General features: G+C 40.2%; 1 protein-coding gene across 3 annotated transcripts; it reads left to right on the forward strand.

Annotated features, from left to right (window-relative positions):
* The first annotated feature begins 5,256 nt into the window (after positions 1-5,256).
* LOC110986910 (uncharacterized) lies at positions 5,257-50,952 on the forward strand. Of its 3 annotated transcripts, none has more exons than XM_022249208.2 (25): positions 5,257-5,648; positions 6,710-7,324; positions 21,794-22,000; positions 22,530-22,702; positions 23,290-23,496; positions 23,803-23,940; positions 26,329-26,475; positions 31,192-31,329; positions 32,806-32,925; positions 33,668-33,793; positions 34,905-35,027; positions 35,433-35,573; positions 36,032-36,224; positions 37,445-37,692; positions 38,377-38,515; positions 39,595-39,785; positions 40,295-40,361; positions 40,689-40,744; positions 42,106-42,292; positions 42,984-43,171; positions 44,248-44,317; positions 45,057-45,132; positions 45,742-45,844; positions 46,908-47,032; positions 47,844-50,952. In XM_022249208.2, exons 2-25 carry the CDS (start codon positions 7,293-7,295, stop codon positions 47,961-47,963), a joined length of 3,315 nt encoding a protein of 1,104 aa, XP_022104900.2. In that variant the 5' UTR covers positions 5,257-5,648; positions 6,710-7,292; the 3' UTR covers positions 47,964-50,952. The 3 variants fall into 3 exon arrangements, with proteins under 3 accessions (XP_022104900.2, XP_022104902.2, XP_022104903.2); XM_022249210.2 differs by having other exon boundaries at positions 6,920-7,324; XM_022249211.2 differs by lacking the exons at positions 5,257-5,648; positions 26,329-26,475 and having other exon boundaries at positions 6,598-7,324.
* Positions 50,953-53,871: the final 2,919 nt, after the last annotated feature.

Below are 53,871 nucleotides of genomic sequence, written 5' to 3' on the forward strand. Positions count from 1 at the left end.
AGCTTAGCAGTTTGGAACTCTTTCAAATGGCAAAAATGTTAACTGGTTTCACATGTCTTACCCATAAGCACTTTATGACATTTTATTCCTTATAACTATACATGTGGAGGTTTTTGAGCAGCAAAGGGAGCAGGGGTAGATCAACAACCACATTTTTGAGGGAAGGGCCAAAATGTGTGTTTAGTGGGAGCACAAAATTTGGAAAATTTCTACGTAACCTTTTATGGCCTGAGGGGTGGGGCTACAGTTGTTCCTTTTTACATGCTTCTGGAAGGAGAAAAGAAACACTCCCCAAAATAGACTTTTTCTCGTTAACATTTAAGAAACAAAACACTTTTTGTTCTTTTTTTGGTGAGGGGGGGAAGGGGGATATGGCCCTATTGTCCCCCAGGATCTGCCAGTTGCACTGTTAAGGTTGTCCAGAGAGACAGGAACTGAACGGTTAAGGCCTGCGAAAGCAATAGTCCTTTGAAATCTTTTAAACATCTTAGATACATTCAGAAAAATTGAAATCCTGAGATAAGGTTGCAGTCGCTCACCAAACTTAGTCACATTGCGAATGTGTAGAGGAGGGGATGGAGGAAAGGCTAAATTTTATAAAATTCTGTATTCTGTAAACTTTGTAATTGTTCAGGTAAAGTGCAGGTGGTGTGTGGAAATAGCAGTTGTTTTCAGAGACAGGAAAGGATTTTTGGTTAGCAAACCACAGGAATCTGGCCAAAATACAAACTGGTAAAAGAGTTGAGCTCTTGAGGCTACTAGCTTTGTGACAGGAAAGGGAGGGGGCCCACCACATAGGAAGGGAGAGGGGGGCGTAACACCATCCTGACCATGAATGTAAGCCTGCCCAGGCTAGCCACCAAAATGTGGCAAGGTGGTTCCTGTTTAGCTGGAAATTGATTTGGCGGACAAATGTAGACGTCAAACTGAATCATCCCTAAGGAATTGCTTTGTGGAAATGAAACCTTTTGCCAACGAGATTTTTTTTTTGCAAGATACTGCAATTTGAGAAGTTTCATGGCCAGCTTCTAAGTAGGTTACATACACGCCGGTATGTTTATGGTCATAATGTAGATGTTTTTATTTCACCTTCATTCTTCTGCCACATGTTCTGTACATTAGGACACTTGGTTGCCAAATTCACATACATATTTGATGTACAGCGCTTTGATCCATGTTAAAGGCACTCTATAAATACCTATAGTATTTTTATTGTATTAAAGAAGTTGTAGATAAATCATAATGAAACTGATGTACTTGCTTTCATGAACACGGAGTATTGCTGCAAGCCTTCCAGGGTTATATTGTTTATTCATTTATTTTTATTTATTTATTTATTTACATCTTTTCATCCAACAGCACATTTAGCGGCAATTCCAGGATGAAGGGACAGTTAGAAAGACAATGAAGATTTGTCCAGTTTTAGAGGTGGGAGGAAAACCCCAGATTAACATTCCAGGGAAAGTCCACAGAATCAGGCAGGGACTGAAAACCCAATCCACATGCCGACCTAGGTCGGATTCAATCCTGGCTTGCAGAGGTGGAAGGCAAGAAAAGAGCCACTACACCAATCTGACTCCTCTTGTGTTTCTTTGGTGCGGGTATATGTGTCAAAAGAGGTTTTCGGAATATTGTTACTAACCCAAACCCTGAGTATTCGTCCTATTGGTCAAGTCCAATTGATCTAGTGGCTTGGCTCTAACAACATTCTTAAATCACAGGAAAATTTTCCTTGACCTTGTTAATTAAAAAAACAAATTTGAAGGGCTAGAAGTAAAGAATTTTTCCAGGAACCATGGGATGAGGGGATCCAGACCGAGTTTGAGTAGGGCCCAAACCCGACTAGGCCCTGTTTGTATAATAAGCCAAGCATCAACCTTGATGTTGCGAGACTGTGTTTCACCATGCACGAGTAAATACATTTTAATTGCCGTCTTCCTATGCTGTGGTTTTGATAAATCACCAATGAGTCCCCTGTACTTTCAATAACCGATGTCATTGGAAAAAATGTGCATCACACAATGGAATGCACAGCTGCCTTAAAAAACTCACGCTTAAACTTCTGGCCACTTTTAGCAGTCGTGACAATTCGGTTTATCACTAATTTGTGTCCTTTTTCCATCTTTGTAAAAATCTTTCTTAGTACATGTACTGGTAGCTTATTGATTGCTGAGCTATTTAGCCATAAAAACAATTTTTTTTTCTCAAAGTTTGTTATTTATAGTTTTACTTCCTTGGTTTTTTCCAGAAGACATATCTTCCAAAATTCTCCCCCGTGCAGGAATCCTGAGGCCCATTCTTTAGTACTTGAATATATGTGTTCAAGGGGTGTGGTAAGCCCCCCTGTTTAAGGAACCATGGCAGGGCTGTACATCCCTCAATCCTTCACATGCCTACAAAATCCTCTGATGGATTTTGAAGGATCTGGGAGGGTTAAAGTGATGATTAAAAGTGGAAGGTGGATGGAATTAGGGGTGGGTGGAGAATGATGGATTTTGAAGGATTTTGAAGGATCTGGGAGGATTCAAGTGATGATTAAAAGTGGAAGGTGGATGGAATTAGGGGTGGGTGGAGAATGAAGTAGCAAAAAGGGGGTTTTGTCTCTACTGTGAATTCAATGATATACCTTCCTCTTCCACTGTTAACCCTAAATCCCCAGAAATCTTAAGAATCATCCATGATCCATTACTGTGCACATTTTTGTACTTGTATTGAAGGATGCGGGAGAGTCTACATTGCTTCCTAAATAAACTTTTGAGTTGCTTTTGCTACATTTTTTTCATGAGTTCAACTAAAGAATGTAAGAGAAAAAATGGAACAAGGCTCCTAGAAGATTACGAAACAAAGTCAAGGCTCTGGGAAGCATCCAAGATGTGATGCTGATATTTGTTAGGAGAGAAAAAAATAATAAAAGGCAAGAGATGCCGTCCTAAAATGGTGCCAGCTTTTTCTTATTTAAACTGTTCTTGGGAATGCTCTCAGTGGAATTCATTCAGCATGTTAAATCAATCAGTGCATTTTGGCCATGGTGACGTGCGTAGTTTCGTTCATGTCTCTCCTGTGGCCAACGTGTGATGGTGGCCAAAAGACCGATCCAAAAACGTCACTGTGGTGGCACGCGCTCGGAAATTCCGAGAGGTGAAGAGGATCTGTTGTGTTGAAGGACCCAGAAGATCTGTGACGCTGGATCCGTGATTGTATCTACCCTGTCCTGCGAGACATTTATACTGCCAAGTTGGCCTCGTTTTGTTGTCATATATCTTTGAATCCCAAAGGCTCTCTGGATTTTTTCCCCTCTTTTCTCGATGTTTTCGACAGGTCTCCTGTGGGAACCTATGCCCATTGTAGGAGACGTGCTGCCATAAAATAGATTTGGCGCTGGCAACATTAGACAGTTTTTTAAGACTGTTGATTGAATGGTTGATTAGAATTTTAGGACAATGTGACTATTGACCATTGGGGTTACCCCACATTTATGTAATTTTGTTTGGCAAAGATTTTGGTGTGTATTGAAGGGAAAAGTAGAGTAGACATTAAAGGAGTGGGCTTTTTTTTTTTCCTACATTCCTTGTGCTGAAACTTTAATCAGGCATTGAGCACCAAGTAAAGAATATTGGCTGGGCGCTGCCCTCCTTAATCCTCTAAATAAAAATCCCTTAAACTCTGTCAAAACCATGGATGGGCGTTTATTGCCCCTATGAGGTATTATGTTTGTAATTGTTGACTCACTTTTACTCTGCAGTGAAAAGTTGCCAAACTTTTCATACCATCACAGTGTAGATGCTGTATCTTTGTTCTGTTTTGTTATACGTAAAACATCACTTAATACTGGTGGAACAAAGGAGTTTGCACATCTTTATACCTTCCCAGAAACAATGGACAATTGGATGTATTCTTCCTTGGACATGCACCCTTGCCAAGATTTTTTAAAGGGTAGCTGCAGTCAAATTGTTTTAACACACAAGCCTTCAAAAGGCAGTAACCATGTATTCAGCATTTTTCTCACTATTTCAAAGGGTATTTTGCCATTTTTTTCCATATTTATGAGCAAAACCATGATGTCATCCCAGGAAGAAAGCCTATAAATGTTACTTTGGTTTGTACACAAAAAAGTCATGTATTTTTGGGGAGTTTGCTGTACTAAATATTCGATGCTAATTCATTTTTGTTTGTGTGCTCAGCAATTACTGAGCATCACTGCTTTTCTCAGAAACGCTTTCAGTAAGTAAATTCTGGGTTCACAATTTTTAAGAGAAAAACCTATGCACTGAACTATGTCTTCCTTGGATGACATCACAGCAACAGCGCCCTCAGATGTCTGTGAAAAAAATGCCCTTCTCAGTGCATTTAAGCCAATGGGAGTGTGGAAGAGTGTTCATACTTAGTGTACATCAAAGAGAAGTACAAATGCACTGACAAATTATGTCCAAGAAAAAGCCATTGCAGCTACCCTTCAATCACTGAGCTGCCCCTCACATGAAATTCACAACAACGTTTACCATGTGTTGACTTATGTTGGAGTCATTAATTCCTTTCCAGGGTTTAAAAACAACTTTGAGTGTCGTTCAAGTTATGTGACAGAATGATTGCAGCTACCCATATTGTTTTAATCATGGTTTTTTGTTTTTAGACCGTCACTCTTATCACCATGCCAAAATGCACCAGTGGACCACAAATAGAGCGTACTTGATATGCTTGGATATGTTCTGCCATTTTTGAAAACTGCAAGTACCTTTAAGCACCGTTTCTTTATCCTGACTTGGTTTTGTCATTTGAATACAATGTATTGCTTCCTGTATAACAGAATTAGCATGTGAGGTTTGCCATCAGTTAGCAGTGCATAAAGGTCCTTAATTGTGTCTGTTTGTTTTTTTTCTTCTAAACATTTGCACTTCCTTTTGTCAGTGCTTGGATTTACGTACATCCGGCTAAACCTGGCAACAGTCATGCAACACGATACGTGTTAATGAAAGAAGTTTCCCCAGTGGAAATTCAAGTTCTTCATATTCCTGCTTCATGAGATAGATACTGTTTATTGTCACCATTGTGAAATGGACCTCGTCTTTGCGTGCTAAAAAGTTATTAAAAATTCATAAAGATACATCCATGTACAGCTTACAAATTCATAATTAAGCTAAATAATTAAAACGAACATATACCAGACATGTAAATTTTATGAAACAATAAACTAGACGTAAATTATTTAAAAATAAACATTTTAGATTAAAATTGTATTAAAATTAATACTTAGAGCAGTACACAACAGGCGAAAGATGCATTTCAAGTACAACCCAGAGCTGGAGCCACGTGCACCTAGATGTTATCATTTAAGATGCCGATTGCTGTTGGGTAAAAGCTCTGTAGTGTGTGGTTGGACCCTGATCACCATGTTTTGTATAAGTTTCCCCTGTTCAGCATTTTTGTGGTTTATTCCTGACAAAGAGCTCATCATTAATTATTCACTTGATATTTATACACTCTTCAAAAGCCTTCCTTTCAAGTCTTTGAATACATGTTCGGGTAGAGTTTGCCATCCCCCCCAGAGAGCTAAGCATACAGTCATCAACAAAGCTTTGTGTTTGAGAAAAGAGCCAGAGTTATCCTTGTGTGGCAAAGGATAATGCAGGTAGGAACCCTGCGATCGCAAAGTGAGTACTTGGTGTAAAACTTCAGTGCAGTAAATTGTTCCCGAATTGTGTAAGTGTATGTTGCGAGCTGATTGTTAAGAAAATGTGTGATTGGATTCCACGAATTGAATCCTAAGGTCATTCTTTCACCACTTTTTCTTTTTTGTTGTATGCATTACAACTAATGTGTTCTTTGTTGTGATATATCACTTAGTCAGGTTGACATTTTGATGCGGATGAACATTATGTTTGTGAAAGATGTTGAGGGTTTTTGTTGATTAAAATTGTGCAGGATTCTTTGAAAGGCCTTTAACCCAATAAGTGAATTGGGACTCATTTTCTTATGTTGGATCTGACCTGTACTTGCATATTGCGAACCTCTTTTTTAACATGAGCTAAATTGTCAGCTCTACGATTCACAAAAAAAGGAGCCATTTCTCATTTGTTCTTTCACTCTGTTTTGGCCATCCTTTCTGTCCAAATGCCCAGGACAAGACTGGCTTGTTGGGGTCATTGAACAAAAGTAGGGCTGTGCCGAATATTCGATGGATTATCGAATACTCTAATATTATTTTCCGAATTTGAATATTCAAATGCAGAATTCATGAAAAGGAAGGGAGGATTTTCTTTTGTTTAAATGACAAAAGTTTCACAATGGAGGCTTGTTTCAAGAAGATTCGTATGAAAAGTGACAGAAATCTTGCAACAATTGATTGATGTTATAGTGATTAGAATGTACAATTGTGTGTGTGTTATTGCAACTGATTTTGCATATGGTTTGTTCATCAACAATCTGCCGGTCGGGTACGACCAAATATTTGGATATTTGATTGAATTGAATGTCGATATTCAAATAGTATATTTTTGGAATTGACTCAGCCATAAACAAAAGTGTAAACACACCATTTCCCCTTGACCCAGTTCCAATATTAAAAAAATTCCAGCTTCCAGTTTGATCTAGGCATTCTGCCCAGTATGACGAGAGAGATTGTTTCCAGCTTGCATTTGGCGAAGAAGTTTCCTCAAACCTCACTCAGTTATCCATCTGTTTGAGATTTTTCTCCTTTGGATTATCGCAAAAGATTGAGTTATTGACCCCCCCACATTCACGGAGCCCTCAGAAAAGGTTAGATCACCCCTGCCACAACAACATCCTACCTGTCAGCTGACTGCAGGTTCAGTGAAGGACATGTACAGTCTAATTTTTGTGCGTACCTCGCCAGTCATTCACAAAAAAACATAAGGGCCATCCCAGGAGACTTGTCACGGCAAGGTTGTGTGGCATTCAACAGGCCTGGGGCAAGACAAAGATCAGCTTGGCTGTGCTGCAGTGGAACAACTACCGGCCGGCACCTATAAAAAGTACACAGTTCATTGAGATCGCCTCACAGGAGCTCAAGACTGTTGATTCAGCGTGTCTGGACAGTAGAGAAAGAACACCGAGCTTAGATGCCTTTGATATGTGACTTTCTTGGCTCTAGTTTATACTGAAAAGTTTTAACTTAAAGAACTGCTTGAGAGGGGAACCCCTTTTTCTGAGCCTCTCAATCTGCAAAGTTTTGGCAGCGGACCAAGACATTTTCATAGCCAGAGAGAAACCTGGGGAGAAATCCGATCAAGTTTCTTCAGACAGCTTAGCCGGCCGGTGCTTACACGATATCCAGAATGCATCTGATGCTGAATTTCCTGGCTGTTCTGTAAGTATCATACTTTGGCCTATTTTTTCTTACAATTGTAGCTATTTTTTTATAACTTGAATTAATTTGTGGAAATTTTCAATTTCAAATGTTGGTTGTGGAACTGTTTGTCTATAAATTTAGAAAGCAGAAAAGTACAATACTCTGGATGGAGGGTTCATTTGTACTGAGAAATTGATGTCTTGTTCACAAGCAGTCACTGACAAACGGGGAGAAGAATAATTTTGGGCAATTATGTGTATGCTTGAAGGATCGTTTTGTGGAAGGAGATGGGGACGAAGTGGTGATTGAGGGAAGTTGTAGAACAGGTATTTTGTAAAATTTAGATAGTCCACCAATTTTCAAATTTCGGTACCAAATTCACAGTGCCTCTGAGATTGCCACAGTATTGAGTTACACTAGCCAAATGTTGAAAACAAAATGTAGCATCAAGCCATTCATTATTCAACCCTAACCCCTAGGGGGTATGTAAAATCATTGAAATTGGGACTCTCAAGCCACTAATCAACACATCCGTTGGATTGCATCACCGGTCAGTATATGACAACCTTTTTTTTCTGTAGTCGGCTGACATTAGGGGTTACTATTATATAGACACATTTAATGACTCACACGTGGTTCATTGAATTTCAAATTAGATTTGTACTCACTTTGAGATATGTGAAGGTGTGTGGAATTGCATTGTTCTCCTTCTTGTCAAATCAAATTTGGATCACCCTCAGTTCACTGCAAGACAAAACGTGCCCCCACATCCTGTCCTTCAGATATTAATAGAAAAATGGCTCGGGTAGCCTAAAAAAGGTAACAATTCAGTTGCTTTGCTGGAGAAGGTTAGTTTCTACTTTACCGTGGCGGACAAATTTAGTATTCTCTTGAAATGCAAATCCGAATCTGATCTGTGAGGTCATTCTTTGCTCTACACAGAGATTTGTCATGCAGGCCCCAGCTGTCAGTAGCTGGGTCTGGTACATGTATTGGCCTGGTTAACTTGTGTAGTAATAGTTCTGTACCAGCTGGGGTACTTGTTACAGCTGGGAGCTTTCAGCCAGTTAGTGATATTGTTACCTGAACAGTCTTGCCAGTGAGCTGATCTGTAGGTTACACTTTGGACTAGAACTGCATCATGTCAAACCTTTTTTTTACAGTCTGGGGGAATCTCCCAAGTACTTCGGGGATAAGGCAGAGCAAGTGTTATAAGTTTTATCAGTATGACTGTTCACTCAAGACTGTAGCCTTGAAGCAAACTGCCTAAATAGGTTTTTGTTGCGATGGATATCACAATGTGAATAAATTGTATTGGACAGGGGGTTTAAAGTTGAATGTTACAAGTGTTGCAGTTGGGAAAAGACTCTGTGGGGGTATATGTGTACTGTGGTTGGGGACCGCAATACTCCTTTGGCTAAATTTCAGGGGAAAGTTGAATTGTGTAAAATGTAAAAATTGAATTGTTATAAAATGAAATAAACAAACAAGTCATGGACAACATAAACGAGTTGATTTTGCATGGGATCTGTCCTCGACAAGTAAAAGTGAGGCTACATTACCTGAGGTAGATTCAGGATTTCCCCTCCCCGTGGATTCTCCATTGGTGACTCTTTTTCTAGAAAAAGCCTGCCCTCTGGGGTGCAATTTCTATTCCAACCTAAAATAATGGTCCAGAACCATTTGCTTAGCAAAAAAGTGGGGTCCCCCCCCGAAAATTATGCTTTCTGCTTCCCTGCCTACCTACTCAGTTTTGATGACGGGGTGGGGGGGTAAACTGTGAAATTAGAAGTAAAGAAAATAATGTGTATTATACTAGTTTGAATGTGGTACAAATGCATGGAACCAATACTCTTAAGTTTAAGGGCTGTTCACTTCCTTTGAAATGAATGCTGCTCTTTTCAATTTGTAACCAAAATTCATCGCGCTCTAATGTATCTGCATAGAAGAAATAAGTCACAAACCAGAAATTCATGCAGATGCATAGTCTTCTCTTGATAGTTCCCAGCTGGTTTTTGCTTAGCACGTAGACTTGCTAAGCAGTATTTTCTGCTGTTGCAGCTTTCTGAAACTGCGTGTAGTCGCATCGTAGAGAATTATGTTTCTGGCTCTGCTGTCCGTAACAAATTCTTTCCTATGGTGTACTAAGCATATCTCTATTTGCTTAGGACACAATTGGCTTCCTTGTGAAACATTCCACCTTTAATTGCTTGGTCCACTTTCCAATTCCAACCCTAAACAGTAAAGGCTTCCGCAAATGTTTCTCTGGTTGCTCGGGATGTGGCCTGCCACTGACAGGTGTCCAAATGGGCTTTCGTGTTTAGAAGGTTCCGCAACAAAACCTCTTACACAATATGACAATTGTTTCCCTAACATCACTGTAAACAAAAACATGATGTGTGACCAATTTGACCTGCTGCTGTTTGGATAAGGCTCAGCACACCAGCCGACCTTCAACAGATCTTTTTTTCTTTGCAGCCTCTATTTTTGACGGGAAGGCTCTCATGGTCAGTGTAGGATTGTTAAGTAACCATTAATTATGCCGCAATTTGCTCTGTTAACGAATCTAGAAGAAGGCTGACAAATTTAGCTACCATCGTAGGGAAGCCGTATAAGGCCCATTCCCTTGTTGCTTAAGGTTGCCATACTTCTGTGTCTTTACTCCTTGTTTTCACTGATCCTGTTCTGTCTGGCCGGTTTGTGGAGCCAGACAGCTTTAAGTCAGTTTTTGTCAGACTGACTGACAGGACTCTGCAAACTCTGCCGTGTTCTATCTGAAGGTCAGTGTGCCAACGCATTGCATTGATTTGACCGCAGCTCCGTGATCTGATGGTTGTACAGCTTCAACTTTAGCCTGCTGCTAGTGTTGCCAAGCCTGGTCCAAGCGTGGTGCCTGTTCCACATTATATGCTGAAAACTTGGAGAGGGGGGCAAATGTTTTGATGGAAACCCAGTATTTTTGGTCGCTCCCTTTTCTTTCTTTGCTGAAATTGGTGTAGAATTGGTGACAAAAATGACACACAGGGGTGTCAACCTCTGCTCCCTCCCCGCAAACCACCTCTCCCTGCAGAAATTCTTGTTCTTACAAGTTCATACTTGGCTGTTTTGCCACATTCCATATTTGTGGTTGGTGGTAATTTAAGGTAATATGGCTGATGATTTCTCTCCAACTTAATTCCGGACATAGACACTGTCACAGTGGGTCCCTCTTCAGGTCAAATGGATGTTGGATCATCACAGGTTGAGGATTGCATGACCCACTAACCTTGCAGAAACAAATGACTATGAACATCCTCTGTGGGTTCTGCTTTGTGGGCCCAAATGTGAACAAACAGTGCAGTTGATATAAGAGTAAAAAGATCTCAGGTGAAATGCCAGAAAAACTTACTGTTTGTTTATATGTCGTGGATCATATGAAACCAACCCTCTGTATGAGTCATTCTACTTGTATGTACATGTATTCTAGCTTCTAGTTGCATTGAGATATCAATTGTTGCTTTGCCTCAAAACCATACATTTGGGTACAAGTGCATGATTCATGGGTTTGAAAATTTAAAGCCAAGGATCGTGATTTATGAATGTAGTAATTTTTTTTTTCACTGTAAAAGATCTGTTTTTTGGGGGGGAGCTTTGTTGGCAGGGTAGGTCTGAGGAGCCAGAATAAAAGTGACAAGTTTTTGTCTCAAACTTTGAGCCAGAGCTGTTACTGCAGAACCCTATTTTTTTCTCATTGACTGCACTGGGCCTTTCAAAGTGCATGGGCACAGTATATCACTCACCACAGTGGTAGTTCATGTATATCTAGGGTACTATCCTTAGCCACTACAATTTAGTACAAACCTGTAGGGTTCATAGTGTGTTGCTGATTACCCAGGGTAGGACCCTGGTTGTGACTCTGGTCATGTATCAGGGGAGACTGGTCGCAAAGAACCCCCCCACCCAAAAATCTGGCATTGTAAATGACAGAGGTTTTTCATTTAAGACTCAATATAAATAACCGAAATAACCCCGAAGTTTTGTCCCCCAGTTTTACAATCGGTTTAAGGGTTAATTATATGTTGCATTCTGTATGAAGTCATGCAGTGATCAGCCAGTCAAATGTGTGATCATTTTACTGGATTGCCATGACAGTGATGGTATCAATCAACACATAAAAGGACTGTCCTATTGGTCATCAGGTATTGGTTTATTATGATTATCACATGCTTGGGATGCCAACTATTGTTATTCTGACAGATAAAAAAAAAAGTGGAATGTTTGAAAAATGTGCATTACTTATTTCCTGATCTCCTGTTGATCTCCCTTTGTTTTACAGTCATAAATTGTTTCTCTAACTTCAGATCAAGAGGCTAGCTTGGCAAGGAGTACTGTACACCATCCTACCTACATCTGATGTTTACCAGGGTTTTCCTGTATCCTACCATATACCAGTATATAGGCCTAATCTACATGTACAAGTTTCTCTTACAGATGATTCCAATCAATCAGTCAGTCGTTCTCAGTAAGCTTCGTGAAGGCATGCATCGGTAACTTGATAAAAGTGTCATGTGATTGAGACAGGAACAGATTTGTGCCCAGGGATTTTGATTCAAACCTTACGTTTTTTGTTGTTGGCACCTGTCATAGCAGGCCATTATTAGACTCACCCCCCAACCCTCCATCCACCCCCCATAAGATTTTTCTTGGCATGCTTTGCTTCTTTTAATCTTCAAAGCCACTTTGGTTTTTTTTTTTACTTGGAACTTCAAAGTAAGGGAGAAGTACATCCCAGGGAAAATTGTCCCTTCTGCTGTTCAGGTTGAAAGTTTGTGCTGGTGGCCTTGTGCTCAATTCAAAGCTCCTTTGACACCTGTCATGTTTCCCCCTTCAAATTTTATATCTTTCCCTGTCAATTGTAAATGTAATTTTATTTGAAAGGTAATTGCGTTAATCTGTGAGGACATGGTGCAAAGGGGGGAAGAAAATTGCATTTGAGGATAAGGAATGTATTTGTTACATTTTGTATGAACGGCTTATGTGACTGGATTTGCAACCAGATATTACATGATGCATGATGTACATGTGATTAATTTTGATGCCCTTTGATAATTTGACTGTGCTAGGTGGTTGAAACAATCCCACTGTGAATTAATAAAAAAAATTTACTAAGTAACGAGTCGCACGCCATCTGCTGTACCCTCATCTGCCGTACTCCCTTGAAGCTGTTAATCTGTCATTTATTTGTTTCCTTTTATTACTTGTTTTTGTATGCATGATGGTTTGTGGAAGATCACACTTTGGTCAGAGGGGTTTTCGTGTCTTTGGGGGAGAGTTTACTGCCTCAAACTTTAGATGTTTGTTACGATGGGTTTCTTGAGTGCCAACAGTGCATCTTGCCAAGAGGTGATGATCCCAGAGCAGTGGTGTGGTTTATTTATGGGGAGTGCACAAAGAGGATTTTATTGCATACTGATGTTGTGGTTTGTGGTCCGGGCATGTTTTTGTAGGGCCCCTGATATATATTTATCCTGAGATTGATAGCGTTTTATTGGCTTAGGATGCAGGGTGATTTTTCCCTGGTCTTGTCACTGGAGGTCACAAGAACTTGGTAGCTTTCATCTTAACCTGCTTGACAAAGTTGAGGAAAGATGGAAATAAGGGAACACCTGGATAAATAAGTGTATTGCTATCAGAGCATTTTGGGAATGGGGGCGGGTTGCAAGTGGCATGGTCCTACCTGCAGGAAGAAGTGAACTTTAGGTGCAGCCACTGACCCTCAAGATGTCGGGAAGGGAATGTCAGAAACAGATTGTGTTTTTGGAATAGGATCAAGTTTTGGAGACCTGAGAATATTTGTTCAGTGTGTTTGTCAATGTCAAATGCATGTGGCGGATTCAGCTTTGGGTCAGTATATGCAATGGGAAATCATAAAAGTGGGCCGAAATGGACTAGATTGTTTGGGAGTCGTAACCCTTGCCCCTTGAAACAGCAGGTGAAAGTTTTGCTGGATATTTACCAAATGAGAATGTAAATTGCCTTCCTTAGTTCCTTCCCGGTCTCAGCCTGCATTCCATTCCCTTGTTTCCATCTAGGCACAATACCGGAATGAGTTATCCAGTCGAGAAGAGGCCAAACAATTTATCAGCTTTTAGACACCTCCTGGATATGATGGGTGGCTTATGATTGTACACATGTGAGTGGTGTTGACGGAGGATGAACATTGACAGCAGAGGAACTCTCCGCCCTTGTGCACAATGACTTGCAAAAGTTCTCAGATCCTAAAAGAGTTGGTGCTTTTTACCGTTATTTTTTCTTGCTGCCATTATAAAGCAAAGACTGGTTACAGAAAGAAACTGCTCCCATGTTAATCACCAAGTCTGAAATGATTTATGCATTGTCACTAACACGAAAGAATTTTTTTTGGGGGAAAAGAGGAAATTGAAAGTTGAAATTCTTGAAGCCTGATTGGTGGAAAAATGATAATAAATCAATCTTGAGGAGTGTTATGCCATTGTATATGGTTTGGAACTTGTCCAACTTCTGCCCAGACTTTGCAAAAACAAATTCTATCATTACGTGATGCTTTTATTATAAACAGCACTTTTTTTCTCAGTAAGAACTGAAGTATCTATTGTATTTAAATTTTGCCTGCCCTTGGATTGGTGGGAAAACTTCTCCTCGGGCCTGAAAAAAAAAGGAGAAAAGAAATGAAAAGATCTTTAAGTATTAATTTCCTCTCTGTGGATCAACCAAGGCTACCATTGTGTGAGTCCTACATGGGGCAACCTGGATGACATCATCATGCACCGGAGATAAAAACCATGCAGATAAATATCCAACACTGCCGGTTAGAAATTTAGAATTGTACCTAATTCTGCACTGGCTGAACAGAGAAAGGTCGGCTGTGTCGGTAAAGAGAAGGAGTGCTTTTTCGCATCCTTACAATTCGTTATTAAGAATTAGTCTGTGAAATGGCAGGTGCACGTATTTTAGCTGTGCCTTTTTTTTTTTTTTGAACGTGTGCTCTGTACAGTTGTCAAGTCGACTCCTGTGACTAAGCAAATGTGTTTTGGGGATTGGAGAATGGATTTCAGGAAAGAACAGCTGCCACGTGTCTCTGGATGTCACCTATGTTTTGGAGTGCAAAAGCTGAAGCACATGAAATTCTACGCTCTGGCATAGCTTTGCACTTTCAAGCACTCCTTCCTCAGAAATAACAGTTCGGAACTGGCAACCACCCAATTTTTTTTCTCTCTAAGCTCTCAGGATTAAAATTGGTCACCTTCAGGGTGTGATGGTTTATGGAATATCATCCATCTTTTGCTATTAACCACTGCCACTTCTCCCTCTGAGTTAACAAAGTTTTGGGTTTCCTGAAGTTGTTTTTGAGATGTTGACCAAGGTTGATGTGACATCGGCTGTCTACTATGGTTTACCTTGAGACTATGTAAGGCCTCAACTAGAACCCACCCATAACTTTATGTTGAAAGGTAGGAAAGCTTTGATGCTTTCTTTGCAGTGTTGATTTGACCATGAAGGTAGTTAGCAGTGTAGGATGAGAGATATGGATGGGGGAGGGGTGTTAGAATGGGGGGGTTGGATCTCCATCTGACACTAAGTGTTTCTGTTCTTGATGGAACATAAGCTTGCTGAAATTGCTGTTTAATGCTTCCACAGTGCACTTTCTGCTGTTAATGTTTATTTTAAAGTCCGTGTGAAAAGAATAGCTCAGATGTTATTCTTTCCTTTCTCCCTTTTTTCTTCCACCATTTCAGGTGGTGATGGGTTCAGTTGGGTTTACTCCCCTCCCCAACGACTGAGACACACTGCTACCATATTCCTTGTTCATTTTGACCCATCACCAGACCTCGCTCAATGTATAAATTTGAAGCCAAGCTTGATAAACAGGGAGGATGTTTCTTCGCTGCTCCTGATTTGTTATCAATTCCTGATGGAACAGAATTGAATGATGTCCTGTACAAGAAGTTGTCATGTTGGTTGTTTGTGTGATGGATCAACTCCTGCAAGGTTCTTGACCTGAATTCAGCTCTTAAGGTGACACTATGACATTACGTGCTTGCTCGGGTGCCAGGCTTGCCAGAAACTAGGTATCCAACAACATGTCTGCATTCAGTGACACAAACTAAATGCCAGGGGATCGTGTGTCCCTCCCAATTTTTGAGGAGGGGGTGGTACATTGGATCAGCCCCCTTTGTTTGGGAATTAGAATGAAAACTTACTTATCAAAGGTAAATTCAAACTTTCTAACAGCCCAGATGGAAAACAAATAGGCAAAGGAATTTCAGTTTTTCTTACTCTGTGAACACAACTTATCGGTGTCAATTAAATCAACGCTGTTGAGATTTGGGTGCCTGGCTGCCAAGGTATTTTGGGAAAGCTCCAGTAAGTTAAAGCTTTAGATTTATAAATCTACAGAAGAAACTAACAATTTGTTTTAGAAAATTGTCTTCAGAGAATCAACTGTACTACTGCACTATTACATGGCGAGTGCAGCCAGATGGTAAGACTTTTTTTCCGAAATTACACAGAGTGCCAGTGTTATTGCGGTGTTTTTCTTACAGTCGGTTTTATTTTTGATCTCATGCTCATCTTTTTGACCTTCGTTGGAAAAACTCTAAGAAGCAGTGTAAACACGAGCTGCCTGAAGTAAGGCAGAAGTACTTCTCCATGTGTTGACTCAATTTGAATCCACCTGCTCCTTTTGAGATGAGAGAGAAGTTATTCTCTGCACAGATACTCCCCCCAAATTAATTGGATCCATCATCACCTGGGAGTGAACCCAGCATCTTGCCAATGAATTGGTGTTGGGGGGGGGACAACCCTGATTTCTTATTTGGGAAGAGAGGGCCATGTTTAACGTCAAGATTGCCAAGCAATTTGCTCTCCTGTGGAACAGGGCCAAGCCTGCGCCAAAAATTTGGAATACTTTCAACTAAGTAGAACCCAAAACTCATCTCAGCAATCAGGTGTCAGTAGCTCATTGATGATAAGTTACCTTTTCCTCCATGGGAGAAAAAGCCTGAACTTGATTTAAGGTGGAGTTACAGAAGGAAATTGATCAAACTCAGGAGAATTAAGAAGGGTGATCTATCCTTGGCAGTTGGTTAATAATAATAGCTGAAGGCCACAGTGTTTCAGTTCTTATGATTCTGTTGCAATCTGTTGTTACACCTTAACACTGACCTTGTGGCATCTGATTTGTATATAATTGCACAGGTGTTGAATGCATTGGTAGAGGATAACCAGCATACCAAACTTTCCACCAATCATGTCAAAGCATCGAATATGGCTTTGCAGTTCCCCTGAGAATAAGGTGTTGGTACACGTATGAACTATCAAATTACAAAGTTCAAAGTGTGAGCCATTTTGCCTTGTGGTCATGAAAGACCTAGTGACAACTTGACAAGCTATTACAAGTGTTGATTCAACAAACACGTGGCAAATACTGGAACCAGCCCAAAATTAGGGTCGTTGAGAAAAACTGTTAACCAAGGTACCAAATGATATAGATGGCACACCGTGAATTATCGTCTGAATATTAGTAGCCCACATTAAATTCATTCGTGTACATGTGTACATTTATAACCAGTTTTGATTCGGGAATGCAACGACATAGTTGTAGGAAATGTCAGAAATTGTAAAGGAAATTACAGTAATAGAGAAATTGAAGAGTTGAAAATATGTTTTGGAAATTCTGAGTATATGTGAAGTCGCAAACCTTTTATGCATTGTAAAAATAGTGTGAAGTGCGTGATGATATGAGAGGAAAGATACGCCTTGGACAACAAGAAATTAGATTACTACTACAGTATGTTCAACCTATTAAGGCAATGCAGTGGCGTATCTGCATTCCTCCTGGATGTGTCAAACTTTTGACACCAGAAGAGCAACATACCTCTCTTTGGATGGCAAAAAAGTCTCCTTGAAATGTCATGAAGAGTTAGTTGACATTAGAATCACTATAGCGAAACATAGTTGATCGGTGTACCCACCAGATAAAAGTGAGAACAGTGACAGAAAAGAGCTGAAAGATATACATATTCTTTTTCGTTTACACTGATAAGTGAATTTAAGATTTTTTAGTCATCTTCCTTAACTGACCCTCCCATCTACACTTTGGAAAAAAGAAATTGCCTCCAAGGTCACCCAGGAGCAGTAATGTATGTGCACTTGACGTCTACCCTGTTGGTTTGGCTACCATCTCCTTGTGCGCGTTGTCCTTGAGTGACTGTGCCTTTTTGGAACTGGTTCATTGATTCCTATCACACTTAATGCCTACTTATTTTTTAACACTTTCTTGGTTGAACCTGGTGTAGCATTTCATAGTGAACTGTGCAGTTCAAATCCACTGAAAGTAGCGTTTGAAAAAGGCGCCAAGACTGTTGGGCACTGTTGTTTTGCATAAAAGTCAAGGGTAGAGTGTTTTTGTTTCCGTTGCCGTCTGGTTCCTTGTGACATCTGGAGCAGCAAGATTGATTTTATTTTCATTAGAAGTTCCACAAATAAATGTTGGGTCCATACTAGTGGGCATCTGTCTGGGGTCAGTCGATTTTTCTTCTTTTATTTGTCCAATGGAATGCTCCCTGATTGGCTCTTACTTGGACATCAGCAACAAAAATTGCTTAATACTGTCACGAGGAGAGAATCAACAAACAAATCAGATTCCCACAGATGGAGAAATTGAGCATAATGCACCACCACTGGTTGCTGCACCAAACACATTACGGAAGTATGCGGCCCAACGGGGCGCGCTTCCTGAACTCTGCATCTGACTGTTTCTCGGGTGAAGAACAGGTTAGGTTGTTCATCATGCATTGCTCACAGTCCAACCAACAAACAGGCAGATGGTTTGTAGGCTCTTTCATTCAATCCACCAAAATCTAAAGCTCATAGCTTAACTTTCAGACAACATTTAGGTCAGTTGGCATTAGCAGTTAAGCAAATCAAAGTTGATTCATGCTCAGCTGAATTGAATTGTAAAGCAGACATGATGTCAAAAAGCATTTACTTCAAATTCTGCCTGAGTTGAACCAAATTTTGTGTTCAGCAGCACAAACGCTTGACGTGACATTGCCAATTTGAATGTCTACGTTCCTCTGATGACTTACAGAGCCTTCTTTATTTTGCTCACGTTTGATGACCAAGTCCTGTTTTGCTGAGACATGGTCGTTCAATCAGTTTTATGCAGTACCTCGTTAACAGAGTGGCCTCCCGGTGACCTATGCAGCTTCCACTGTCAAAGCATATTGCAGTTGTTCGTTACTTGTTCTTGGAATCAAGTAACCAGGGTTCTTCCTGGAGGAAGTGACAAAGCATCAGCTAAACCCAGCTTCAGTTTTTCCAGCCCTCTCAGCTGAAATCAGTACAATGGGCAAATGTGAGGACGATATACTTAGTATACTGGTATACTTATTCAAGTATACCAGCCACGACGCACCCTCCATTCTAGCTCAACATTGCTGCTCAATACACCGGTCACTCGCACTAAGACTTATGGACATCGTTCCTTCATGCATCACCATCGCTATGGAACTCTCTTCCTCACCATATGAGAACTGTCAATTTAAAGCGGTTCTCAAAACTTACCTGTTCTATTCATTGCTCTTAATTGTTGTTTCTTGTGAAGCGCATCAAGACTTTGGTGTGATGCGCTATATAAAACTGTGTTATTATTATTATTATATCAGCAAATCACCTGCAAGCCGTTGCTTTGACGTTATATTTTATTCACTGTAACATCCTTCCTCAAGGAAAAAGAACTTACCTTGTTATAATGAGGTCAGACATTTTACTGGGGTTTCTTCAAGAAGTTTACCTCCAGACAGGCAGATTTCTGTGGTGTTAGTTTAGGTCAATTTTTCCCAAAACCAAAGAAACAGAGCAGAAAAAAATACAAAGCTGTGGATTGACTCAGGAGCCTAGGACATCATGGGCAGAAACTCTGTGCCTTGCCCCGGACTCCCTCCCTAAATACTGCCCCCCACGGCCTGATACCTTGATGGGTGTTTGTCAACATCGCCTGGCCTCCCAAAGGCCTTACGAAACCGATTCTCAGATAATATGGAAGAATTTATTGCTTTGAGAAAACCCGAGGGGAATTTTTGCTGAAGTAATAAGAACATTCCTGTGGTTTATCCTATCGCAGTGGGAGCAAAAATCTGCGGATGTCTTGCACTTTGCCAGAGAATCTATTCAGCAAATTTTTCGTTGCATTTTTAATAATTAGCCAAGCAGGATTACCCTTAAGAGAGGCCAAAATATAGAACTTTATACCAGGCTTGTATGTTCATGTATACTTTTGCATTGTATTGTGTCCAAAGAAGGGTTTACCATCTTATATTTTAGTGTAATTTTCACTGTCTTAAACTTTACACTTGTCTGCATTTGATCTCATGCAATTTATCAGTTACACTTTGCAGGAAATTGGCTCTGAAGTCCAGAGATACTTCATGAATGGAGCAGTGGTCATTTCATGTTCATGAAGATTTGGACAACCTGTTGATTCAGGTCAGGGTTTGTTCTGCCACACAGACATTGGAGACAAGCAGAGAGCGAGGATTTACATATTAACCTCAGTGTTGTGACCTGAGCAAATTAAATCAGTGTTGTTGTTGAGGTCATGTAAATTGGCCTTAGGGGCCCTGCACTGACCACAGAGTTTTATAAGCACTGGTACAATCTCATGTAACTACCCTTCCCCCAGAAACCTGAAGACTATACCTTTGTTTGACTGAGATGTCCAGGTGCATTTGCTGTTAAGCACGTAGGAAGGCTACAGGCGTATGCATGTTTGTGCACATTCTTACGAAAATAAGGCATATGCCTTCCACGCTACACCTGTGCAGACTGGTGCCCTGGCCAAGATGGCAGGGATGAAGACAAGAAAAGGAAAGTTTTGACTGCATGACTTGTGAGGACTTCAATACTGCAGTGGGCATTAGTGCTGTCCCACGGAAAGGTTGAGGGAAGTTACCGGCAGTGTGTCCCCACATCGTTTTGGTCAACTATCAAATGCTATTGCAGAACTAGATTTTGCTTGCTAACAGAACACTTAGTTTAACAACACTTTCCACAGTTCCGTCTCAATAACCAGAAGGAAACAAGCTCATTCGACCATTAGCCCTGTTCTGTAACTTTGCCAGGAACAAGGCTATCCGCTAGCTCCTGGTAGGAAGAACAGACGATGTGCTTTAGCTACATTGGTTCTTTGGTGGAAACTGGCTGCATGTGCTCACAGGTTTATGCGCCTTTGGCATAAGACGCACTTGAGCATACAGTCCATGACCCATTTATGTTAGAAATGTATGGTCTCCACGTGTGCAGTAAGTGCCCAAATGAAATGGTTCTACCAGCCTGCCTCTCCACTGCCGATGAGAGGGTTCTTGTCCAGGTCAGGGTGGGTTGCTAGCATCTTGATAATCAAATCTGTGCATGAATTTACCTGTGATAAAAATGCATACATAAATGCTACCTCTCTGCGATTAAGAAAAATCACGTCCCAAATGTGATGACACCTCACATATTTATCATAGGACAAGGGGAAAAATTAAAGTGTATCATTCATTTGAATAAACAGCCAATATTGCACACAGTGAATCACACCATTGAATGCGTTTAAAGCAAATACAAAATTAGTCTAATCACTCTTCTGCACCTGCCCTTCATGTTTTCTTCATCGTATACACCTGACCCCTGACACCCCCCCACCCCCTGGGCCAGCCTCTCCATTCAAATGAACAGGATATACAAATTGTGCACATACCAGGGGCCTTACTTGTGCAACAGGGATGCTGGTTTGATCTCTGGGGACAGAGAGCTTGGATCAATCTGCTAGGATGATTGGACATCACAAAGTGATTTCTTGTCGCAAGAGATTACTTATTGGATTAGTTCTTTATAGGATCATGGACAGTGAAAAGGTTAGATACATACTCAGTGCTGTGGCAAGCTAGACTCCTGAGGTACATGCCGTGCACATGTATGGCTTACTTTTGGGTATTGCTGGGGGGTTGGATTTTATAGCTACTCCCCATTTTTTGTTAGATTTTTGATGGCCAAAAGTGAATAAGCAATCTCTCAGAATCAGAAAAATGTCTTATACAAATTGTTTTTTTGGAATTTTCCTTTGTGGTTTGCTGGTAAAATTCCCATCAATATCAATTTAGGGGCATTCCTGCCCTATTTGTTGGGAAATGTACATTTCTGCAGATTTTTAAGTATACAAATTAGTCACTTGTAAATGCAAAGTTGTTGATACATTTTCCTTAACAGGCGCTTGCTGGTTTTAGGTCCCAGCTTGAGAAAGGAACTGATTGTCATATAATAATACATCATGAAGGTCATTCATACATTCATGTGGTTGCAATGCTATATTCATGCTTTTATAGAAAATCCAATCACTTTGTAATTTTGTTTTTATTTGAATTATCTGAAAAGAAGCAGAAAGGAAAAGCTGAAATACTACATTGTGCTATATTCTGCCCATAGATTAATCAGCATTGGCCCACAAGTAGAGAGTGTCTCACTGCGATGTGGAAGCCACATGTATGCTGGGTCTGGCACCCTGACCTCCCCCAACTATCCTGGACAGTACCCTGCAGATGCAGAGTGCGCCTGGCAGATTTCCACGGATGAGGGCAACCACGTGTCGCTGACGTTTAACTCGTTCGAGTTAGAAGAGTCAACAGACTGCCGGTGGGTAGGAATGGGCAGTGCTAGGGTTAATTCTGAGGTGTTCATTACAAAATCGGCCATGGAGAAATCAGAAGAGGATATTGTACCCATCCACCTGTAAACCGTCATTCCCTTTCAAAAAGGGCCACGTCCAAATCTTGTGTTTAGATCTAGGTCTTCACTGATTGAAGCTGGAAGCCGGTGGCTATTCCATGGACTCTGACTAAAGCATTTCAAATTAATATACCATTCAAAATTATCAACATTTTAAAAAATGGATGTTAAACATATGGATGGGTGGGTTGAGAGAAAACTAGACTAAATTTCATAAAATGCAGTTGGATTGTATTGAAAGGCAAGTCAGTTTATTTAGGACTGAAACTTTGAATTGATAGATAAAACAATTAAAAAAAAGAAGAAAAACAACATCAAAACAAATTGATAATTTTTTATTGACCCAAATTAAGGAATACAAAGGTTTTGGCATTAGCATTATTTAATGGCCTCCTAGTACTTTTCCTCATTTGTATGACTTTATCTTTCGTTTTAGTTACGATTATCTTGTCATATTTGACGGGGCTGATGACACGGCAACTGTCATTGGGCGTTATTGCGGACAACAGACCCCACGCACTGTTACCTCAACTGCCTCCAAACTCCATGTGAAGTTTGTCAGTGATTCCTCCATAGAGAGGTTGGGGTTCCATGCCAACTTCAGCACAGGTGGGAAAGACATTTTGAGAGGTGTGCACGGTCTTGGTAGAAGCTTGTACTCAGCCTTTTTTTCCATTAATGAAATTGGAATCCCCCCTCCAGAAAAGCAAAACTTGACATTACTTGCTTTTCACTTGGCTAAGTTGAATGAACTTAGATCCCAGCACAGCCTTGTATGCTTCATTGCAGCTTGAGTATTTTGTAGGGTGATTATTTTGGCTGATGCAGAAAAGCAAACTGAGCTTTGTGTTTGTAAGAGCATCAACTTCCTCACTCTCAAAACGTCCCCTTGAATGTAGAAATCTAATACTTCCTGATTCTCTAATTTCTGTATGCACAGTGATGCGATTAAAGGGTTTATACTCCCATCTTTGGCTGCCAAACATTGGAAAATGTAAGGAAAAACAATTAAAGATGCTTGTCGAGTCCCCAAGCTTAATAGCAATGTGCCCCTTTTGAGCCAAATCAGGATCCGCCCCTATGCAGTAACCACGTACACTTAGTTTGAACAGCAAAACAAAGAAATGCCGCTTAAATTCATACTTGGCAAGTTGTTGATACCACCCAACAGTGGTGTTGATGTTCTTGTCTAACAGGCTGCTCCCGAAATCTTGCGGGTCCAAGAGGTCAGCTGACTTCCCCAAACTACCCTGGTTACTATCCCATCAACCAGAACTGCCTCTACAAGATCACCGTTGGCAACGGCAAACGTATACGACTCCAGTTTCTCATCTTTGCAACCGAAGGAACACCATCATTCTGCAGCTATGACACCTTGGAGATATTTGATGGGACAACAACAGGTAACAAAAATAATGAAAGGATAATTCAGCAGAGTAACTTTTGGGCAAAAGGTCATTTCAGGGGAATGAGAAACTAGTGAATTTGTATCAAACAGATCAAAGTTCTTTCCTGGTCAACTCTAAATTCTGGGCGGGAAGCATAAATGTTGCTCGGGCCTTAAAATTTGACCGTTCACAACAAGCTTTTACAATGCGAGAGGGACACTGTAAGATTTCGTAAGATGTCCACAGAACCTGCTGATGTCATTTAGTATGTGTGATTGTTTACAGCATATTCAATTTCTTTTTTTTTTCCTGTCATTTCAGACTCTAAGCTGATTGGTCGATATTGTGGCACTGATATTCCTGATCCCGTCATAACGTCTGGCAATGAGATGATGATGAGATTTCTGAGCGACAACTCGGTTGGCCATCAAGGCTTCTATATTGAGTTTGAGGAAGTCGGTGAGTCAGTGCAAACATAAAGTCCCACCTCCTCTGTCAATTTCTTTCTTTAAAGTTTCCACAATCACAGTTGTGAATTCCAGCCCAACAGCAGTGCTCAATGTTGAAGTGACAACAAGGTACAGTCAGTCAAGATTTGTTCTCTCTTATCATCCCTTGTTAATTGCACTAACATTGGTGATGTTAGTTTTTCCCAGTCTTCATTTTTGATGCGAGATCCAACTGGAATTGAACAAAATGGCTAATTCACAAATAAGAAGATGAGGAAACACCTGTTGTGTTTAGTTTTGATAATCCAGCAGCCATCAGCTGTTTCCTTTTAGAACCTTTTGGCAATTTGCCTGTTCCTCCTGAGAGTCGTCTCTCACTAGCTCGCAGGAGAATGGTGATCCATTTTGTGGGCAGCGAGTTGGCCAGTGGGGGGGTGCTAAGGCAAGCAAATATCACTTTCATTAATTGAAGCCGCTGGTTTGTCTGTGAATGCAAGACTAAGTATTTCATGCCAGGTTTAACATACTCCTAATAAGCCTTTTGCAAGTTAATTTGAATAAAACCTGGTTCACTGAGTTCTTTAAATTCAGGTGAGCATAAGTTGAATTCTCCATACTGATGACACTGTTGCTATACCTCGTAATTCGGGGAAAGCTTATGCTTAGTTACATAAGAGATGCCTTGCATCAATGCACCATTTTCAATAGATAAGAAGGGCACAAAGGAACCAAAGTTTGCCCCAAATTACAAGGTACATGTATAGCAACAGTGTCTGTAGTCTGGGGAAATCAAATTATGTTTATTTGCAATCATCAGTGTACCTGATTTTATTCAAATGTAACTTGCAAAAAGTTTATTCCACACTGTGCCGTTTCTCTCCAAGACCCTAACTGAAAATTGCTCTTGGTGTATGTGCTGGTTTTGGATGAATTCTTTTGAAGTGACGAGAATGCCTGTTTTATTTGCCGCGTAACCATGATTGCTGCATGCCAAACTTGTTAACAAAATTAATTTGACTAAAAATAATCAAATGAACAAGAAATGCATGTATTTAACATTTTACATCTATTTTTTATTGTTTTCATTGTTCTTTTCTGTTTGAGTGTTCGAATTTTGAAATATGATGTTGTTTTCTTTCCTTTTGTTTGTCCATGCTGTATTTTTTTTCTTTTGTGTTTGTTTCCTTCTCAAAAAACCTGTTTTGATGTGACTGTATCTCTGGCTGTATCAGTATATTTTGGAACCCCCCCCCGCCGACAAATGTTTTGTGTTCTTGTTGGCTGTCAAACAATTGTTCGTGCATTGTGGATAGGTTGTTGGAAGTGACTGCTTTTCAAATTATTTTTATACAATGTGGTAAGTTGCTTGATTTACACTATCAGAAAAGATAAGGCTACTCATAACATCAAAGTTTAAAAATATTAAAATATACTTGTAAGTAAATGGATAGATGATATTTTGCAGGAGTAAAACAATATTGAACACTTTGTATTAGCACCTCCCCCCCTCATAGCTTGATCCGTGACAATGATATTGCTGCTCCACAAAGCCTGGAGAGCATCCCAAATGATTGTTGATGTGGTGAGAGTGTCGCCTTGGGTTTTCAAAAAAAGGTCTAAATTTTCAATGAATGTGCCTTTTTAAAATTAATCCGAGTGGGAAAGAAATTTTGAGAGCCAGGGCAGACCCCATGACATTGAAAGGTAAAGAAGGTGTCAAATTAATTTGAAAAAAATTGAGTTCTTCTACCCCCGTCGTTCTTTTTTTTTTTTTTTGGTTGTCCCCTGAACTTTACAAGTTAAGTCTCAAAGGCCATTCAACCTGACAAGCACATATGAATATATTGTATGAAATCTCCACCACATCAGTTTTCTCCTCTAAGTTAACATCTGTGTGTGAATCTGAATGCCAGACAGTTAATCCCTTGTGATCATGTGTCACTTCAAATAAGATGAGTCATGTCTAGGTTGGCGTCAAGGAGACCCAAGCTAGATATTAAAAAGTTTTGGATGTTGTCAATCATGGAAACAAAAACGTACACCAAAGTTACCTTGATTTATTGGAGGACATGCCCATCTACAGCATACATGCATTTATGAGGAAAATAATCAAAATGCTGATTAGCTTTTTGTATTTTTTTAAAGGTTTTCAGGAATGTAAGCTTCATCTTTGATGTGGAATGTTTCAAAAATGGATACAAAATGTGTTGCATCAATCAAGAATTTTCGCTGTCCCACTGCATTTCCAAAACTCTCACGTTGTTTGGGGTATAAATGTAATATCCCTCGAAATGGAGGTTCAATCATCAACAAGAATTTTCATTGTCCCACAACATTCCCAAACATTCACCTTGTTTGGGGTATAAATGTCATATCCCTGAAAATGTTTCCGTAAAAGCTGTAGGTAAAAGTAGACATAGGAGGGATGACGATGACTCTTCGTCTTCAGAAGAGGACAATGACGATGATGACGATGATGATGACGAAGATGATAACAGGAGGAGGGACTATGATTCTGCTGGCTCTGTGGACTACTTTTCCATGTGTACGTTCCTGTGTCTTTCTTCCAGAGGCATGCATGCCATTATGAGTCATACTTATTTCACAAATTAGAATGGTAGCTTTACTCAATCCTGCAGACAAGGAATGAATCCCAGGTGTTGTCTGTCTTTTATAATGAGTTTTTTTTCCCTTCTGAAGCCACCTGCCAGTCAGTCACAAAGGTGTACTGTGGACGTCCACTTCCATTTTTTCCCGCTCTTTTATTGGTCAATCTGTGAAGAGCAGCCTGGTGTCCTTTTATTTGTGTCAGTATTGTTATCCTTTTGTAGGATGCTCTGTTATTTGGGCGGTGTCAAATGCACTCTCTTTGTTTTCAATATGTTCTGTATACGTATAGCTGGAGAGTTTCCGACACATGGTTACGGTATAAACTGCTTCTTATGCAAATATAGCATGCAAGAACCATTTTGAACAAAAATAAAGGAATATAAATACACTCTTACTGTAAATCATTTTGAGTTCCTGTATTTCATGACAGTGGGTACTCTTTTCAGAAAAGTCTGAGACAAATAGTAATTTGGAAACAACAACAAAAAACACAGAAGCGCTTCGTCATACACTACTATATATATACATTGCTCTATGATGTATACATGGTTGCTAGTTCACCAACCTTATCCTAACACAGCTGCTTGTAACTATTAGATATGTGGAGGTCATGAGCCTCACTAGAGGATGCGTCCCTGGGCCAGTGACCAAACTCCCACCTTAGAACCTCTGATGATTCAATTACAAGTCACAGACTGTTCTGTCTGCTCCTACAGTCTCCAGTCATGTTCATGAATTCTCGCAAGTCCACCAGAAGTCCTCAGTCAGAAAAAAAAAGAGACAGAAATAGGATACATTTTATTTCCAGCAGTGGAAGCATATCCGAACCAGATTTCCTTCCACTTTGTCATTCCAGCAGCTCAAAAATGCACCTTCTAGCCTTTAGAGGGACTTAATGTTGCGATGAAGCACGGGAGTGGTTCCTATCAAGATGTTGACAGTTTCCCTTGGAATTTGTGGACGAGCACAGCATGGAGGCTGTAACATTGAATTTCGACTCCTTCAGAAGGTCAAGCAAGTCAATCTAGTGGCTTCCTTAACATGTTGATACTAATGTGCAAAATGTCGGAGAAGAGGCTGGGAAATCAAACCCAGGATCAGTTTGTGACGTCACTGCTGCTAAACTTGGTAAAGTTCAAAGCGACTGGCTTCCAAATACGGTTGAGTGTTGTGCCTGCTAAGGTACTCAGTGCTATCATGTAATAATGATAAGGTGTGGATGTAAACACTGGATTATATTTTGATTAAGTAAGTCATCAGGTTGGTTGAGAGATTGGGGTCAAAACATCGGATAGCATAATGGCTTTTCATTCTGTCAGGGAAATAAACACACCAGCAAACAGAAAATGTCACAGACTTTAAAGTAGACCTGGGTATGTTTCCCATTACATGTATGTGACACTGAATTGCTTGGCTGCAACTTGAAATTATGTACAAATCTATGGTTGTGGCTGCATCCACTTCCAATACAGTAGTGCGTTATTTGAGCCAAAGCCAAATAATTTGGGAGGTAGCTTTACCCTCCAGATGGTATCATATCTTAAAACGATTGATGGCACAGAGTTGCTCGTGTTTAACATTTAGTGCTGGCCTTTGATGGCTATAAGTAGCTTTGAATGAAATCCGTCACAAGGACTGTAAAGATTACTCCAGTGGGACAAGCCTTGTCCGGCTTTAAGCCTGAGCTTGTTGGTGTTTTCTTCACTGGAAATTTAGTATGTGGGCAGTATAATTGTGTTGTTGAGATATGCAGTTTTCTTTTGCAACTGTGGCAGTCATATTGAAGAATGCTGTAGACTCAAAAGCTGGATAGGTAATATCCTTGATTGTTTTCCAATAGTGCACCAGCAGTAGTTGTAATGGTGAAGTTGATGATCACTGTCCCACATTTGGCAAAGAAAATTTGAAGTCTGTCCATATTTTCATTTTGAGAATGAGTACACTTGTCAGTTGTCTTCTCGATTTAAATCAGTGTAAGTGGGCCTCATGCAGTTCTGTCCCTCTTCAGTTTAAGTTGGAGCAGGATCACCCTTTAACTTTGTCTGGGACTCGCCCAGGATTTATTTTCCCTGCCGATGAAACAGTTCCTCCACCCCAACAGCTTGTCTCTTATCGCTCGATGAAGATCCTATTTCCATGCAGTCTAGACGCACCCTGTGACAAAGCAGACCCTGAGTTGCATCCTGTCAGATTTTGCTTCCCTGAGACAGAAAGAGAAAAATCCCGTATTCTGAGCAGTGGTTTCAGTCTTCAGAGATTAACTGTAATGAGAAAACTGCAGGAATTCTCTAACTGTGCCGTTCTCATTTACGTCATAAAAGCACGGAAATGGCAAAACAAATTGTGTCACACTGTGGCACCAATCAAGCAGCGATTGTGGTTTTGTCCAAACCCCCAATTTTTTTCCTTTATCGGAGGGGCACTTCTCTTGTGATTTTCAATTTCTCCAATATGAGAAAACATGTTGACATGTAGACATGCTTGCAGGAATAATATTTAGCTGGCAAAGCAAAAAATATGATTGCCGGGAACAAGAAATGTAAGCCTTAAGCTGCGATGCATGCTCAGGGTATATTTTTCCTGATACTTGAGACTTGCGTTAAAAAACAGCTGGTAATTTTCAGAGTTATGCTTCTTGTAAGCTAGACTTGTGGTGGCACCATTTATACATTGGAATTTTCTCTTTTGGGTAGAAATATGGTTCTAATGGGAACTGGTGGTTTGGGATTAACATTTACATGTATGGTTGCGAGTTATGGTTGTTGACTGGTATTTTACCACTATTTTTGAACTGCATATTTTTGCAACTAGACAATCCTGAAAGTCATCATTTGATCCAAAAGGTTGTAAATTGTCTGCCTATGTTTTCTGCTCGTAATGAATTGAAAAAGGTCCTATCGTCTATTACTTAATTGTTCTCACAATGTTTGCGAAAAAAAAAATCCATTTCTTATTTGTCTATGAATAACTTTTTTTTAAAGGTTAATGTGGCTCATATGTACATGTACATGTACCTTACGTGTCCTGCGTATTCGGTGTATGACTAGAAGGAAGTGGTCTTCTAAAAATAATGCTTTTGTACCACAAATCTGACAAGCTTCTGAAATAGCAACATCAAGACGTGGCCAAAGTCCCAATCCTTTCCACCTGCAGCCATCAGGAAATTACAGTCATCAGCTGAACCTTCCGGAAGTGAAGACAAGTTCTCTTTTACAGATGTTAACATATCCAAGCTATTTTTTTTCTCTCAGTTTGTCACCAAATAACCTTGTCTGTTTTAGTTTGCCTCACTTGTGTGCACAGCTATTTTCTCCCCAAAACATTGTTTTGAGGTTTCCACCACCAACTTTCTCACAAACTTTCTTTGGTCTCCTTTGGTTCAACTCTGACTGCATTTCATCCATTTCATCTTTTTAACAAAAGATATGCTTTAACATAATATGCAAATAAGTCTCTTGCTTAAGTAACTGAAATCTCTTAACTTGGTACTAACTTTGATATAGTCAGTGCTGTGAGTTGACCTATATACATATATGAACAGCAGAGTTGTAGTTGAGAATACTTAAAGATTCACAAGACCAGCACAAGACCAGCACAAGACCAACACAAGACCTCCAGTCTGAATTCAAGTCACAAGCTATTCAAATGAACTGCAACAAAAGCATTCCTTTGTCATTGTTCACCCTGTAACTTATGCATGGTCTTATGTCTGGTCTTGTGTCTGGTCTTGTGTCTGGTCTTTTGATGGTCTTGTGTCTGGTCTTGTGTCTGGTCTTGTGATGGTCTCGACTACATTACTGATGAACAAGGCCTAATTTCATGGCACTGCTAATGGCAAGCAAAAAAATTGGCACTTACTTTAGCAGAAAATTCTGTGCTTACGGCGAACGTATTTCACAGGTTAGCGAGGAATTTTGGTTTGTGTGCATGTGTTCATCCAGTAACTAAGGATTCTGTACTAAAAGGTCAGCGCAGAATTTTTCTGCTAGCACAATTAGCACAGAGTGGAAATGGTGAGCATAACATTCTGCAGTAAGCAGTGCCATGAAATTGGGCCCAGCCTTGAACTTTAACATAACTTTGTCATTAATATTGCCAGTTTTTGCATTGAGTCCTTTTCTTAGTCCCCAAGTGTGCCGAGACCTAGACCTAGCTCTAGACAACAGATTTGGACACGGTATAGGTACGCTGTTGAATGAGCACTTAGAATGCAAAGAACTACAACTGGTACGGCACACAACATTTGTTGCCAGTTGCCATAGCATTGCACAAAGTGTTGGAACACCGAGGGAAATACGGAAATGCTTGACTTCCTGCCCTTGTGCAAGGACTTAGAATTTGTTCAAACTGTTTGTCACAATGCTATTATACACACCATAATCACAAACCAAAAGAGCTCTCACCACACTTTCCAATAGAGGAGCTTGCATCTTCTGCCAGGGTACAGTTGTTAAACTCAGGAAAAGGACTCTGTAATAAGACTGACTGTAATAGATTGAACTGATCCACTCACGGCTGCTTGCTGTCTGAATGTTTATCTAATCCAAATTAATATGACTGACTCCCTGCAATTTTTAAAGAAGAATACCGTAACTTTTTCTTCTCATCCCGAAGTGCGAGGTCCTTATTTCCCCCATTCCGTATCTTACAGACACTGATTTTGCACCCAGCAATCCGTGCCTAGTCGACAATGGCGGGTGCGACCAGCTGTGTGAGATACGACATGGCAAGTCGCATTGCCGCTGCAGAGTGGGCTACAAAATGTCCAAAAACAAAGTGAACTGTGTTGGTAAGGACACCCCCTTACCCCAGATGAGCATCCCTCGATTGATGCCCCAAGAATCTTTGTTTTAATCCAGAGTGGAAAATGCCTGCCCCTCCAAAAAAAGTTAACTTGTTCATCATGACTCAACATTTTATCGGGATTACAAAACATCAAATGCACAGCAGTTTTGCATTGGTGTTATACAACGTTTTCTTTATTTTTGTAAAAAGGTGTCAAACATTTTGATGAGTGATGAACAGGCGTGCCAAAAAGTCCACGCATTTTGACACCAACAAGGTCCTTTGATCTTTGTGATTATGGAGAATGATTTTTCACTGCTAGAGCGATATTGCCTAATGAGTGCCAGAAGAGTTAATCAAATAAAATGTGTGAAGTTTCTTTGCATGACAAATTAGTATACAGTGAAGGCATTTTAATATGACCGTATATCTAGAAGAGGCAACTTGTCCCACCAGTTTTTGGCAAAGGAGTGAGTTTTTCTTTCATTTTAATGAAGCGACGATGCAGTTTTTCAATCCATTTGGCAGTGGATTCTCACAGCAGATATATGTCTGTGGTAGTAAACCAGTTCTCCCAAAACAAATATTAAGGTTCAAATACTGCTAGCCGCAACCTTTACCTCGTGCAATGACGCTTGAAGATTTTTTGGATGAGCACTTATCGTGAATCTAAAAGTTGGGCGGTAGAATAAAGACGTCAGCACAGATTGGCAACCTTCACTAGATTTTCTGCTTTCCCACGTTTCTGGCAGCTCATACCTGATTCCACAAAAGTTTCAGCAAATTCAATGTTCCAGACAACACAAACAAACCGCATCCCCGAAATAAAATGTGCGGGGAAGTGTATGGCAACACTTCATTACAAGCCACTTCCACTCACACGTTAAGGCCCTTTTAATCACATCCTGAAACTGAAGGACGCGTTCACAAAGGCTACATTTTTGAAAGGTTAAATTATTGTAAATGCAACATGTTTTCCCTCCAGGCCCCCCCTTCAGGAATCACTTGAAAAATTACCCTGTCACTCCTGTTCCATGTTAAATCCTTTTTCCAGACTTTCAACTGTGTGTGTTTAATCATTCCTTTGGCCAAAGCGACCTTGAGTTTTTCAGTTCAGAAATGAAATTTGATGGCAGGGCTGCCAATATTCACCCAAAAAGAAGAATGTAAATTGGGAGCTTGTTCAAAAGTTGTCATTGTTTGCTTGATTAGCTGGCACATGTATAAAGGTGGCATGCCAGTCTGTCAGAGTTCACAATTGTTCTCTCTGCTCACACACCAGTTTTTTCTCCATATCCAAAAAGGATGGATTAGGGGATATTAATTACCTTTTGGTGAAGTAGGGTTTACTGAAAACTGATCCTTTCTAAAATATAAAGAAAGGCTTGTGTTGTTTGATCTGTGCATGAAAGTATGGGTCTAATGCCCAGTCCGTGGAAGTGTACAGCCTCATGTTGGTTAACTTTTCTGGTTACTGTAGATAGGAATGAATGTGCCTCAGATGATAGATGTGCCCAAATCTGTGTCAACACCGAGGGCAGCTACCACTGTGAGTGCCAAAGAGGCTACCACTTAGCTGCTAACGCCTGGGCATGTGTTGGTAAGATCTTAGAACCAATATAATACGCTCAGTGCAGAAAAGCACTGAATGTATTTGCTAAGCAAAAGCTGGATGCCAGCCAAAAGGCTATGCATTCCATACTCTCCTGTGACTGATTCTCTGGTCTGCTGTCTTTACCTGGCATACAGCTATGTTGGACAATTGTTTGTCTACATAATAATGGAGTCTGCTTTTTCTAATGCCAACATCACAGCCATGTTTTTGCCTACCAGTAGCTGGTAGAAGTACGACTGGCCATCAGCACTAAAGGAAAACAGTGCACTAAGTTTAAAAAATCTCCTGCTGCGATCAATACTTGGTAGGGTTATTTCGTGTCAGTGAATTTCTCTGTCTATTTGAATTGGGCAAGATTGAATAAGGAATTTGCCAAAAGATAAGAAGTTCAAACAACCTGTTCTTGATTAGGACTGCCACAACACACCTTGTGTACAGTAACAAAATGTACTAAATATGGTCAGGTTTGGCTATCACTCAGTTGATAGTGGTGTTGGTTAGCGGGAATAGACTTACATTTTTGCACTTGTTTTAACCTCAATAAATTAGCCTTTACAATTAGAATTTCTTAGACCCAGGCTTACAGACTGGTTCAACATCAGGCTGTCGTGTAATAAATTCTTGAGCTGAATTTGAAGTTGCAATATGAATGTAATTCTGATTCTGTTGTTGTCTGATACTTTTGCACTGTGTGGCTTACTTGTTTTCTTGTTGTTTGTTTTTGAAGATGTTGATGAATGCCGGGTTGGCAATGGTGGGTGCCAGGAGGTGTGCCGCAACATCATAGGCTCTTACACTTGTGAATGTGCCACCCCTGGTTCAGAACTGCTCGCGGATGGTCGCAGCTGTGGGGGTAAGTACAGCACATCGAAAAGCCCAAAATAAAATGGGAGAGGCTTTAATTAGTTCGTTTAGTTGGAGTGTTGTTGTGCTTGGATGAGCTAATAAAGATAGGTCACTTTAGATTTCTTCCTATATATGTTTACATGTTTGCAATATTTGATTAGAGCTTTTTGAGTGTAAATTAAACTGAAACTGATTCATAACCTGAGGTTCATAAATGTCCAAAACTTTAAGAGATGATTCCAGGCTTTTAGCTCAGGTTCCAATTCAAGCAAATATCTTTAACAAGTTTAGTTTGAGGTCAGTTCAGTGACTCCCAGGAGGAAGCCACAAGTAACGAAATGATGTGACTCAAGTCGCCAAATTTGCCAGTTTCTCCTGGGGCTGTCCCGTTACCTGCATCTCATCAGAGACAGAAGCTGAAGCAGTTGTTGCAGTATTTTCATTTTTAGCATTTGTTTGTGTTTTAAGGCTTTCTCTCAACCTCTCTGAAAAGTGTCCATTCAGAAAAATCACTCTCCGGAGGGAGAGTTTCAACCCTCTCCTGCAATTAAACTTTTTGACATAGAACCAAACTTGAATGATTACAGCCTCCCTGAATTTCCACTGGGGATATCAACTCTGGGGTAGGGTTCATTGTGAGTGTAATGTCATGTATACATATCTGTTTAAAAGTCACCAGGGTTTTCTCAGTATGGCTTTACCAAGCACACAACCAATTTTTGTCAGATGTGCTCCTACACACCTGTTTTTTTTATATATGGTGCTGACGGCTTAAGTATGGTACGTACTGTATTTACCAAGGTCCTTTTTCCATTTTTATCACTATTATGAGATTTACCTCAAATTGTTCAGGTTGTAAAATGCTGATGAGATTAAAATACTTCTGTTAAAAAAAATGGAATTTGCTGACCCAAAGAAGCAAAGTCTTCAAATAAATCAAAGTCAGGTAGCTTTGTTACAGATGCATGAACACAATAAGGATGCTGACAAACTTGTTTTGCATCGTCAGTTGCTATAAACCCTGTAGCTAGACAAAGTTACCCAATTTATCTCTGTTTTTCATCTTGTACACTTTCCATGTTTCAAAAACATCCGCTGTTGCTTTTTTTCATTCACAGTCAAGGCCAACTGCCGGGTAAACAATGGCGGCTGCAACCATGTCTGCCATGAGAAGTACAACGGGCGATACTGCTCTTGTCATATCGGATTCCTCCTGGCCGAAGATGGGTTCAACTGCACAGGTATCTGGCATTTCTTCCCATCTGCTCTTCCTGTGGGGCTTAAAGACAACATCTGGACATATTTTCTGAGATGATTTTTTATCAAGTCTCATTACATTAACCATTATTGAGGGTTTTCCAATAGCCAGCTCCATGTTTAGCTTGGCCAGATTTGTCATCCCTGGCTCTGAAGTTGGTAATAAGCCACCGATAAGAGATTGGCCCATTTTCATGAAAGTGTGAACATTTCAGGCATACAAGCAGTTTTGATGTTCAGAGATGAAGTTGGCTAAAAAACCCCATGTTTTGGGACCCTCCCCCTCTGCATCTAACAGTGGTATTTTTGAGGCCAATCCACCTTTGTTTTCCCTCTCCATTTTTAGCTTTACTGCTAATTCATTCATGGTATTGATGACCAATTTTCAGATATTGACGAGTGCCAGCATGAAGGTGGCATTGGCATTATGGGCCACCACTGCAATCAGCTGTGTATCAACACACCGGGGAGTTACTACTGTGACTGCAATGAGGGGTTCGTGCTCAGCCCCAATGGTCGCGTTTGCAAAGGTCAGTGACCTGAGCACTGATGTGGTGATCAGCAGTTGATTAAAGATACACAGATATCGTGGATACATTTCTTTAGTATGGAAGAGCTTGTGACTTGGGTAATTCTGTGTTGTGGGTGGTTTAAACAGTGGTCATTTCGTGAGACTTTCTCTCAGTTAATTGCTATATCTTGAACAATTATGGGTCCCTTTTTATTTTTTTCTTCACCTGAACTATGTTACTGTGTTTTATAAGTTTGTTTACATGAGGAATGAAGCAAGATATAATTTTTTTAAATCTTTACATCATGTACCTAAAACAAGCCCTTCCCATTTTGCCGACTTTAAGGGCATCTTGTTTTCATTACTGAACATGATACTCCGTCAAAGGATGTTGGTCACTGCCACCACATTCACGATGACTCGTCAATACAGTGCTTTGCCCACATAAACCCTCGTGTACCCCCTCCCCCGACCTAGACATTGATGAATGTGCCACGGAGCTCAGTAACCAGTGTCATCACAGCTGCATCAATTTCCCCGGGGGTTTCCGCTGCGAGTGTTTCCAAGGGTTCAACCCACAGTACACAGCCGGCGCCACGCGCTGCGTTGACATCGACGAGTGCGACCCACAACCCGAGGACTGCCACACCTGCAACAATTTTGATGGCGGGTATGTCTGCGGCTTTTCTTTTTTAACCCCCATAGGTTCTAAGGCATACTATGGAATCAGACAGTGGGATAAGCAATGGTGTAAAGATGTAGGAGATTCACAGAAATAGAATTTCAAGAGAGACTGTGATGAGTTATTCCTCAGAGATATCTTGTTTGTATTCCCTCGACAGTACTGATGCTGTTCTACTGAGGACCTCCATTGTCCTTGTCAATTGCTCCTGTGTTGTCTTTTTGTGACTTATGTTTCATAAGGCTTGCGCACAAAACCTTCCCAGAATGCATTTCACAGAACCGAAGTAAAATGGTAGAACAAAGTTGACATTTTATAACTCATAGTACTGCCGACAAAGGAAGCATGTGTTCTGTAAATATCCCTCAAGATTCAAAATTATTCAGTTCTTGAGGCGGCTACTTGCTCTTCTTGATCAGGAAGAAATCCTTGTGATATCTTTTGCTGTCAATGTCACTTAGCTCTGAAAAGTGGCTCATAGAGAATTGTGGTGTAATAAGTCCCATGTAAGTTGACAGACATAGTATTGTCCCAGTACATGCATGTTCTTTACATATCCAGCAAATGTGAGTTTAGTCATCCATTGTCAGTAGAGCCTCGGAGGCAAAGCTTTGATTTCAAGTGTCGTGCCTGGGGGAAAGAGTCACATTCATGCATTGTATGCAATATCTTGATGACAAAGCATGTAACAGACAATTGTACTCCCTGCCTTTGATTTGTCAGATGTCAACTAAACTAGTCCCAAGTTGTGACTCACGACCAGAGGGTCAAGGGTTCAAATCCAGCTGTTGGCCATCAATGGTAGCCTTGGGCAAAGTCGCTTCACCTCTTCTTGTTTCTTTTCGCACTGGAACAACCTGCAATGGACTGGCATTCCATCCAAGAAAATTTATTCATTGCTTAGTTGCTTCCTGCCCAGGAAACTGGAGATAAATAAAGGCCTGGCTCAGGCTTTGTAACTTTGAGAAGCAATTATTGTGAAACACCATCTTGCCTAATCAGACATTAAAATTAGATCAACTGGTTTACATTTTCTCACTTCTCATTTATGCCATTACATACAAATCTTCTACAGCTGTCCTTAATTTTTTTCTGACTACCCCAGCTCATGTCTGTGAAATGAAACTGACCCGTGAGACATAGCCCTCCATCCTGATCCCCATAAACCTGATCTTTGAAGATCTTATCTGAAACCATTATCTGAACAGCTTTGAATGTTTGTGCCGAGCTGGTTTCATCCAGAATGAGAATCAAACCGGTTGCCTGGACATCAACGAGTGCCTGGAGAACAACGGGGACTGCCAACACGTCTGCGTCAACCTGCCTGGCAGCCATGAGTGCCGGTGCCGTGTCGGGTACCAGGGAACCACCTACACTAATCGGGTCTGTGTGGATATCGATGAGTGTGCGGCCGACAGGAGGGGGCCCTGCGATCATGCTTGTACAAATACAGAAGGTATAGCATTCATTTTCGTCACGTTGTTGAGAAAGAAAAGTGGCCTTGGATACATGTGGGAAATTTTTTGTTCATTCTTGATTACAATGCCCCACCTGTTTTGTGCGTTGTTTATTTGATAGTTTTTTGTTAAAAAGTTGAAAACGAATCGGTGATCTTCACACTGATAATTCCTGGGGTGCTTTCCTTCCCAAGCTGTGTCCAAAGATACAAGCTGTGGCTAACAGTAAACACTCATATAGGAAATGGCTATAGCAGCTAGCCATTGGTCTCCATAAATACACATCTTATTGCCAGCTACAGCCAATACTTTTAGTTACAGCCCCCAAAAAACACTCAGCAATGATGTGGATTTGTGAGGAGGTTGCAGAGATAGATGCTCCTATCTAGCACCTTCCTTTGTTCACCCGCTTTTACTTCTTTTCGTGGGTAGCCCACTGGGCTAGCTAATTTGTAATTTGGACTCTGGGCTCACCCTATTTTTAACGCTGCTATAGATGAACCAGTTATTTCTCCCAACCAAACTGAATTGCTCCCTGCACTGCTCCAGAATATCCAGTGCTAAATAGAGATAAATCAGTGCTAAAGGGTTAAATAACTGAACATGGACTACGCATTGCGTCATCACTTCTCTTTTCTAAAAACCTTTGAGTATTGCTGGCTGTTTTCCCGCCGACTTTGCAGGATCATTTGAATGTACCTGCGATGTGGGCTTCTACCTGCAAGAAAACATGCTGCGATGTGAGGACATTGATGAGTGCGTTGGCGACAACGGTGGCTGCTCCCAGCGATGCTACAACACCCTGGGTTCCTGGGAGTGTGGGTTAGTCCAACCGACCTCATACACAAATGTTTACTTTTGGACGTGAACCAAAATAAAACATACAGCAAACTTGCCAGGACATTTCTCCCTGAAGGATTTTCTTTAAGAAAAGTCATCTCTGATCATCTCTTATTTCCCAGACTTTTCAAAACTGCTACTGTTGAAAGTGGCACGACTTTGGGGGAGGGGATGCAGGCACCTATCTGGGGGGGATTAGAGGTATAAAAAAAAAAAACCTGCTCTGAGTCAAAAAAGGAAAAAAAAAGGAAAATAATATTAAAAAACTAAAGTAAGTGCTCCAGTACCATTGTAAACAATGTATGCCATGTATAATGTTTCATCATCATGTCCGCTTGGCTGCAAAACTGGGACTTTAAAAAAGTCTCCGACCTGACCCCCCCTGGAAAAATTCCTTGATCTGGCCCTGGGATGTGGGTTTACAGCTGACTAGCTTCCCTTAAAGTCATTTACATATTAGGAGACCGTCAACATTTTAGGGCTAGACAACTCAGTTGGGAGGGCACTGTTGTGCTCCGGAGATGTCAAGTTCTGAACTTACATCTTGTTCTATAACTCAGAGGACATGAGTGTGGGTAATTCCAGAAATTAGAGGTCCATTTTTTTTTCTTGTCCCTGTGACATCTGACATGATTTGTTAGTTCAAAACACTTTTTCTAATTTCCAAGAGTGATGAATTAATGCAAACTACCTGCCAAACAAATAGTAATAGTTTGAAATCAATTCCGGTGATATTTCCATATCAAATAACAAAGGTCAGATGTAACAGGGACACAAAAATATCACACTGTTGGACCCCTAATTTCTGGAGTTACCCATGTCACCTAGTGGGTATGTGTTTGATTTTTATGCACTGTACGAATTGAACTTTCATTCACAAAGAAAGTTTATGTTCAGTTTAGTTTATAAGCACAAGTTATGGATCATTTAAACACTGCTTAAAAGTGAGGAATTTAGAACACCCAACAACCCAAAATGAATTTTTTTTAACTTGTTTTTAGATCATTTTCCATCCCTCATTTCCTCACTGAGGATCCATTTTTCTACTTTCCTCTGTGTAGATGTTTTGATGGCTACTTCCAAGAGGAGCCGGACGTTGATTACTGTGTTGACGTTGATGAGTGCATGGCCACCGACTTCAGAGCCCATCGCTGCGCCGCAGAAGAAAACGCTGTGTGCTCCAACGTGGAGGGCAACTACACCTGTCTCTGCCCGCCGGGATACATGACTCATGAATGGTTCCATTGTAAAGGTATGAAAATATTTTCTATTAGTGTTGTCAGTGAAGTGACTTTCCTTTACTTGTGCTCTGGAATTCTTCAAATAAAAGGTAACGAAGATGTTTTTGATCTAAATTGCACTTGCAAGGATAGAGAATAGATGGTACTGATCTTGAGCTGCTGTAAAATCTGATCTCACAGCCCGCTGGGTAGGGGTAATAGTTGTGAATGCTTTGAGACCTCAGGTTGTAAAATGCTACATAAGCGCCGCTTACCGCACTAAAATGAATCACCTATGGTGCAGGTTTGTTTGTTTTTGTGATGGAAATGAACTTTTATGCTTGGTTGTAGACTTCTGTCATGGGGCAGCCTTCTTGCTTTTCTACCATTCATAGCAATGTAACCAAACTGAGGCTGGAAGGAAAATAGTATGTTCCTTTTTACCAACACATGAAATTGTGTTGCTGTTGCTGGTAGGCCTACAGGAAACAAGACAAACATGGCGGCATCATGATCAAGGTCTATTGTTTTATTTTACCAGATGTCGACGAATGCCAGAATGAAATGCTACATCAGTGCCAACAAGACTGCGTCAACGTGGAAGGAGGGTAAGTTATCTTCAACCCTCATTTTACCAAATTGGAAAATGGACAGGAGCGCATCTTGCTGGGTCAGAAGGCAACCTGAAACATAGCTTCCTTGTGAGTCAAGAGAATGTGCCATGTTTGATGCCACAAAGCGGTGAATGTTCAGGCACTTTTTGAAAATGGTGCAATGACAAGAATACTGGGCACGAAACTTTTGCCAATCCACTTATTTTATCTGTTTTCACTCTAACTGGTGTTGTTATTGAGTACAGTTGAAGGTAACTTAGACATGTAATGCTTATTCCTTTTGTGTATTCAATAGCATTTTCTGTTGTTTCCTTGTAACAGGTTTCATTGTGGATGCTTTGAAGGCTATTTTATGATCAATGAAACACACTGTGACGGTAAGTTTAGTATTAAAGGTGAAAAGAAAAATACAATAGCAGCATTAAAATAACTCCAAAAGTTGAAATCTATGCCAACATCGAGTCTTAATGTTGTACTTTGAAATGCTATACGTTTGGCATTTTCTGTTACAGCTGTTGCAAGTTGTTGGTGGCTAAGTTCATTCTCCTGAAATGGAAAAGTGTCCAGTAATTTACACTGTGAACCGTCAAGTTTTAATCTTGGCATTGTTCTGGATATTGAGATTCCTAGTGAAAAAATAATAACGAAAAAATTAGAAATGTTGTGTCAAGCCAAACCAAATATTTGGTTTTCTGTTTATGGTTCTCCTGTTTTGTTCACACTGAACGAAGGTTCCTTAGCAAATGTAGGTTTTAAATGCATACCAAAAGAAAAAAGTCTTGAATTTGATGCCAAATAAAATTTCTGTCAAATAGGGAATAGGTGCCTGTAGCCCTTCACTAAACCTTTTCAGCACACTAATGCTGCCTCTGAATGCATGTCCACATTTTGGCCTCCAGGTATGAAATGGGAAATTGGTCTGCTGGTCCCAAGAGATTCCTCTTCGACTCATATGACCCTGGCTGACCTTTCAGCCCATGCAGCATAAACTTTCTCTGAACTGTGTTCCTGACGTACGATTTCTGATTGGCACAGGGTTGGCTTCCGAAGTAAATTTCCGATCAGTTGACGTCGATCAGTTGACGTCAGTGAAAGCTTGGATGACCCGTTTCCCTAAAGGGGCTGGTTGTTATTTCTGACTGCGGCAATGAAAAGAGGTCCTGCTTGTTTCTTGCTTATGACATTCCTGTTTTTCCAGGAATGAGCAGGGAAGTTTGATGACAAAAAATTGAGGAACTGTCCTTGTTCTCTTTTAGTAGATGTAATAGAATTGGGTCCTGTTATTAAAAAAAAAAGTGGAAAAATTTGGAACGTTGGAAAAAAGGTAATCTCATCTTATATGTGAGATTGAAACCATGACCATCTACTTACAAATGCAAATATCCAAATCATTTGACTAGCAAGAGTTATCATGCAATTTCAAATGCAACATGGCAGTTGGCACCACAATCAGTGATTGTTGATGGAAGATTTGGCTCTTATTTGCCACCTGCTGTGTGAAATCGAGTAATAAGTCACCAGATTCACTTTTCAGTTACAGCCTTCAAAGAATCTTACGCTATCGATCTGGAACCTCAACATTTTTCACACACTTAATGTCTATTTGCATCAGGATGCCAAGATGAGTGATACATTAAAAGTTCATTTGGTTCTTTCTAATGCAAACTGAAATGCAATCACTTAAAATATTGCATTATGACCCATTTTCACAGAACCAGTCTGATTTTCTTTTGTTCAGATATCAATGAGTGTGACCAGGAGTTGTGTGACCACAACGACCTATGCGTGAATGCCGTGGGCAGCTTCACTTGCGGCTGTAGGCAGGGCTACTTCCTGATGGCTGACGGCCAGTCCTGCTCGGATGTCAACGAGTGTAACGACAACAACGGGGGTTGTGCCCACATATGCATCAATGACAGGGGAGGGTATGCGCAGACCAATTGTTTTGGTCATTTTTTGTTACTATTGGGTTTCCATGGTGATTTTCTGTGATTACAGCATTGAAATGTGTAACTTTTCTTTGAGCAAATTGTAAATTAAATTATAATCAGAACAGTTTGAGAACAATGAAGATCAGAATATCTTTATGATGAGATAATGAATACCTTTGCCCAAACTTCCGGCTGGTATAAATCCTTTTGCAATTGAACTGTTTCATTTCATTGTAGCATCCATTCAACAGACTTTTTATGATGAATAAAGACATGTTAACGAGTGCTTAAGTTGCCCAGTAGCTGATCAAGTGGGGGTGCAACCGGCCAAGCATCCCCCCTCCCAATTTTCATATTTCTTTAATCGGAGTTGGAGACATAGTTTCCTTTTCCCTCTGTCTTTTGTTCTACTTTCAACTGGATACAGAAATTTTATGATTTCTAAAAGAATGCCCCATGCACTCTTACGTTTGTGTTCCACTTCATTTTAGATCCTCCCCTCCTTAAATGTTGGGCCCCTCCTTTTTTATAAATGCTTGAACTGCCTTTTCTGTCTGTAAAGAGATGCATGTAGTCAGAGACTTAGAATGATTAGTGCTGAAAAAATGTAAATTTGTACCCCTCAGAAAAAAGAACTTGAACTAGCTCTCTTTTGATGGTATTCCTTAAATTGATACTTTCCCAGACATCGTTGTGAGTGCAATGAGGGCTTTGAGCTCCAGAGAGACGGCAGGTCGTGTGAGGACATCAACGAGTGCGACTCGAACTTTGCCTGCTGCAATCAGATGAACAATTGCCTGAACCTGCAGGGGAGCTACACCTGCAGCTGCGATCCGGGCTACTTCATGAGCGCTGACAACTGCACCTGTCTCGGTAGGTCGACTTTTCATTCAGCCTTCTTGAAGGTGTAGTCAACTCTAAGTCGCTCACTGTGGGCAGTGTAAAGGGGAAAAGGTACTTCCCCTGGAGCATTTATTTGAATAATGAATAATCCTCAGTATTTTTTTCATTTATCGACTCTTAAAGAATTTATTTAATTATTTATTTCAATATCCAACAGCGGAGATCCGCCACTTACAAGCATTGTAAAAGTAAATACTAACATTAACATTAACCTAATTTCAATGAATCATGAGAGGACAGATTTATCATAGGGATGGGTCCAGGAATTTTTTCAGAGGGGGTCAGGCCAGAGATTTTTTTAAATATCTCATTTTTGTGGGCAAGCCTAAAAAATGATGACGAAATATTTTACATGACATACATTGTGTTTTTTCATTTATTGACTTTTATTACAAGAAGGTGGATTTATCATAGGGGCGGATCCAGGAATTTTTCCAGACGGGGTCAAGGTGGAGATTTTTTTTGTAGGCAAGCTGAACAATGACGAAATATTACAGATGACATACATTGTTTAAAATGGTATTAGTGCACTTACTTACAGTCACTTGCAAAAGTTTAGGACCACCCATACAAAATGCCTTAACCAGAAGAAAAAAACAAACATAAACCAATCAGTCATAGCAACTTATGTTTATTTTCAATGTGATTAATACCTTAGTGTCTTGGTTGAACCATTTGACTACATTTCCATGCTGTGAAACATTAACTGTTGAATATTCAGTATGCAGTCCTCCATTTCTGATGACTCAGACTGGCTTTTTTTTACTCATGCTGCATTACAGATAGTGTTGTACAAGACCTCCCTTTGCAAAAACTTTCATTCAAATGGGCTGATAGCACTACTCTGATATTATAGACGGCTGTAAAATATGTTAGTGAGACAAATACCAACAAAACTCCAGGTGGTCTTAAACTTTTGTGAATGACTGTGGTTATTTTCTATTATTTTCCCCTTTTTTTATCTTTTTTTTGTTCAGAGTTTTTGCTCCTCAGTTAAAGTAATTTTGAATATTAATTTGGACTGGTGCCTGTCTTGTCCAATGTAGACATTAACGAATGTGAGAAAGACAATGGAGGCTGCAGCCAGATTTGTACAAATTTCCCAGGACATTACAAGTAAGTGACACTCGACACAGGTTCAGTAAATCTACACCAGTTGGTGCATGCTAAAGTCAAGCCTCACGCATTAATGCCACTCAGTGCACAAGGCCAGCAGCTGATTGAATTCTTTCAACACTGCAGTATATTATGTCAGTATCCTTCAATATTCTGGCGGAAAGCATTGCACCAGAATGTGGGCAGAATGTCTGGCTTAATTTGTGTGCCAAGCAAAAAATTGGCAGAAAACCAGTCACAAAAATAAACTACCCTGACTTTTTTGCTGGTAAGCTGTTTTCTTCTGAGCAAAAATTTTCCACTCTTGAATGTTTTACTTCTGGAGTGCCCATTTTTTTAATAGAATTTTGCCACAACGCCTTTATTTTCTTGTGTATTTATTTTCTATTTTTATAGTCATAATTAAGCTCTGTCAGTTATAAACTGTTCTCCCTATAGAAGACAGTGAAGAATTGCTTAATTTTAGAGGTGGGAGAAAAACCCTAGACAAATATTCCGGAGAAAACCAATGGAATCTTTTGGGGCTGAAATCCAAACCCACCTGCTGACCTGAGTTGGATTTAAACCCCAACCACAAAGATGGAAGGCAAGGAAATTGCTGCTGCATCAACCTAAGTTCCATCTCATACATTTCAAAGTTGGAGCTCTAGCCCTATATGCAGTCTGTCCATCCAGCTGCATCGGCTTCTCTCTCTTGTAACAAAACTTCCTGGCTTATTACCAACGTCCTGTCTTTCAGCTGTTCATGTGAACCAGGCTTTGAAGCAATGCCGGGTGATCAGAAGCTGTGTCTTGACATTGACGAATGCCAACATGTAAGTGGCTGGCAGCACTAAGGTGCTTTTTTGGAGTATTCATTTCCTGATGGGCTGGTTTCAGGCAATCATCTCCTTGATCGCAAGCCACGTAAGCCGCTAATTGTGCGAAAAGCTGTCCTTGTGCAAATTTTGTCAGTTGACATTAGAGGGAGGGCGGAATATAATTACCCGACACCTGGTGGACTGTAAACATTTGTGGCCGAGGGATGGTCATGCCGTTAGTTGCGGGGAATAATTGAGAACAGGTCACCATCCTGTGTAACTGGCTGCTGTCCTTAAAGGGACTTGTTCAGAAATGACTGGAATTGATTGAAAGTGTTGTAAATTGATCTGGTAGCCTTTGAAATGGTAGTTCTTATCAGTCTGTTTGTTCCCCTGCAAAATTTGATTTTTCTGTGTATTTTGTGAAATGAAAAACACTTCTGGAAAAAAAAAGATGATTTAATAAAATCATTACAAATCAATGAATGCCATCATAATTAGCAGTTGTTTTTGAATTGTGTGTGCCCTTATTGAAATTTCAGTTTTCAAATGCCATAGTCATTAATCCGTACCACCCTTTGGAAACAACTTGAGAGACTTTATGTGCCTTTCAATCGTTATTAGGAAAATGGTGGTTGCGATCATTACTGCACAAACTTTGTTGGTGGATACAATTGCTCCTGTGAACCCAACTTCAAACTGGGCGTCGACTCTCATTCCTGCCAGCGTAAGTACACGGAGCTGTATAACACCTGCTTCTGCTAGCAAACTCATTTTTATCAAATTTTTTCTCCTTGAATTTTCCACTTGATGCATACATTATTCTACAGTACCACACGAACACAAATGATTTTGTATTAAGCTGTCTCGGTGACATGGTGAATATGTTGTTCCCTCGTACTTCTGCTAATCCCGTAAGAATCTTGTGCATGAAAACTGCGTCGCCCCAGGATGGGATGCCAGTCATCATGAGTTGGTCCCCATTATATAGATTGCTCCTTGGTAGATTGAGGTAGGCTGGGGTGAGGTGGCTTACTTAAAGGTCACAACTCGCTGGATTTAAACCACTGACTCTCCGATCATGAGTTACGATCCCTACCTCTATTGTTGCCAGAATTTTTTTGCAAGAACTCAGCATTGTTTGAGCTTTTTTTTTTGTGCCAAACATGCCAAAAACTAAGTTTGTACAGAGCTGGTCAGCAACCCTTATGTTCTCTGTCAATGCCTTTAACAGTTCTTTACTGTCAATCACAGTTGAAACCATGTAAACAATCAATGCTCAGTGCCGGGATTCATTGATTGTTGGAAAAAATCAAATTTCCTATACAAATATTTTGGGGGTTCTCCAGCTGCAAACCTGGAAGACTTTTGTTTTTTTCTAACGAATCAGAGGAAAGTACACGTCATCTTACAGGTATAGCACCAGGGCTCACTTCAATGTGTTTACACAGTTGGGAATGTCAATTTGCTACTTGTTTTAAAACTGTTGGTGGGTTTTTGTCTGGTGTCTTGTTGCTCATGGTGCTACCGTTGCAGCCAATATGCAGTCAAAAATGAAGGATACCAATGCCCACCTTGCTGATATTTGTTACTCGAAATCTGTACACTTTCCAACTCAGCCATTCCTGAGGATCGTTGTGTGTGTGATTTGCTGAGCTGAGGCAAAGTACTCGCAACCAAGCCTGCTGTGTCACAAGTGTAACTTGTGAAACCACACCCCAGGCTGTTGTGGCTGCTTTGGCCACACTGTAACTCAGTAATCGGCAAAGAGCCCTTTTTTTTCGTGACAGATTGCCCAACCTGTGAAAACTTTGAGGAGATGCAAATGATGATTCTGGGATTGCGTGAGACGGTAGCCACAATGCAGAATGCCATACTGGAAGTGCAGGCACAGAACAGGCAACTTTGGGAACGGGTGAGATGATTTGTAATACTGCTCAAAATACTGTTGTTTTCCCTGAGCAAATACAGTGAGTTCTCAAATCATGTCAAAATAATGCAACATCCAAACACAAGCACAAACTGCCCATTTTTGTCAGAACCATTTTTTCCCTTCTAGCTACCTCTGTATCCGTCTTGCTTGTAATTGTTTGTATGGCCTTGTTCTACAATTCTTTTTGGAAATGTAAAGAGAAAAATACAAACTGTCAGTAATATTTCATTTCCCTTCTGTCCCAAAGGGCATAAAGAAGCCCCCATATTTAACTTAAATTACATAAATAAATTACTTGATTTTTAGCCCCCCCCCAAAAAAAATGTAGTTCAGGAGTCACCCTTGAATGTATTCCATGTAGATAGGGTTACCTGTTTGTGGATGAGGTTGTTTCAGAATCCTTCCCTTGTAAACTGTCTCGTAGCTTATCAAAATCTTCTCCTTTAACCCCCCCCCAAAGTAGTATCCAATTGCTTTTTAGCTAACAACATTCCCATGTTATGCCCAAATACATGAATATCCAATATGTTTAAACCTAGTGACCCAACACATCAGGGTATCCACACAAAATTGCACATAGAATTCCCCTTTTTTTTGTTTTCATCTGAACAATTTTAGTTGCGAAGCTTTTTTTTTTTCATTCTAAACCTTTCATGACAATATAAGCCTGTGCAACATTAAAAAAGGCATAGAAATAAACAGAAATCTGGCACTTATGATTGGTTTTCATATCTGAAGGGACTGTGCAGTGGGTGTTATTTATTTGACATTCAAAAAATGATCTTTCTGCCAGATCCGTGCCATCGAAGACCAACAGAATGAGAATTCTGCTCTCGCCACCCACAAGTTGACAGTGCAGAAGTTGCCACATCAGCCCAAAACCCTGGCAAGACACTCCTTACCAGTAAACTGAAGTGGAGTGCACGGCAATTCCAATTACTCTTTTCCCTCCAAAAAAAGAAAGAAAAGACGTCAATCAAGTTACAGCATGAGATGCTTGATTGAATGTTGTACTAATCAAAGACTTCTCATTACCTTACCTGGAAGCTACTTCTGGGCGAAAGAAGTACACCTTATTATTGACTTCTGATTTCTCAGAATTCACCTGATTACAGTGATCTATGATTTCGTTGGAAATCAAAGGCAATGGAAATTATGGGTGTTTGAGTCCTGCTTGCATTCTAGCAAAATTCGAAGTGAGTGTTAAAAATACACCTCAATATTTGTTCTTTTTTGGTAGCTACTATTGCCCCACATCGTAAGGCTCATGTGTTCTTTTGCTGTACTGGCAGGAACACATGCAGACTGTTGGTGTGTGGCATGTTGCATCACTGAACCAGACATAACTGTCTGCACAGCCAATGTCATTATGGTAGTTTTCTGTTTTCACATGGTGCTTAATGTAACAACAAGGTGTGTGGATGGAACATCAGACACAAGAATTAGGAAAATGGTATAAATAAAGTTAGTCACTTACATCAATTGAAATCCAAATTTAATTGATGTTTGCCCAAGTAAATAATTACAGGTTTATAAGTGGATGTACAGTAATTGGTGTCAAGACGCGCAAACAAAAAAATAATGAGGTTGTATGCATGAGATGAAATTTTAGTTGATCGTTGTCGGTTTAATAGTGTGAGCTAAGGTGAAATTACAGTTGTTTTAAAGCATATTTAATGCAAGTTTGGTTCAAAAATAACCTCAAGCCTACAGTGAGAGACTGTTTTTTTTCTTAGGCATGTTCAGATGCTAATAGTGTTAAAGTCGGCACCGTTTTGTAATCAGAAAGTCAAGTTTATTGTGAATCAATGGATGAGTCATCCACTCTCTAAAAACCTGTTATTCTGCACATAAGCATCCACTTAAGCTGTGATGAGTGTAGCATATCATTTCCGACCTCGTTAGAGAAAAATCTCATTGATCATATCCATTTATAGTATTTTCTTAGAATGCTGTGCTCGGTAGGCCTAACTGTAAAAAATGAAAATTCAAAAACAAATACACCCACGGCTCCGTATCTCTTGTCAACAGTCAATTGTAGTCATTTTATGTACATAGTGTAAAGTGATATTGTAATGTAGTTCGGTTGTAGAAAAGTTATGGATTAGCTCTTGCTGTATTTGAAATGGATTAGTTTGGAAAGTAAAGCTTTTTTTTCTGACTTTTCTTTAAATCGGCAACTTCGTGTTGCAATGATTTCCATACGAAATTTGAACCTTGTATATAATAAAATAATATTATTGAATGAAATTGTAATAAGGTAACTCTATACCAGTCAATTTTCTATTTTCACACCATGATTATTCTGTTACCTGTAACTTGGTAAACGTGTTGTTGCCGTTAAACCACTCCTAAAATGTAGCTGAAGAAAGAAGACGACATAAATGCCATCTTGTGTATGTCCGACGTTGGCAAATGCAGGGTTTCATCGAGACGCACGCAATTCAGAGTCTAGCAAGGTTGAATTCTCTTAAATTCTCTAAATGCCTCTTAAATTACAGATTTGTACCGCTTTACTTGTAGGTAAGTCAAGAACGATAGCTCTAATTATGTACCTGTATACACTCTTTTTTTCGTTCATTTCATATTTCTCCCAGGGATTCAGAATTGAGTCAATTCATTTTGTGCGTATGTCCTTCTACTGAGGATTGCCGTCTCTTATGATTTTAATCACGGAAAGGTATTGGAACAGTTTAATTACAGTCTTGATTGGGTTTCCTGGCTCAATTTTTTCCTGGTACCCGCAATTTGGATTTGTCTGTAATCATTCTCGCTAACGACGCATCATTCAAGAGTGTGAAATTTAAGAGGCCACAAAATGACGCAAGGCTGGAATAATTCACATTGGAATTTCCACCAGACAGTAAAGCTCCAATAGGACTAAGACAGTGAAATCAATTAAATTAGCGTACAAAATTAGCTTTTATCGGGATTTAACATATTTTTGGAGACATGTTCCGTCTTTGTCTCCATCGATCAAATTGACACCGTGTTTAGCCATATGTGACGTACAGTGTTGTATTTGTTTAGCATACCTGAGTTGAATATTACTCACACGGATCATACAACAGGCGACCAGTAAACGACAGCATCCGTGCATTGTGTCAGATACACACGAACTTCTATCGGTAGTGTTCTTAGTCACGTGCATCAGAGATCAGCGTTGGAATGGAAACTGATCCATGAAATATGGTCAATAGGAAATGAGCTTTCACGGGAACGAAAAAAAAATTGATGCTGCTAAGGTTTGTGAACTTCGTGGTGTCTCTTCAGAAACCATCAGATAATTTCAAGCTTGAGAGAATGCCGCCAACCTCATAAATACCTATCCAACTTGATGCCAACAACTGCCTCATATTTCTATGGGGTAAACATTAAGCTATAAAGGTAAAATGCGTGTCGTCAAGTTCAACGAACGTCCCACTCACATTTGAACAGTACAAAACAGTAAACAAATCTTACATTACACACCTTTTCAAAAAATTGAAATAAAACAAAATCTTACCTACATCAACCACAAGATTTTAATTATTACCGTTAACATGGAAGTGCTAGGTCACGACGGTGTCAAAATAACGAATTCTACAAATTGCTATTGTAGTTAAGTGTTTTACACTTCGGGATGTAGCCTATAGGGTGTTTGCACAGTGTGATTTTCGCATCTTTAAGACCTGTTCAAGTTCATTTGAATTTGCGTGCACTTAATTTTCTTTCAGACACTTTAGATTTGTTAAAATTACTGTTGAAATAAAATATCTCAGCAACCATTTAAATTGCTTGACCTTATCAGTATTAGCAGATAATAATCTTGTTATGCTGTAACATTGGTGAGGTAAATTAAGTACAAATTCATATTGTATCTTGGACGGTGTAAAGTAAACTATTTTTTAAAAGTACAAGTATAGAGGATTTTAACTAGTGCTTTATTTCAGTGTCTTGTTAGAAAACTTTGAAAACTTGTAACCATTAATTACGAGCCTCCGGAAGTTACCGTACCTGTTTATGGGAAAACTTGCACCCATGTATGGGAACCTCTGGACAGTGGCTGGTTTCACGTCCCTAAATAGACGCATGTTTCTCCCGTCCGCTACGATGCCAGTTGAACTTTATTTCGACACGGCCTGTTAATATAGATGGAATTCGAACTTGGACCAAGTCAGGTGGAAGACGGGAAAGACGAACTATTCTTCACTCCTAGATGCACCTTTTTTAATCTTGGAATGCCCAAGGACAGAACAGCCCCCCCCCCAAAAAAAGACCCCTGAAACATTTGAGGGGAGACAAATGATGAGAAAGGCGATTGTTTTGCTTTATTTCATTTCTCTTTTCTGTTTTTCTATATAGCCCCACCCTTTTGTGGAAAGGCCATTGAAGGATACATGATAACATTTTCCAACTTTGTGCCGCTCCCAAGAACCGAAAAAAAGTTTGGCCCCCTAGAATATTGGGCCTGGGTCCGTCCTTTTGGAAGTTTTGGGGGATGTGATACTGGAGTTTGCGAGGTCGATGTTTTGCATTTCGTGCTCTATTTTCATTCAAACTACTGGTTAATTCCGGGTTTTTGCCTCCTTGGAAGGGCTCTTTCATTTCGTATTGAGTATAATACAAGGTGTTTTGATAGCTTATCATTACAACTTTGTGAATTGTTGTTTTGATTTTGTACAAAGGGTCCGCCCTTGTAAGGTGAATACGAGACTGGAACGTAAAAGCAGAGGCTCCCAACTGTTGAGTATCTCCTGGAATTTATTGGTAGCACCTACTTGTTAATCGCGTTCTTGCATAAAGTTAATCAACAGTGAGCCGCGTTCACTTCCGGTTTTCTGTATTATATAGGCACCTTTGAGCGCTGGATGTACAACCACGCGATACAATAAGCACGATGTAAAAAGCAATCGATGTCAGTTGCGCTGAGGTTCCTTTGTACGTAGCTACCCAACAGGCTGTCATAACCGCACTTTAAAACAAAGTCGATCGATCCAAAGCTTGCTGAAAGCCTGTGATAGAAACCGATTGTGCACATCTGCTACCGTCACCCTGTGGCTATTTATACAATGGATTTTTTTTTAGATAATTTACATTCGCATAGGTCTATCTACAGATTCCATGCTACTGTAAACGTTTTGGCTGCTTTTTGGTGGGGATCGTAGATGGACTCGCGTGAAAGCTCAAGCAGTCTGCCAAGTGCTCAGTTATCCTTCGTTAATCATTGGGCGGCTTCGGATGAGTAACTTTAACGAGCCCACCGCGCTGATCGTCAAAATCACTGTTGATTTTCTTCCGCGCGTTCAGACACTAGGCGGCCGGGGTGCCGACAACAACATCCACACTTTGGTTCAAGTTTTGACGCACGAGGGGTCGTAGCACCGCGGAAAATTTGACTCGGTCTAGCGTTAACGCCCATCGTGTTAAGGCCTGTACAGTATGCATCTATGGAGTTTACTTCTTGCCAGTTTACTGGTATTTTCCCACCTCAGCTGGTCAGACGCAGGGAGCGTTCGAGTACGGAAAAGCGCGGGAAATGGTGAGTTACCGTGTAAACTTGTCACTAACAACGCACACCATGGGAACACTTTTTCATTTAAAAACGTGTCCTTAACAGGAAGCATTATTATGTAACCCCAGGACTTACTCTGTGTGAATTTACATGTGATGCAGTTGTATCTGAATACAAGTAGTATTTGAAGCTTCAAAATGGGTGCGTGCATGTGTACTAGAAGAAACAGCTAGTTCAAGTTTTCCACGAAAATGTAGACCTACTTAAGAGAAAAAGACCTTAAGTGTCATTTTCCCCTACAACAGGCAAAGTAACCAACTTTCAAGTTGCCCCCCCCCCTTTTGGAATATTTTCAACTCCATTTGGTTGCCCATAAGCAAAATGTAAAATCGGTCATCGACTGAAGGTTAAAAGAACATGGAAGACCCGGGCACCTCTTTAATTTCCGAAGTTTTAACATTTTTGAAATGTCAACATGGTAGTTTTCTTTGGAGGAGGGCTCTTTTACGGATTCAAAAGGCAACCATTTTGAAAAAGTTCCATTTTCCCCTCGCCCGACTAGATACCTGGATATTTTACTGTGTAATAACGACCAACCGGAGACAATTTTAGAGGCCGGCACCGCCAATTGACATATTTTATGAACATTTCTTCTAGGTATTATAAAAGATGGCAACTGCCCGCCTTTGGAAAGTGAAGAGATTCAATATTACGCAGGGTATGAACCATGTCCAGAACAATGCCGATATTTTTCCCAGGGCGACAGTGATTGTCCGGGTGTGAAAAAATGTTGCGAGACGACTTGTGGTGACGAGAGCTTCGTATGTGTTGTACCGGATGAACCCTAACGGAACTCAAGAGGTCAGAGTTCACTTCATTGATCTCCATTATCTATAAGGAGGTTCATATTCTATTAGATTCTAACAAGAATCGAACTTATTAGTCTATGCATGCACGTAACTTGAACCGGGATAAAACCCTCAAACGAGGCAGTTCGAAATTCCATGCGCAACCGCGTTGAAGGTCACGCAGTTATAATCATTAGACCTTTTTTCTGTTGTACAATTAGATATCCACCAATTTTACAAACGTCACCTCAATTTTGTATATGCGAACCAAAATCGGGAGTCTACGAACGCTACTGGAGACAGTGGCGTATCAAGTGGGGAGAGGGCTTCCATGGAGACATGTTGCCAAATTCGTTATTATTTTATTAATTTTTTTTCGGGGGGGAGGCAATTGAAAGCATTAACACTTTCGAAACTAAATCACCCTTTTGGGGGAAGGGGTGAAGATTCCTCTGTGGATGATAAAATTTTGGCCGTCA

The sequence above is a fragment of the Acanthaster planci genome, linkage group LG04, assembly GCF_054643075.1.
Source record: "Acanthaster planci isolate LZ-2023a linkage group LG04, COTS_SCS, whole genome shotgun sequence".
In the NCBI taxonomy this organism is placed as follows: Eukaryota; Metazoa; Echinodermata; class Asteroidea; order Valvatida; family Acanthasteridae; genus Acanthaster; species Acanthaster planci.

What these genes read in the sequence shown, in the direction of transcription:
- LOC110986910 (XM_022249208.2), top strand. Translation starts at nt 7,293, where the DNA reads ATGCATCTGATGCTGAATTTCCTGGCTGTTCT. An exon ending in ATTTGATGGGACAACAACAG is followed by an intron (nt 23,497 to 23,802) that starts GTAACAAAAATA and finishes CTGTCATTTCAG; the next exon opens with ACTCTAAGCTGATTGGTCGA. An exon ending in TGCTTGTACAAATACAGAAG is followed by an intron (nt 37,693 to 38,376) that starts GTATAGCATTCA and finishes CCGACTTTGCAG; the next exon opens with GATCATTTGAATGTACCTGC.